Source organism: Alligator mississippiensis, chromosome 4 (genome assembly GCF_030867095.1).
Source record: "Alligator mississippiensis isolate rAllMis1 chromosome 4, rAllMis1, whole genome shotgun sequence".
Classification (NCBI taxonomy): Eukaryota; Metazoa; Chordata; order Crocodylia; family Alligatoridae; genus Alligator; species Alligator mississippiensis.
Window position 1 is genome coordinate 3359744 of NC_081827.1, and position 70099 is coordinate 3429842.

A 70099-nucleotide genomic window follows, 5' to 3' on the forward strand; every position below is an offset into this window, starting at 1 on the left:
TTGGCCCTCGCCCCTCTGCAATGCCCCGCGGCTCTGACCACCGTTCCTTCTTTGTGCAGGACGGGTCTGGAATGGGAACCTCAAGTCCCGGCCCTGGGGTGCATGACTCCGAGATACCTGACTCTGAGATGGCCTTTGTCCTGGATTTGCAGTATCGTGCAGGGATTCAGATTTCTCCTTGCAGGCGGGCAGCGTTCCGGACTTCAAGGGGCTGCTTGGGGCTGCCGGGAGTGGGATGCAAGGGGCACAGCAAACACACACCTGTAGCCAGGGAAGGGCCAGGCAGCCTGGAGAGCAGCTCCCTGCAGGTGTCTATGGGGTGGGCATAGGTTGGGTGTGTGGCAGGGGCAGATTGAGCCCCCACTGTGAGGGAGAGAGCAGGGCAGAGGCTGTAGGTGATGCCCAGCCAGGTGATGCATGCATCCTGGGGCTGGGGTGGGAGTGGTAGGAGCCAGACATGGCTCATCCAGAGGGCATGAAGGGGGTATATGCCTCCCCGGATTTGCATGCAGGGTGGAGGTAGATGGGAGCTGCTCATTGTGGGCTTGGGGCTCCCTGCCCTGCTGCCTTTCACTCAGGAGCCCTGTGCCAGCCTTGTGCCCCCTGCCCACCCGGCAGCAGTGGTGGTGGTGGCAGTGTGGAGTTGTGCCCCTCACTGCTGCCAGGTGGGCAGGGGCTGCCTCTCCACGGCAGTAGGTGGGGCAGGGGGCTCTGCTCGGGGCTGGGGGAAACAGAGAGGAGAAGGAGGCATGTGTCCAGCCTTTCCATTTTGAAAATGTGGTCACCCTACTTGGCTCTGGGGAGCAGAGGGGAGAGTCAGGCCAGGGCCCCCCCTGCCCTGGTAACAGGAGTCCTGGGCAGGTTTGGGTCTGGAGGGCTCTGGGGATCCCGGCCCCTCCTGCTCCCTGCCTGGGGATCCCAGCCCCAGTGCTGCCTGACAGCCCAAACCCGCAGCCCTGGGCAGGGGCAAGGTGCACAGCAGGAGGGACTGTGTGCACTCTGAGGTCCCATCCCTCAGCTCCTCCAGGTCTCAGCGTCCCGAGACCCCTGGCCACAGGGGAAGGGAGGCATCCCCCAGGCCATGTCCAGGCCTTTTCTGCTCCCCGACCCGTCCCTTTCTGGGATGGGACAGGGGCTGGCATGCAGCCATCAGCAGCCTGGGGCCTGGACTGATCCGGTACATCCCAGCGGAGACTTTACCCTCCTGCTCCTTCCTGGTGGCCTCAGCCACGGGCTCCCAGCCCTGCAACCCATGCCTGTGTCAGCCCCAGAGGCAGATTAAGATTTACTGGGGCCTTGGGCAAACAGAAAGTTGGAGACCCCCCAATCCACATTATAAACATGAATGTATCAAAAATCATTAATAAACAGACCCGTGAAATGCTTACACAATGCACTAATCAATATAGCACAGCACACAATGCTGAATGAACTACTTCGTACATACCAAACTGAACAAAATCAACTGCCTTAGGAAAATGACTTGGATGCATCGGATTGCCATAAATGTATGATAACACAAAAGGAATGAAGTTTTAGTTTAGTGTTCATGTAGACCCGTGGTTGACTGGTTTTTTTTTTCAAAATACACATTGTGCACTGTACCTACGCTACAGTAAACTACTACAAGAAAAATACAGGCCATACCGATAGCCTCAAGTACAAGTCTAAGAATACCATTAGTAATTCGTGCAATTAAAATAAGGTAGTAGACCTACACAATACATCTCAATGTTTTCTTAATCATTCCTAAAACATTAAACAGGCTAAACTTGTTAACGCACCCATGAATGACGCATGCCCCCGGCGGCTGGGGGGGCACGGCAATGCTGTCGGCGGTGGGAGCATGGCGGTGGCAAGTGGTGAGCTTCTGCAGATGCCGCTGGCACTGCCGGTGGCAGAGGGGCAGTGAGCACTGACCAGGGGTCGGCAACCACCCACAGACAACACCAGCGGTGTCAGCAGCGAAGGGGGAGAGCAGCAACTGCCCGCAGGCACCACCAGCAGTGTCGGCAGTGCCTTTTCTCCGGCAGTACACTGCCATGCTCAGGGGGTGCACATGCACCTATATGTGCACCCCCTATGCATTGCCAATGAACACACCCATGCCACTTCCTCTACTGCACCTCGGGCAGGCACAGGGCTGGGGATTAGCTCAGGGCAGGGGGGTGGACGCACACAACCTCGCTCACCCACTCAAACACCGAGGTGAGTGGACTGGGGTTGGGAGGTGGGGGGATGGTAGGCAAGCAGCCTGCTAACTGCTGGTAACTTGGAGGTGTCATTCTTTCCCCCCCAACCTCTTGGGCTTTGAAAGAGAGAGAGAGAAAGGGAAGGAAGATTTTTTTTTAAATATATTATTTATTTGAGGCTTGCTGGCATGGCTGCCAAAGTGCAATGTCCCAGGCAACGCAGTCATTTTGTAAGGGAGAGATAATAGGAGGCTTTTGTGTGTGACAGCCCAGCCACTCTGACCTGTCCCTGCAGGCCTCTGCCTTGGAAGGGAGCCGGTGCCTGCCCACCTGAAGGATGCATACAGCTCTGTGCAGCCCCACACCCATGGGCCAGCCACACTCCCGTTTCCCGGCTCCCGCCAGCCCCAGTCCTCCTGGTCCAGCCACAAACCAGCTGCCCAGCCTGGCAGCAGACACACCTGCTGTGAATGTGCAGGGCCCGGTGTGGCAGTGCGGGGCCACACTGACTAATGTGCTGTGAAGGGCCGGGGTTGTTGCCAGAACAGGGCTGGCAAGCGGCACCGGAGCAACCCAACAGAGCCCTGGCTCCGCTATGAGCCAGCAACATGGGGGACTAGCCGCAGGGGTGGGGGCTGCACCGCACTGAAGACCTGTCGGGGGGGGGGGGGGGTTATATATGTGTAACCCGAGGGTGCTCAGAGATGTACCCCCTCTTCAACTGAAGGGATCAGATCAGTGCTGAACTGCCGTGGGAGCTGTAGCTGCCTGCGGTGCGCAGCTTCCCTCCTCTCCCTACACAGCAGAGACAGAACACCTGTCCGACTTAACTATCTATAATTTAATAAAACAGGGACGAGCCAGGACATAACATATACACAGGAAATGTAGGGACTATAGTTAATATAGGTACAACTGGGTGTGCAAACCCTCAGGATACCTAGGAAGGATCAGGGAAGCAAAAAGGTGCCAACAGTTATGCATGTTCATACTCTAGAAAGGATGTCAAGTGACAAAGCATGAGGCAGGGGTTTGGGTTGTAGCCGTGTTGGTCTAAGGACACAGGCAGACAGGGTTCCTTGGGTGAATTTGATATCTTTTATTAGACCAACCCAAATGGTTGGAGAATAGTTATTAAGCAAGCTTTGGGGTTCAAAACCCCTTTGTCAGGCTCAGGAAGCTGCAGCAGCTGGTGTGTGCTCTTCCTGGATGGGATGAAAAGTAAACAAGCCAGGGGCTGGGCAGGAGTTCCCAGATATGAAGCACACATCTCACAAGATTTGAGGCACAGAATCCATGCGCCCGAGGGGGAGGAGGAGGTGAGGGGAACTCTCCTCCCCGGTGGGGATCCCCTCTTCCCTGGCAACTCACCCCTCTGGTGCTTTGGCTGGCACTTGAACCCCAGGACCATCCACGTGGCAGGTGGAGTCTACCACAGAACCACTAGTGCCCAAGCTACTGCCTGTGCCTCTGGGGCTTCAGTTCCTCTGGGACCCTCCGTGTGCTGCCTGCACACCGAGCTGCCCGGCCTCCTGCCAGGGGTTGGAGACCCGAGCTGCTGCCTGTGGCCTGGGGGCTTCGGCCCCTCTGGACCTGGCACACACCGCCTGTGCACTGAACTGCCCGGGAGGTTGGAAACGCACCACACGCTGCCTCTGCACCGAGCTGCAGGGCCACTTCCCCTCCGAGGCGGTGTCTTCTGGGGCTCTTCTGGGGGCAATTGCTTCGTCCCACTGGTCAGCTCAACCCCCTCTTCTCCATCCCCCATTGAACCAACTGCTGGGAAGTGGGTGCACTGCCCTTTTATTCTCTCCAGGTGACAAAAGGGACCAACTGGGAAAGCGAGAGGGCTAGTTCTCCCTCTGGTCCAATTCTTCACTTCACCCCTGGGTAGGGGTGTTCCCCTGCCAGCACCTGGTGGTGGGGAAGGAGAAATTTCCCCACCAATCAATTTTGAACTTTGCCAAACCCACAGGCCAGGCTGCTCCCAGCAAGCCCCTGCCAGCAAGCCCGTCACATATGTCTATATATAGACATGTTTTTACAAAATAAATACATTTTTAAAAAGCTAGCCCCCACCTCTGAATTTTTCCCAGGGGGGCCCTGATTGGCATGGGCCCCTGGACCTGGGCCCTGCAAACCCATGCATTAACATGCCCCTGGTCAGCCCAGTGCTGTGGCCACCACAGAGAGGGTGTCCCCTGCTGCTGCTTGTCTCCACACCCTTCGATTCACTTGTACAGCCCATGTCTGACACGGGTGCCCAGTGACAGTGGGGTATCTCTGCTCTCCAGATCCTTCTCTGACAGGCTCCCCCCAGTCTGGTCCTGGCCCTTGCCCGGGTCTGACTGTGCTATTCTCTCCTCCCACTAATACCATGTCACCCATGGGCCGTGCAGGGTGACTGCTCCCCCAGCATTGACCAGCACTGCAGCAGGGCCCTGGAGCTCCAGCAGGCCTTGGAAGAGGGTGCCTGCAACTGGGAACCAACACAGGGGAGAGGAAGCATCCATGAGACCCCAGAGACCTGGCAGGGCTGTGCCGGACAGAGGGGAGAGGCTGGGATCTGGTGATGCCAGAGGCAGGGGGAGATATGGGAGTTGGGGAAGCAAGTGCCAGGGCCATGGGGCTTGCAGCCTCCGTTCTTGCCCTGCTTTCCTGGGGATTAGTGGGCTAGAAATTGCCAGGCCTGCAGAGAAGGGCTGAAAGGGACTTTAGATGCTCCTGGACCAATGTGAAATGCAAGTAGCTCCTTCTGTGCTTACTACACAGGCACCTGCCAAGGCTGGATATCCAGAAAAATGTCTTCATGGTGAGACTAGTGTGGTGGTGCAATAGCCACAAGAGAAGGGAAGCCTCAAGGATGGGAGTCAGGTACTGGACTGGCATGATGTAGGTGCAGCAATGCCTGTGTTCTGCTCTGGGGATCTCTCAGGCTTCTGGGCTGTGCTGGTTGCCCTCCCCCCCAACTTTCTGCTCCATGTGTCCGGGGGGGGGGGGGGGAGGGGAGGGGGCTTGAAGCTTCCCTGGGAGGCACCGAGTGCTGGCTGCAGCCGGCTGGGGATGGGGCCGGGCTGTGAAATGCTCCTGCTGGGACAAACCTTGGAGGGTCTTGGGTCGAGAGTCTTGCCCCTCTGCTCAAACTCAGATTGACGGTGCACTGGGGGCAGGAAGGGATTTCTCCCTGGTCAGATTGGTCCAGACTGGGGGGGTTTGCCTTCCTCTGCAGCTGGGACACAGCTTCTGCCTGGGGTCTGTGGACTGTCTACTGGCAATATTCCATAGAAGCAGCAGATGTGCTGCAGTGGTTCCCCTGCTTTCCCTGGGGCAGGTTTGGGTGTTTGGTCGGTGTTTTGTCAGGGTTGACGGTCATCTTATGTAGAGTTTAGACAGTAGCAGCAGTGTCATCCTGGGGCAGCCCAGGGCCTTGTCCCCATGGCAGTGGTAGGAGATGCTCTGCAGGGAGCATCCCAGAACAGGGATCTGGAGAGACCCATCCTCACCAGTGCCGGGTTGGGGCTGGCAGAAAGCTCAGCACTGCCCATCCTTGGAAGCTCTGCTCTGTCTGAGCCCTGCCCAAACCAGCTCTGCAGGGACTTAGGCCTTGTGCCTAGGCTGCCAGGCCTGGTGCCACCCATTGGGGGAGCCTGGGTGTCCTCCACACCTCTACCCATGGATCTGGAGTTGGGAGCCCCAGGGCAGGGAGAACCTGCAGGCCTTTGGAGTAGTAGTCTGATGTGCCTGGTACTGCAGCCTTGGCTTACTTGTAGGTCTAAAGGAATGATTCTTGCTGAGTGTAGGAAAAGTCCTGTGTTCAAATCTTGCAAGAGTCCTGTTTTGCCTTTTGCAATCAGAGCCAGGCTTGCTGTGCCCCTCAGGGCCAGTCTCAATCCAGCCTGGCACCCAGCTGCACCCAGGCAGGTTCAAAGGGCCCCAGCGCTATGTCTCCACACCCGAGAAAATGCTGCACCAGAGGGAACCTGCTAGCATAACAGAGGTGGAGCCTGACTGGGCCCCCTGCAGCAGACAACAGCTCGGCTGCTGTGGTAATGTCTGCGTCCCCCTGGCCAGCACTGATGCTGCAGCAGATAGCACTGGGAGGGGGGAGAGATGAAAACCCCTGCTTTGTCCCAGCTCAAGGCCCCAAACTGGTGTCACTCAGCCCCAAGCATGGGGTGCCAGGGAGGGTCTGCTGGGTACAAGTCTCTCCAGACCCCTGTTCCTAGACTCTCCCTATAGAGCATCTCCTGCCACTGCCATGGGCACAGGACCCCAGGCTGCCCCAGAAGGATGCTGCTGCTACTCTTGAGGTACAGCCCTTGCCCACCTGGGCTAGAGGCCCATGTCCCAGGTGCAAAGCCTGCAGGGCATGGTCATCCCCCTGTCCCATGGAGCACATCCTGGCCTCAGGGCCCAGGAACAAAGGATTAGGAGGGGCAGAGCCAGAGTCCAGCCCCACATCCCACCCACAGGCTCTCAAACCAGGGCCCCAGGCACTGGGCAGGTGGCCATGTAGTGAGCAGAGCCAGAGCTACTTGCCTTCTGTTGGTCAAGGAGATTTGAATGCCCTTCCTGGCCCTTCCCTGCAGGCCTGGTATAGCATGCCCTGAGTGATGCCATACCCCAGAATACACAACGAGCCAATTGGGGCTTCCAACTTTATGCATGGGGTATTGGGGATTCAGGGCACAGGCCAACTGGCCAAAGAGAGAGAACAAGTACAGGTCAGTATGCAGTATCATGGTATCACATCACAGTATCACAGCATACAGGCGAGGCTAGCAACAGTCAGTCTTGCAAATGCACACATTTCACATCTTACATTCCCATCCCCACCTCCAGAGTCATACCCTACAACCCAGCCCTAATCCCACTGGTGCCCTGTACAGGTCTCCAGGTCAGAAACCGTGTTTGTAGTCTCAGTCTGGTTGTGTGTCTCGCTCCCTCTTATTACAGCCGGTTGCTTCTTCTCCTCCCTCTGTCTCTGCTCCCTGCCAGCAGCTTATCTTGATTAACATATTCCAGGTCAGCTCTGTCCTGCGACACCACTTCCTTTTCCTCTTGCTGATGTTTGTGGGAAATGTAGGTAGTTACAGATTTACAGCCACATCATATATAATTCACAGTATATTATATTATTCCCCTTTTTTAATTGGCTGCACCCCCACATCCACTAAAATTACGCTGGGTGCATCTGCACATGCAATCAATGCACCTGAATTTTCTGCACAGAAAAGTAAGGTGCATTAAACTGTGTCCTTGCACACATCTAAACCTGCACCAGTTGTGCTCCCCACAGGAGCAGTTCAGTACAGGGCTGCTCCTGCCCTGCTCTGCCCCCCCGCAGCTGCCAGGAGGAGCTCAGGAAGTGTGGTTGTTCTTAAAGGAAGCAAGAGAGACTATCCCAGTACGAGGGAAAAGGGGGAAAGGAGCCAAAAAACTTCCTTGGCTAAACAGCGAGATCCAGAGGAGCCTAAGGGCAAAAAAGAAGGCATGTAGGTGGTGGAAGCAGGGGGGAGCTCCCAAGGAGGAGTACACCTCCTTGGTCCACACTTGCAGGGAGGCAGCTAGAAATGCCAAAGCAACTACAGAGCTAAGGCTGCCAACACTAATTAAAGACGACAAAAAGTCTTTTTTTTGTAGGTATGTAGGGAGTAAAGGGAAGGTGCTGGCCAGCATAGGACCCCTCCTGAACAAGAAGAAGCAATTAGTGACAGGCAGTGGGGGCAAGGCTGAGCTCTTCAATGAGTTTTTAGCCTCGGTGTTCCTGAACAGGGCTCAAGATAAGCCTCTTAATGGGTCCTTAGATGGGCATCAGAGGGACACCAACCGTCGATGCTGACTTGGTGCAGAGTCACTTGGATGAATTGGACATGTTCAAGTTGGCAGGCCCGGGAGAGCTGCATCTAAGAGTACTGAAGGAATTGGCTGGTGTCTAAGCAGAGCCACTGGCATGGCTGTCTGAATGTTCATGGGGCGGCGGAGGGGCCGCACCACCGGGACCGCTGGAGAAGAGCCAGCCCTAGGGAGGAGGGCAGCTGCCGGCCCAGACACGCGGAGAGCGGCCGCTGAGGAGTTAACGCGCGGGGCAGACTCCTCCAGCTGGAGCTAAGCGAAAGGATCGGGCGCTCTCCGGATCCGGGTGACTGTTAGCTACAGTGATTTCCGTCGCTAATGAGATAATTAGCGAGGTGAGCGCAACCCGGTAACCTCCAGCTTGGAATAAACTCTGCGCCGTGTGAACTCAGCATGTGGGTGGTCTGGGGAGTTTCCTGGCCCCTTGCAGCACTGAGCAGCTGCTTTCTTTCAAGCGAAGTCACGGCGGGCGAGTCGAGGGGGACCCGAGGCGGGCCCAGCCACCCTCGCACGGCGGCAGAGGTAGGTGGGATTCGGGAGCCTTCCCCGGGCTGCGCGCAGGAGCCAAGGCACGCAGGTAGTGCGTGCACTCATCTCTCCCAGCGGGTTGGCCGGGGCTTCCCTTTGCTCCGGGGCGGGAGCAGGGGGAGGCGGCGGGGAGGGAGCACGCACGGCCCGGCCCTGCCCTGCCCGCAGCTGTGGGGCGCAGACCCGTGCGGGGCTCCTTGCGATCGCCTCCCCCTCCCCCACCGCCGGGCGTGGGGGAAATGCGGCCGCTTGCTTCCTGCGGGGTGGGCAGGGCTGCAGCTGCGACCGGCACCGGGGGGCAGCGCGGGGGACGGGGCCTGTGCTAGGGCGGGCTGAGCAGCCAGAAGCCGCCGCCGCCCCGGGAGGAGGGGACTGTGGCGGGGGGCACAAGCCTCTCTTCCTGTCCCCTCGGCCCCGCTGGGGCTGGACGTGCCTCGCCACCGCCTGCATGGAGCCGAGCCACCGCGCCGAGTCCGGGAGGGCTTGGAGGGGCCAGGGGCTGCAGGTCGGGAGAGAGGGGCACCAGCAAGGTGCGGGGAGCGCTGTGAGTAGGGAGTGAGGGCCCAGGGGGCAGGGTGCTGCAGTCTGGGGGGGGGCACTGGGTTGGGAGTGTGGGGCACTGGCAGCACTAGAGGGTTGTGGTTCAGGAGTTGGGGCACCAGCAGGGATGGAAGTGGTGTGGGGTGGGGTATGGGTTGGGAGTGAGGGGTATGGGGGGGGCTGTTCATGGCAGTCAGACTGTGTTTGTCTCTGTATCCATGTGCAGAATGAGCATGGGTGACTAGGTCCCCCAGCGGCCAGTTGCCAACCAGGGTGGTCCCCCAGGAGCCAATCACTGAGCCAGCAGGGTTCTGCTTCCACAGGGTGCACAGCCAATATTGGGGTGGAGGGGGTCGCTGTGCACCAGCATGCACCCCCATGAGTCTCTGCTGAGACTGAGTAGAGTGCATGCGCGCGTGTGTGTGTGCACATTCCTGCATGTGCATGCATGCATCTGTGTTTATGGCAGAAGGGAAACAGTTTGTGTCTGTGCAGACCGTGAGCGACTAGAGTGTGTGCCTGTCTGTGTGCACACGTGCACGTGTCCGTGCATGTCTGTTCATAGCAGGTTGAGTATTTGTGTCTGTGTCCAAGTGCAGAGAGTGAGTGGAGTGCGTGTCCACCTACATCCCTGTGTACGTGCATGTTAGTGCACATATGTGCATGCATGTGTTTGTGTTCGTGGCAGGGAGAATGCGGTTTTTGTGTCTGGGCAGAGAATAAGTAAAGTGTGTGTGGCCATAGCAGGACAGGGGGACGGGTGTCAGGGAGAACAGCTCCCGTGGTGGGAGGCAGCTTCCAATTTTGTGTTTGCCCAGGGCCTCAGTGCATATTAATCCACAACACTGGGGGGGGCGGGGTATGCCCAATGGCAGACTAGCACTGTCACTGTTTATTAATATGGTGCTTTATTGGGCCTGAGCATCCCAAGTCATGATCTCGCAGGCAGAGCACATTGGCTTTCTCCAATAGGATTCTTGAGGTTTTGCTGACGTGCTAGCAACACGCGCTGGGATTTCACCCCTGTGGCTCTTACCCCCTGCCATTCCCACCAAGGCTCCCAATCCCACATTGGGACTCTCAAAAAGCCCTCCTCTTCGCTGCTCCAACTCTTCAGTCTACCAGTGATCAACATTTCACTTGTAGGAGCCACTGCTAGGTCCTTCTCTACTACTACTTCACACACACCCTGTTGGGTAGCTGGGCCGGGGGTGGTGGAAAACATCATCCCACCAAGGAACAGTGGGGCGGGGTGGGGGCGAATAATGAAATCTCTCCCCTTGGGCTCCCTGCCGTGCTTTGGAATGATGGAAGAATAAGAAGTTAATTCCCCAACGGGAGAGGTGTAGTACCCCACCCCAAGGTGGGGTAAAAGAAAACTGGTTTAGTTAGTAGTGAATTCCCTGCAGGTCGTGGAGAACCCCGGCTGCTCTCACAGCTGGTAGTCTTCCTTTTGCCCTCCACCACTGTGCACCCCACTCTTTTCTCTCTCTTGCTGGTACCAGCGGATCCTTTCTCCGTGGGACCTTCTCTCGGCCCATAAGTCTCTCCTCTCTCTCACCTCCTTGCCTCACCGGTTGCCATGGTTACCTCCACATGGTCAGCCCCTCCAATCGGCAAGATGTTCCAGCCTTGGGTTTGCTGCTCCTGGCATCCCTGCTGAATGTCTCCACTGTGCCCCACGGGGTGAAGAAAACCACCCTGCCTGGACTTAAATCACTGCTGGCTCCTAATCGGTTCACCTTCACCCTGGTGCCATCCTTTCCCAACGTGCCTACTAAGTAATTAACTTTGCCCGGGGCTGCCCGGACTCGCAACTTTGTAACATCAAAGGAACAGGCTGTCCTTGCTCTGTTACAATCAGGAACAATCTACAAAAACCACACTGACCTGAGACTTTTTTGAAAGTCAGTGGCTAACAAGGCATCTTGGGTTTCCAGCCTTCATTTCGAGGCAGTCACGTGGCACCTGCAGTCTTGGAAGTTTATGGGTGTATTTCACTCCCCTGGGATTTGGGTGTCTCTCCGTTGGCTGCCTTTGACCACTAGTTTACAGAATCAACATTTTCATTCCCCCTCGGTTGTGGCGCACTCCCAAACCTGGCTAAGTACAAGGGACACCTGAACCTGAATCCTGCAGAAATTGGGAAGGAACCTCTTCTACCTTTCCTTCCAAGTAATACCCCAATCCTGAGGAACCAACAATTACTACCCTCTCCTGTAGGCCTCTGGGTGTATCAGTACCGGATGTGTCCTTCTCCACTGCCTGACTTACTTGTCCTGCCTGGAATGGCATCTTTACTGTGGGCAGCCCCTCCAGAAATGGTCATGGCCAGCACAGTGCCAGCATCAACCAGCAGTCCCCTGCTGTAACCCTATCAGCTGTGGTCCAGGTGGGTCCCTACTAGCACATCTGCTCTGGCTCTAACTCTCCAAAGTCTGTCGGATTTTGTCTGTTGTACCGTGAAGTTTTTGCATGATCTCTGTTATTGCCTGCTGGGGTGTGTATTGTACCACCAGCTTGTCCTTCTTTGGCAGGCATATGTACTCGATCCTCCTTGTCTTGGTAAATTAGGGCTCCCATCTAATCTGCCAGCTCCAGTAAGTGGTTAGGTTTATGGCTGCCTCCAGGCTCTGAGCTTTTCCCTGACAAAATTTAGCATTTGTCTCCCCACTGCAGGTATGTTTTATAAAATGGTCTCAGGCAAGCGTATCATGTATGTCTGAGCCAAGCTATAGGAAAGCCTTTCCAGCTAATTGTCTGAGTGCCAAGCCAAAATTTTGTGCTGACTTTGTGTCCTTACTCACAGACTGAAAGCCATGCTGGCCCTGCCAAGGCCTGCAGCTGGGTTAAAAGGTCTCCCAACAGCCTCTATTAAACGCTTGTAATTTTTCTTAATTTCACCACTGAGGCTGTAGTAGACCACCCCAACCTTCCCTAGCAGTACCAGACCCAGGAAGCCTAGCTGGACAGTCTCGGCCCAACCATTTACCTTAGCTGCCAGCTTGAATTTCTCATGCCAGGTGTCCCACTTCTGTTGGTCCCCACAAATGCATACATTTCACACCTTACATTCCCATCCTCACCTCTGGCAGGATACTCTGTGAACCAGCCTTACCAGCTTTACTCTCACAGTTCCCTGTACAGGTCTCCAGGTCAGGAACCGCATTTGTAGTCTCAATCTGGCTGCATGCTTCTCTCCTTCTTATTGCACTGGCAATTTCCAGGCCACTGGTACCCAGGGAAGCAGGCACGCAAGGGCCAGGCCCAGCCTGGTGGGAGCCTGTCGGAGCTGGAGAGTGGTGATGCCTTGCTGTCCCTGCCAAGGGTGGCCGGGTCAGATGTGAGCTGCACAAGTGCATTGAAGTATATGGAAACCAGCAGCAGCAGGGGACACCTCCTCTATGGTGGCCACAGCACTGGGTTGACGTGGGCAGGGGTGAGTGGCTGACAGCACATGGCCAAGGTCACCTGGAGGGAGGGGAAGTCTCGCCTGGGCTGTACCTGATCAGTCCAGGCCCCAGGCTGCTGACGGCCACACACCAGCCCCCATCTCTCCCCAGACAGTGCCTTGGTGCAGGGCCCTGCACAGCCCATGGCAGCACTGATGGGGCTAGGAGCCAGGTGGTTGCGGGGGCAGGGGGGGGTGCAACTGGAAGTGACAGGAGTGCAGAGACAGGTAGGAGAGTGGAAAGGCATGGATATGACCTGGGGAGGCCTCCTTTCCTCTGCGACCAGGGGCCTGGGGACACTGAGACCTGGAGGAGCTCAGGGACCAGACCCCAAAGTGCACATGGCCCTTCCTGCTCTGCAGCCTTTCCCTGCCTGGGGCCTGCAGGTCTGGGTTGCTCAGAGCACTGGGGTCCTGGGAGCAGACACTAGCCAGGGAGCAGGAGAGGATCCTCAGAGCCCTGTCCCCCCTCCCGAGCCTGCCCTGGGCTCTTGCTACCAGGGAAGCGGAGGCCCAGGCTGACTCCCTTCCACTCCTCAGATCCAGCAGGCAATGGAGAGGGGCCAGGCCCAGGGCTGGCTCAGCAACCAGCATATGAAAACCTTCAGCATAAGGTGGAGACTTTTCCTGTTGATTCCAGTCTGGGGTCTGGCTCCTTCCCAAGTGAACATGAAAGCCAAGAGGAGCTGCTAGGAATCCACTTAATGCTCATGCTACAACAACTCTGGAAGGACGGACAGAGAGATGATGCCCTAGGAGCAGCCCCTGGGCTCTGTGCTTCTTCCCATGCTTCTCCTGTTTTTCCTTTTGTGCCGTATGGTAAGTTCCAGGCCCACTGCTCTCCTGGCCTGGGTGTGAGGACAGATGGTGTTGGGCCGTGGTGTGCACGTGGGACAGGGCAGCCTGGAAAAACCAGACAGATGGGCCTAGAACAGAAGAAGGGCATCGACAGAAATGCCCCCGAGCACTACCCTGGCTCTGGGGAGAGAATGGGGTCCCCATGAGGGAGGCACGTGCGGAGTCTGGAGTGGCTGCACCAAGAGATGACATTGCAGATGCAGCTCAGTATGGTCTCTGAAGTCCAGACATCCCCAAAGTGCAGGAGGCTTGTGACCCCAGCCCAGGGTCTGCCCCATGGCACCAAATCCCAGGTAGGATGACCACCCATCCCTAATTAGGGAGGACAGTCCCAGAATGGGAACATCAAGTCCCGGACCCAAGCTGCATGACTCCTGAACAGCATTTATCCTGGATTCGCAGCATTATGCAAGGATCCCGGTTCCCCTTGCAGATGGGCAGCATTCCAGCCTGCAAGGGGCTGCTTGGGGCTGCTGGCAGTGAAGTGCAGGGATGCAGGACGCACTCCTGCATGTGGCCAGGAATACAGCCAGACAGCGGGAAGAGCTGCTCCCTGCAGGTAAATCTACTGGGGGGGGGGGGTGCAGAGCAGATTGAGGCTCCAATGCATAGGCAATGGGAGAAAATACTATCTGGGAGGGGGAGTGAGTAAAACTTAAAGAAACTCCTACTGTGCTGCTTTTGCATGCAGGAGGAGCAGGGACCAGTGTGGGGTGTGCCTGCCTAACCCCCGATCCTCCCTCCCCAGGACTGTTGTGAGGCCAGCACGCACTGATGCTGTACACAACAGCAGAGAAGCACACAGCGGGGGTGCTGGGTGTGGTGCTGCAGCAGCAGGGCTAGGTGGTGGTGCTGGAGGATTAGAGCTGTGCAGAGCTAAGCACACATGCAGAGCTGGTATGGCTGCACACTGAGTGGCGCCAGGCACTTCATGATGGCAGTGCCATGGGGTGGTTGTTGTCACCAGCCACCACAAAATTAGTTTAGCGCAGGAGAGCTAAGCCTCTTTATTCCCAGTATTTCATCACCTATGCCTCCATAGTGGGGCAGGGACTGAGGATGCTGCCCAGCCACGGGGGTGCGCAAGGCTCCAGGGCCAGAGCAGGGAGTAGGGCAGGGCCACAGATGGCTTATCTGGGAGTGTGGTGGAGGGCGGCTCTCCACCACTGTGCACAACCCCCAGGAAGGGGGTTATGGGATGCACGTGCCCCCCAGACTTGTGTGCAGGGTTGGGGCAGATGCAGCCTACTGATAGCAGGCCCAGGGCTCCCTGCCCTGCTGCCCTTCCCCTGGGAGCCCCGCACCACCACAGTGACCTGTTTCCTACCAGGACTGCAGAAGTGGGGGCTGCAGTGGTGGGGTGTAGGTGCTCTCCCTCTGCTGCCAAGCTGGCAGGGGATGCATCACTATGGTGGCGCAGGGATCCTGGGGTAAGGGAAGCATGATGAGGAGCTCCAGGCCTGCAGTGGGTGGCCTAAAACCACCACTGCCCCAACCAGCCCTTCTCTGGCCCTGCTGCCAGTGGAAGTGGAGGGGGGGGGAATGTGTCCCACCTTTACATTTTGAAAAGGTGGTCACCCTAGTCACAGCAATGGCTGGGCCAGTCCCAGTTCCTGTTTCCCCGCAGCCTGGCCCAGCCCCATGGGTCCTAACGGCTGTTTCCTCTCCCCTGGGCAGGTTCCCAGCTGCAGGTGACCACAACGCCCTCCTCCACAGCCCAGGTGGGCTCGGGGCCCTGCTGCAGTGTCGGTTCACTGTTGGGAGGGCCGGTGACTCTGCGCTCCCTGCAGGTGCAATAGTACTTAGGGGACTGGAAGGTACAATCGGGGCAGGATGCAGTAGCCAGGCCTAGTCTGGAGCCAGCCTACTGTTGAAGAAGGAGCTGGGAAGTGGAGACACCTCCCTGTTGATGTCCCATGGGGTCACCATGGCTAAAGGCATGTACTAATAATGTATTCTCTGGCATGGGGCAAAGCAGAAGCAAAGGAACAGTACCCTGCACATGCTTGGTGAGTACCAGACAGGGGCTCTTTGGGATTTCAGTGGCTGTGCCAGTACTGAGGCTGGATGTGTGTGGAGGCGACACACACTCAGACCCATGCCATGGCAGTCCAAAGTAGCAAGTGAGTGATGCACTTCAGGGTCTCATTGCCATGGTTCTGTCTAACCCTGGCCAGGGGCAGGCCCTCAGCCTCGCCCCAGGAGCAGTGGGAAGCCTCATGATGTGGGTATGTGGTTGGGCATGCAGTCGGGCATTGAGTGCTGGCTTGCTGGCTGGGTCAGAGACAGCCCCCTGCTACCAGACTCATGGGCACCACTGTCCTATCCCCTCTGACCATTCCTGGCCCCCAGCCCCATACGGCCCCAGCAGGGTCAGTTGAGCATCAGGGCTGACACGGGGGCCAGGCCCCACTTGGCCTCAATAGCACTGTGGCAGCCCTACCTCGTGAGTACTTGTACTCGCCCTGCCTGGGGTCTCGCATGGCTCAGTGACTTTCCTTTCAGCTGCCCTGACAACCTACATCCTGAGGCAACCAGCCGTGGCCAACGCCAGGAGCTCCCTCCTGTGCCGCTCGTTGTGGGGGTCTACACCAGGAAGGTGGTTCTGGTGTGGCTGAGAGATGGACGGGTCCTTGGGATCTCCACCCACTCCAGGCCTGAGAGAAACAAATGGGACCTTCAGCCTCATCCTGACTGACACTTTCATCCCAGTCCACAGCCAAGCTGGCAGCATCTTTTCTTGCTGCATGTGCCATGAAGCTCTGGGGCAGCCACTGCAGGAGGGCATCACCATGGATATTCCAGGTGAGAGTCTGCACTGGGACCTGTGTGCTGCCCTGACTCTGAGCATGGCGGCAGTTCCCTTGTCCCCTCTCTGAGGTAGCACAGAGCTGCACCAGGGCGGTATGCAGGTGGTGTTGAGCTGCAGACCAGCATGGCCTGGGGCTGCATTATCCTGAGAGAAGACTCCTTCCCTCACAGAGGACATGGAGCACCAAGGACCAGAGGGATGCCAGCCTGGAGGGGCCTCCTGGGCTGCTGTATCCAGACCCCTGCATTCCTGGTCCATGGCTGGCTGCAGGGATCCCTAGAGAAAACCCTGGCCTATGACTGCAAAAGCAACAGCTGGAGCACAGAGGATGCCAGGCCACGTGCCAGAACTGAGCTCTGCCTGGTTTTCTCCTCCAAGTTGGCAATTGCACATTCACTACACTGAGCATCGGTATGGTCAAGCCCCTCTCTATGGCTTGGCCCATGCTGCATGCCCTGCTAGGGAGTCTTTGACTGCCTCCCAACACTTGTCCACCACAACTTGGCGGAAAATTTTTATAGAATTCTGTCCCATAGAAAGAAGAAAGCTCCATTGTCTGGTTCACTCCCTCTCATGCAAACAGTCCACCGTGGCCTTGGGCAAGGCCCCCACACTACCTACAACAGGGGCTCCTCCACCCTTACAGCCCCAGCACAGGCCTCTGCAACAGTTATCACCACCAGTCCCTGCTGTGAACTTCACAGATAGGAACTAGGCACAGCATCTCCCTGGGCATCTGCTAGGACTTTCTAGTTGTCCATCTGATACCGAAATAAAGAAGTGTGGGCAGGTTAACTTCCTCTCACCTATTGCATCCATCTCTCTCTGGCATATGGTCTCCCTCTTTTTATCCCTTCCACTGTCCTTGTAGGGGTTCTTCTAAAGTGTCCCATCCAGTCAGGCCTGGTTTCCATTCTCTTGCTGTAGCTCACGTCTCCTGTGTTAAGACAAATCATCTGCAGTAAATCAGGGTCAGGAGTTTCCTCTCCCACAACCCTAAAACACATGGGCTGCCCTTCCTATGGCCCTGGCCAGGGCCTCTTTCTCCAGAGGACCCAGTTTCCCTGGGAGAACCTCTAGGGTCCCAGACCAAGACCGTGCTAGCCCCACCACCTCCTGTAGCGCTCGTCCCCGCTGCTCATCCCAGCATCACTAGAGTCCTTTGTTCATGCCCCTCTGCACTGTAGAAATAGTAAGTGGGGGAACTGGCCCCCTTATTCCCCTGGCTGCTCCATGGTGTTTTTCTGCATGACATCACAGGGCTTGTTGCCTAGCTCCAGACACCTCTGGCACTGGTGAGGCAGCATGATTCCTGGCAGCTGTGGCCAAAGCAGCAAATGAGTAATTCCCTGTCTGGGCTTCCCCAACTCTACTATAGGCTGGAGAGTGCCCAGCCAGAGCCTGACCCGGCCGGAGCTGCGAGTGCGAGTGTGCATCCAGCACGGCCCCGGAGAGCCCGCGAGCGAGAGAGAGCTCAGCCTGAGGGCCGCGGGTGAGGAGGGGCCGTGTCCTGGGGTCCCAGCCCCGCTGCAGGGGTGTTGGGTCTGTGTGGTGTGTGAGGGGCCGGGGAGCAGCCCCTGCCAGGCCGCGGCTCCCCTGACGGGGCCTGTCCCTGCCTCTGCCTGTTCCCTTCCCAGGTCTCCTGCGGTCCCTGGAGTTGTTGGAAATTTCCTGGACTGAGTCTTCGGCCACACTGAGAAGGGAGCCACGCTGAGCTGCTGCATCATGGGGCATTTCCCAGGGCAGCTGAGTGTGATTTGGCTGTGGAGGGGCTGGGGAAGCTCATAGCTGAGATCCTGCAGGACACAGAGGAGTACAGGAAGGAGTTTCTATACAGAGCAGCTCATGGGGCCCTGAAGCATCTTCTCCCTGGCCTCCAGTTAATGGCTCAGGCTGGCTCCTTCCCTCCTCCCTGTGCTGCCCCAGGAACAGCTGGACCAAAACCCCTGCATTGCCCAGTATGAACACAACAGACCAAACCATTTTCTCACTTAATGTAGAAAGTCCCAGGGATTGAGGTCACAGGCCAGTGGGTCAAAGGGACAGGTAAATAGACATTCCTGGTATAACAATAACTCAGCCTTAGTGAGGCCACAGCTGGAGTACTGCGTCCAGTTTTGGGCTCCACAAATCAAAAAGGATGTGGAGAAGCTTGAGAGAGTGCAGAGAAGAGCCACGCGCATGATCAGAGGTCAGGGAAGCAGACCCTACGATGACAGGCTGAGAGCCCTGGGGCTCTTTAGCCTGGAAAAGCGCAGGCTCAGGGGTGATCTGGTGGCCACCTACAAGTTTATCAGGGGTGACCACCAGTATCTGGGGGAACGTTTGTTCACCAGAGCGCCCCAAGGGATGACGAGGACGAATGGTCACAAACTACTACAAGACCGTTTCAGGCTGGAGATAAGGAAGAAATTCTTTACTGTCCGAGCCCCCAAGGTCTGGAACAGCCTGCCACCGGAGGTGGTTCAAGCGCCTTCGTTGAACACTTTCAAGACGAAACTGAATGCTTATCTTGCTGGGATCCTATGACCCCAGCTGACTTCCTGCCCTTAGGGCGGGGGGCTGGACTCGATGATCTTCCAAGGTCCCTTCCAGCCCTAATGTCTATGAAGTCTATGAAATCTATGAAACGTACACTTAAAAGGTAAGTAAAAGTAACAGGCAGTGGTCAGTACCACTGGAGTACACACATTCAGCATGTGTAGAGTATGCACATCCCCATCTCCAGAGCTGCCCAGCCTGGCCTGGGGAGGCTCCAGGTAGGCAGTGCCTTGGGCTGGTGCTCCGCCAGGCCGGGACAACCTCCTCTCCCCACTCATGTGGGACCACGTCCTTTTCCTGCTCCCTGGGGCTCCAGGACCTGCTGCCAAACTCAGTGTCTGCAGGACCCCATGGGGCTGCTCCCTTCTGTTACACACTCATATCACACCTCCAAGTCACACAAGACATTACACAACATGCACATTACACAGCATTGGCCTTTCTGCCTCACCCACAGCAACATGGAGGGGCAGGGGGTTGCAGCCGTCCAGGGCTGGGCTGGAAACTTGACAGCCCCCTCTGCTCAGAGTGAACACCCTACTCTCTGCCACCAGCCAGGTTCTCCAACCCCCTTGGTCCCTCGCTGTGCAGGTTAAACAACTTCCCACTTAGGATGGCCCCCAGGCTTGGGGCCTTTGTACCAGTCAGACCAGCAGAGCTTCCCTGGGGAAGACAGGGATGCGGGGAATGCAGGATTGACAGACACACAGTCCATGTGGTCTGCAGGCCAGAAGCCACTGGGCTAAGGGGCTTCTAGAAGGAAGCTGTGGGGCTTGTGCATGGGCTGGAGGGTGCTTCCTGTGCTGGGAGGGGAATATGCAACAGGCTTATCCATATATGTAGTGTTCCAGGCCAAATCAAATCAAATCAAATCAAATCAAATCCATGAGTCACTCCAGACCCATAAGTGCCCCTCCAACTGGCAAACTTCCTCCACCCCCACCAGGGGCTTCAGATATTTCAAACGTCTTTTGGCAGGCATCCTACATGCCATCCCTCATCATGGCAGGCTCCAGCTGGTGCAGCCCTTTCCTGAGGCGCCTGGGTACTGCTGCGGGCCAGACTGCAGGTCTGTGGAAAGACCAGCTGCAAGAGAGCAGCCCGGCTCAGACCACGTGGAGCAAAGTGGGGCTTGTTTGGGATTTCAATGCCGATGCAGGTCCCAGGGAGGGCACCGCTTCTATTCAAGGCACTCACCACCGTTCCCCACCTGCTCATCCACTGCCACGGCCACCTGTGGGAGCTAGTTACCACCGCCAGCTGGCACTTGCTGTGTCCCCGAGCCTCTTTGGGCAAGTGTCATTCAGTCCAGGCCTAAAGTGCTGGGGGTACCTACCCCATACAGAGATAGGTGGGGGAGCGGGAAAGGCCTGGACAGGGTCCGGGGGAGGTCTCCCTTCCCCTGCAGCCAGGGGTCCTGGGGCACTGAGACCTGGAGGAGCTGAGGGACTAGACCCCAAAGCGTGCACAGCCCCTCGTGCTGTGCACCTTTCCCTGCCCAGGGGCTGCGGGTCTGGGACATGGGGAGCACTGGGACCCTGGGAGCAGACCCTGGGCAGGGAGCAGGAGGGGCCGGGATCCCCAGAGCCCCCCAGCCCCGAGCCTGCCCTGGACTCCTGCTACTAGGACAAGGGAGGCCCCGGAATGACAGTCCCCCTCCCCTCCCACCTCCCTGCTCCTCAAAGCCACTGGGCAGTGCAGAGGGGCCAGGGCTGGTCCTTGCTCAGTTCCCGGTGCATTAAAATTTCCTGACACAGGATGGAGCCTTTTCCTAATTATTCCAACCTGGGCCCTGGCTGCTTCCCATGTGAAAGTGAAACTCAGACAGCAATTCCTGGAAATGGATGTTATGCTCATGCAACAAGGACTCTCTGAGCACAGATGGGGGTCTGGGATGAGAATCTGGGGCCTTTCCTCCTTCCCGTAGTCGTTCTCCTATCTTCCCTCTTTGCACCAGACGGTAAGTGCAGCCTTGCTGCTGTCCTGGGGTGGGTTTGGGGGCAGGGCCATGGCGTGCAGCCCAAGACGGGGCAGCCTGGCCAATCATATGGGCATGAAGCAGAGGAAGGGCATTGGCAGAAATGCCCCAAGCACTGTCCTGGCTGTGGGGAGAGAACAGGGTCCCTGTGCGGGAGGTGCGTGCGGGGTCTGGAGCAGCTGCACCACGGGATGACAACACAGACGCAGCTCAGCGTGTTCATGTGAAATCAAGTCGTTCTCAGGGCGCAGCAGTCACCTGCCCCCAGGCCAGGGTCTGCCACACAGCACCAGGTCCCTGCAGCAGCTGGGCCAGTCTTGGTTCATGTTTCTTGCTGTCTGGCCCAGCCCTGCGGGGTCTCATGGCTGCTTCCTCTTCCCTGCGCAGGTCCCAAGCTTCAGGTGACCACTGTGCCCTCCTCCTGGGCCCGTCTGGGCTCGGGGGCCCAGCTGCAGTGCCGGTTCACAGTTGGGAGTCCAGTGGTCCTGCGCTCCCTGCGGGTGCAGTGGTATTTAGGGGAGCAGAAGATGGCCTGGTATGACCAGGGCAGGAGCCGGGTCCAGCCTGGAGCCAGTCTGCCGTCGGAAAAGGAGCTGCAAAGTGGAGACGCCTCCCTGTCGCTGGCCACGGTGACTCCATGGGACAAGGGCATGTACAAGTGTGTCGTGTGGCACAGGGAACATCAACACCAGGGGGAGACTACCCTGCACCTGCTCGGTGAGGATCTGGCTGCAGCAACTAGGATGGCCATGACAGTGGCCATACTGGGGCTGGATGTGCTCAGAGGTGGCACACACAACACACCTCCACCAGAGCAGAATGATGTGGTTAGTGAGCAATACATTTCAGACACCAGTGATATTCTTGCCATGCTCCTGTCTGGGCCAGCCAATGGGCAGGGCCTTCGATATTGCCCCTGGAGCAGCGGGAAGCCTCATGCAGTGGGCATGTGGATGATGCATGTTGAGTGCCAGCTGGGGGATGCAGGGTCTCACACTGTCAGACATGTGTGCAGTGCTGTCCTCTCCCCTCTGACCACCCAAGATCCCCAGACCAACAGAGGTGCAGTGACACCTGCCGGGGCACGGGGGTGGTCTGTCAATGGAGCAATGGGACTGACGCAGGGTCCGGGGCCCACGTGGTCTCAGTGGTTCAGTGCCAACCCAACTAGCAGGTGGAATGACACATGCCCCACTCTGGGTCACACATGGTACAGTGACTCTTTCCTTCCAGTTGGCCCAAGAGTCTCCATCCCAAGACAGCCAGCTGTGGCCAATGCCAAGACCTCCCTCCTGTGCCACATGGCGGGGTTCTTCCCCGTGGATGTGGACTTGGCGTGGCTGAGAGATGGGCAGGTCCTGGAGGGCTCCACCCGCTCCAACTCCCAGAAGAACCTGGATGGGATTTTCAGCCTCACCCTGACCTACACCTTCACCCCTGTCATCAGTGATATCGGCAGCGTCTTCTCCTGCCGCGTCCGCCATGCAGCTCTGGGGCAGTCGCTGAAGGAGGACGTCCGCCTGGACATTGTAGGTGAGAGCCCGTGCCGGGTCCTGGCTGCTGCCCTGATTCTGGACATGGGAGCAGTTCCCTTGCCTCCTTCCCCAAGGCAGCACAGACCTGCTCCAAGCCAGCATGTAGGCAGCTCTGAGCAGCAGTCCAGCATGGTCAGGGGCTGCATTAGCCAGGGGGAATGGGGGAATGCTCCTTCCCTCCCAGTACAGCTGAAGCACCAAGGAGCAGAGGGATGCAGGCCTGGAGGGGATTTCCAGGCTGCTGCTTCCAGGCCCCTGCATCCCAGTGCATGGCCAACTGCAGGGATCCCCAGCACCCCAGAGCATCCCCAGCATGTGGCCTGAGCCTAACCTGAAAATATCTTTTCTGACCTGAACCCGATCCATTTTTCAGGTCACCTATGGTCCTCGCAGGTAGCCGACACAAACCAGGACTGTCTCAGAGCCTCCCTCTTTCTCCTCACGTCCAGTCAGCCTCACTTTCAACAAAACAGTTCCAAACTCTTATCTTCACCTGGGGACAACACCCGCCCTTATGATGAATCATAAACCCAGGAGAGGCAGTCTCCATGCCCTGTGCCCATGCCCACACTGCCCTCTGCCCTGGTGAGAAGCGCATGGAGATGTGCTATTTAGGAGCTATTGACAAGCATCACTTACAGTGCAGACTGCCCGCACGGAGCCCCCAAAGTGCCCCTGCCACTGCCGGCTACAATCCAGCTTGGTCAGCACCATCCTCACAGCTCTCCCTGCCTTAAACCCAAACTGTGCTGGGTCTCTGCAGCCAGGGAACCAGGGAAGTTCAAGCCCCTTTTCATGCACTGGACATCACAGCTTTATTAGTCTCAGTGAGAGTCACTAGCTGTTGTGCTGTGGGGCCAGGCTGCATCTCAGCTGGGCACTGCCCTCCTCAGCCCCCAACACCTCTCCAGAAACTCCTGTAGGGAACAGAAAGCTCTCTGGGCTCGAGTGATTTCCACATCCCCTTGTCTGACCTACCCTGGATGTGCAGCTTGGTGGTGGGAAAGCCTGGTACACCTGGTACAGGGGTGCAGTAACAGTCCAACCTAGTGAGGGCATTTGCACATGGCCCACCCTAGGTGCTGCACAGCGCACTGACTCTTTACTTCCAGCTGCCCCGAAGATTTCCATCCCGAGACAACCAGTCACGGCTGATGTTGAGACCTCCCTCCTGTGCCACGTGGCGGGGTTCTTCCCCAGTGACGTGGACGTGGCATGGCTGAGAGACGGGCAGGTCCTGAAGGGCTCCACCCGCTCCAGCCCCCAGAGGAACCTGGATGGGACATTCAGCCTCACCTTGACCTACACCTTCACCCCTGCCCGTGGTGATGCTGGACGCGTGTTTTCCTGCTGTGTCCACCATGCGGCTCTGGAGCAGTCGCTACAGGAGGATGTTTCCTTGGTCATTCTAGGTGAGAGCGCATATCAGGTCCTGCCTGCTGCCCTAACTCTGGACACAGAGCCTGTTCCCTTGCCCCCTCCCCGTGGTATCACAGAGCTGCTCCAGGTCAGACTGTAAGCTGTGCGAGCTGCAGACCAGCATGGTGTGGGGCCGCATTAAGCAGCAGGAACACTCCTTCCCTCCCAGAGGAGCTGGAGCACCAAGGAGCAGAGCGACACAGGCCTTGAGGGGCCTCCTGGGCTGCTGCGTCCAGGCTGCTGTACTCCCAGTGCATGGCCAGGCGCAGGGATCCCTGGCATCCCAGAGCAACCCCTCACCCCTAACTGCGAGGGCAGCATCTGGGGCAGAGAGGATGCCAGGTCACACGCTACAGCTGAGCTCTGCCTGGCTTTCTCTTTTCAGTGCACACCACAGAGGTGGATGAAATCAGTACCCTGATTGGACCCATCCTGGGGATCCTGGTTGTAATGGTAGCCGCAGTCGCTACAATCCTTTCCCGCTGTACAAATAGGAGCAAAGGTAGTGGGAAGATGCTGTTGGGATGCAGACTTACCAAGGGAGGGATGGGCCAGGGAGGGTTGAGGGCAACTGATACCCAGGGGTGGAGTGGTCTTTCCCACACCCACACTCCTGCTGCCCAGGCAGTCTTCAGTCTCAGGGATGCCGACTCTGGGCTCAGATTGGAGGCATCTCCCATCAATCCCAGGCTGACTCATGTCCTTTATGTTCATTACTCTGACCCAGGCTGGGCAGTCCCTTACTCCTTCTCAGAGGTGCAGGTGCCAGAGCAGTGCCTGCTGGGCCAGGAGGTGATCCTGCACTGCTCCATGGAGGGGACGTTCCCCGAGGACGTGGCCGTGACATGGGAGAGGATCTGCAGTGAGGACAGGACGGTGCCTGAGAGCGCTGGGGACCAGGAGAGCCCCGAGCACCAGCAGCTGCTCCCCGCCCTCCCCCCGGGCTGGAGAGTGACAATGCAGAGAGCTGGGACCTGCCTCACATCCTCCCTGACCTTCACCCCCACAGTGCAGGACGACGGGGTGAGGGTTCGGTGCTGCTTCCTCCATGAGACCAAATGTATCAGAGAGGAGCGAGTTTCTCCAGAGATCCAGGTGTGGGGTGAGTGCCCTCCACCCCTAATACCATATCCGGAGGGGGCAGTGCCTGCTGCATAGAGGGATGGGGTGGAGGATGCACCAGCTCCTACCAGTGCTTCAGTGGTGGGACAGGTCTCACAAAGCCCTCACTGCTTTGCTCCAACCCCATCCAACTCCCGGAAGGGCCCAACCATCTTTTCGCCCCAAACAGGATACCGGTAGTCCTTTGCACTAACACCCACACTGCCTTCCCAGCCCGACCACAGGTGTCTGAGATCCAGGTGTTGCCAGAGTGGGACCCCCGCGACAAGGTGCCGTTTGCTGTTCAGCTCCACAACTTCTACCCCAGGGAGGTGCCCCCGATCCAGTGGGGCTGGGACGGGGCCGGGAGCTGGAGGGAAGACCCCGCGCAGATAGACAAGAACGCGGATGGCACGTTCACCGCGACGAGCGTCTGGAGAGTGCCCAGCCGGAGCCTGACCCGGCCGGAGCTGCGAGTGCAAGTGTGCGTCCAGCACGGCCCCGGAGAGCCCCCGAGCGAGAGAGAGCTCAGCCTGAGGGCCACGGGTGAGGAGGGGCCGTGTCCTGGGGTCCCAGTCCCGCTGTAGGGGGTGTGGGGTCTGTGTGGTGTGTGAGGGGCTGGGGAGCAGCCCCTGCCAGGCTGTGGGTCCCCTGACGGGGCCTGTCCCTGCCTCTACCTGTTCCCTTCCCCAGGTCTCCTGCGGCCTCCAGAGGTGTCCGAAATATCCCAGCCCAAATCCATGGCCACGGGAAAGGGAGTCACCCTGAGCTGCCGCATCGCGGGGCATTTCCCAGGGGAGCTGAGCGTGACCTGGCTGCGGAGGCGCAAGGGGGAGGCCACTGCTGTGATCCTGCGGGACTCGGCTGAGTGCAGGGTGGAGCCCGGCACGGCCGTCCTGGCACGGGACGGGAAGAGCTTCCAGCAGGAGACCAGACTCACCCACTGGACATCCAGGGACCAGGGGGCAGAGTACATCTGCCGTGTGGGACACCTCACCCTGGAGACCCACATCGAGAGGAACAGTGGTAAGCGGTGGGGGATGCGACAGGCCCAGCGGCTGATCTGGGTCAAGGAGCCTTTTCACAGGCCCCACTTCGGTTCTGGTTGTGGTGGGTCCATAGGGGAGCAGACCTGCCTGCCACCTGACTGAGCCCACAGTGACTGTGACCCCATGGCACTGCCTGACACCTCGTAATAGGACATCCCAAAGGGTGTCTGCAACAGGAGGTGCCAGGGCTGAACTGTGTGGTAGAGGGGAGCCCATGGTAGAGGCTTTTGAATTGCTGGGCTCAGGCTGGCCAGGGCAGTGGGTGAGCGTGTGTTGGGTGTGAGGATACAAGGTCTTCATGCTGACATGCCGCTCCCTCCTGTAGTTGTTTGCAGATGCCCCCTCAGGCTGAGCTTCCAGCCACTGGTTCTCCTCCACAACAACTATTTCTGGGCCATTTGAGAACACCCACCCACACACCCTGGGCAGACAGGGGGAGGCAACAAGTGCTCTCAGTCCCAGGGACTGTGGGGAACAAGGGGTTCTGTCAAGGCCCAGAGTTCCTAGCAGTGATGTCTCCTGAGCCCAGACCGTCTTCCCCAGCTCCAAGCCATCTCCTGTCTGGAGAGTAGATATACTGGAGGGTGGGGCTAGGATACACTGGAGTAGATACACTGGAGGGTAGAGCTAGGATTCACAGTGACTTAGACAAGTTGGAGGTTTGGACCAAAAGAAATCTCATGAGGTTCAACAAGAACAAGTTCAAAGTCCTGCACTTAGGATGAAGCAATCCCCTGCACCGGGGCAGGCTGGGGGTGACTGGCTGGGCAGCAGCTCTGCAGAAAAGGACCTGGAGGTGACGGGACAAGAAGATGAACATGAGCCAGCAGTGTGCCCTTGATGCCAAGGCTGATGGCATCCTGGGCTGCATTGGTAGGTGTGATGTCTTGGTGGTCCATAGGGGAGCAGAACCACCTGTCACCCAGCCCAGCCCAGAGGGTCTGTGACCCCATGGCACTGTGTGACCACTTACAACAGGCCCTCCCAGAGGCTGTCTGCAACAGTTGGTGCCCGGGGCCATGCTAGCTGGGTGATGGGAGCCCACAATAGATGCTGCCAGGAGCTGGGCTAAGACTGGCCAGGGCAGCAGGTGGGTGTGTGCCAAGCACTTGGAGATAGGGGAGGCTTGCTAACATGCTGCTTCCACCTGTTGCAGGTTGCCATCCACCCCCTCCAGACCTGGGGGAGGTCTTCCGTCCACAGGCCCCAGTCTCTGGAGAGCCAATGACCCTGAAGGGCCTTCTATCACAGTTCTACCCCAAGCAGCTAGCAATGACCTGGCTGCAAAAGAGAGAAAGAAGGAAGGAGCCCAGGCCCCTGGAGAGCTCACCCCCACCACAACACAGGACCCACACCCCCAGCCGTGTGCCGGACAGGAAGTCCTACAGTGTAGACTCTGAGCTGAGCCTCCCCACGGTGGGGACGGAGGATGGTGTGACTGATTACCAATGTCATGTGGAACACGAGGCCCTGAAGAAGCCAAAGTCCAGCAGGAAGCTGCGGCTCAAAGGTAGGAGTTTGCAGTCCAGGAAATGCAGGCCAGGGCCAGGATGGTGGCATGCAGGGGCTGTGGTGCTCTGCCCAGGTGTGTTGCCCTGTTTGAGCAGATGTCCCCTTGGGCTGAGCTTCCTGCCACTGGTTCTCAGGTGCAAGGGATGATTACTGGTTTGAGGACATCCCCTCTGGTCATCCAGGACAGGGAAAGGCACCGGTGCTCTGAGTCCAAAGGGCCATGGGGAGCATGGGCTCCCATCATGGCCCGGAGTCGCATGTGGTGACATGTGACAGGGGTTGCTCTCAGCCCCAGGCTGAGTCCCATATCTCCAATCACTTCTCACAGTCATTAACCCCATGTGCCAAGGAGCAGGCTTCAGCCCAGTGCCTGACTCCTTCCATCCCTCAGCAGGTTGGTGCAACCTACAGCCCTGTCTGGCCCATGAGGATACCCAGAGGCTCTGGTTCTGCTGGGTGAACAGGCCTGTGCACCCTGGATGGAAAGTCACAGGCTTGTTCTTATTTTCTAGCCAATCAGAGCCCACCGGAGCATCAAACAAGTGAGGATGGAGGAGGCAGCTGAGGAAAGAGGCAGCATCACCAGCACCATGTCTCTTGTTCCAACTCAAGGCAGTGCCCACAGGCTGACTGGGCTGGGCTGGGCAGGGCAGGGCAGTGGTATTGTAGCCCTGTGGGGTCAGGCCAATTCTCAGGATCTCAATATTGCACTTAGACAGGAGGGTGTGACACAATTGCACATATACAAACACAGAAATCAATTAGGTGCATACACACACACACTACCAGCTCAGGCACATACACATCCAAACCAGCCTAGGCACATGCATACCTATCACCAATTCAGGCACATACATGATACACCCCAAAAGTCAGACACAGATCACTAATTCATATATCATACACACAATGCATTATATATATATATATACACACACACACACACTCACCAGTTCACACACATACATCCCACCTACGCATACACACAGGTAGGTTCCTAACTTGGATGCTACAGTGTGTATGTATGTGCTTGGGGTACCTGGGATACTTGGGGGAAGGTTCAGGTGAGAGAGAGAGTTAAAGGGTAGGGAGTGACACCGGCTAGAACCAGGATTAGAACCGGTGGGCTACTGAGAAGCTGGCTGAGAAACTGAGCCTTGGGTTTACTAAAGGTAGACTGGGACTAGAAACTGAGGCAGACAGCTGAGATGGGGGGGGGGAGCAGATAAGTGGTGGCAAGGAAACAGCCGGGAAAGAAACTGAGGCAGAAACCTGGTTGCTCAGGGGAAAAGGAAAAGGCCGTGGGGATAAGACAGTAGCAAAGAAACAAGGGGGGTTGGAGGCAGAGAGGAGCTCAGGACAGGTGTTGGAGGTGGCGGTGAGCCAGAAGCAGGAGAGGGAGAAATGAGACAGAAGTTAGAGGGGCGCAGAGCAGAGATTGGAGCAGAGCCAAACTATAGTAAAGTAAAACCCAACTTAGGGGTCCAAATAACAATTTTATTACACAGACAACACACTACACAGCCCCATGAAGTTATTGGTTCACATACACACACACACACACACAAGCACTCACAATGGCAGCAGGAGAAAGAGACTCAGTGGAACGGCTGGAGTCCAGGTGGGGAAGAGAAGCAGAGTCCAAGTCCTTGGTTAAAGAGGGAGTGGGGGGTGATACATACCTATCCAGGCTGGAAAGGGGTCCTTGTCCAGTAGGTGTTGCCCAGAGGGGGGTTGCTAGTAGGGCCTCTGGGTGGATAGGTGGTGTGGCATGGTGCTGCTCCAGATGGAGAAAGTGTCCCACTGGGTCTGTCTTCACTGCCTCTTTTTATAGGGGCAGACCTTGTGTGACCCTAGTGACAGGAGGCATGCCCAGGCAAGGGTCAGCCGCAGGCGTACTGAGCATGTGTGCTCCATGCAGGGATGTGCAGTTTCAGGTGTCTGTAATGGTGGGGTACAATGGTAAAAGTTGCTGGTTCTGCAGGCTCTTTTGTCTTTCAAATGCTGGGTTCTTGTCTCTGTTCCTGGGTGAGATCCCTGGTTCCTGGATGAATCAATGCAAGGTGATGGCTCAGTCGTTACAGGCCATTCAGTAGAGGCCTGCTACCATTCTATTTCAATCATTCCCAATCACTCCCATTTATCCGGGAACCAATTTACATGGGAGGGGTACGTGACTCATACAGTTTCATAGATTTCATAGATGTCATAAATTTCACAGACATTAGGGCTGGAAGGGACCTCGGAAGATCGAGTCCAGGCCCCCACCCAAAGGGCAGGCAGTCAGCTGGGGTCATAGGATCCCAGCAAGATAAGCATCCAATTTTCTCTTGAAGGTGTTCAATGTAGGTGCTTGAACCACCTCCGGTGACAGGCTGTTCCAGACCTTGGGGGCTCGGACAGGAAAGAAATTCTTCCTTGTGTCCAGCCTGAAATGGTCTTGTAGTAGTTTGACCTCATCATCCCTGGGGACGCTCCGGTGAACAAACATTCCCCCAGATACTGGTGGTCACCCCTGATAAACTTGTAGGTGGTCATCAGATCACCCCTGAGCCTGCGCTTTTCCAGGCTAAAGAGCCCCAGGGCTCTCAGCCTGTCATCATAAGGTCTGTTTTCCTGACCTCTGATCATGTGCGTGGCTCTTCTCTGGACTCTCTCAAGCTTCTCCACAGCATTTTTGAATTGTGGGGCCCCAAACTGGATGCAGTACTCCAGCTGCAGCCTCACCAAGGCCGAGTACAAGGGGAGAATGATGTCCCGGGATTTGCTTGAGAAGCATCTATGGATGCAAGCCAGCATTTTGCTCGCTTTACTGGCTGCAGCATCGCATTGCAGGCTCATGTTCATCTTGTGGTCAGTGATGACCCCCAAGTCTCTTTCTTCCATAGTGCTAGCCAACATAGCACTGCCGAGCCTATAAACATACTGCAGGTTTTTCCTCCCAAAGTGGAGAACCTTGCATTTTTCAGTGTTAAACACCATCAGGTTCTCATCTTCCCATTTGGTGAGCAAATATACACTAGCTAATTGCCAGTCAAGAATGATGGGGGTGGGGGGGGAGGGGGCTGGGATGGAGTGCTGCCACCTAAAGCCCCATGCTGCCGCTGTTCTGCCTCTTGCAGGGAGTACGGTGGGGAGCCAGGGCCAGCATCTCTCCCTCCCTCTGTCCAGTCCTCCATGTGGCTTCAGAATCATTGCAGCACTCCCACATGCTTGGAGCACTCCAATTGGCTGTTTCCATCAGCCAATCAGAGTGAAAACAAAACGTTACAGACAGACAGACAGACCTAGGCTTTTATAATATTAGAATCCTCTAGCAAAAGCTTTTCCTCACACACCTTAAGCCACATTTAAAGCCCAGGCACCAGTTACAAGAAATGCAACCACAGATCCGTGCTCCCATGCACCCATCCACAGTCCTTTTCCTAGCCCAGGAACAGGCAATTATTTCAGGCAGATGGCTGCTTACAGAGTTTTGGCAAGTTGTTGAGGGCCGCCCCTTGACAGGTGCCCAGCCCCTTGATCACCATTTTGTGACCCGAAGTCCCACCTCTTTACCCCTGACCTTTGACACCAGAAGTCCCTCCCCTTGCCATTGGAAATACTCCTTTCAACAAGGGGTTTTGCTATCTCGAAACCAGCAAAATACAAATTTATATTCTAAAACTTGAACATCTACAACATTCATTCATTTGATTTCAAAAAATATTTTTGTCCTGGTTTTCATCTGTGTGTAGTGCAGTGATTTCCAACCTTTTCAGACCATGGACAGGCAAACCGCAGACCAGCAAACTGTGGATCAGCATACTGCAGACCAGAAGTGACCGGCATATTGTGGACCGGCAACCAACCCTTTGTGGCCCAGTACCGGACTGCAGCTCGGGGGTTGGGAACCTTTGGTGTAGTGTACATAGATGTGATTGTACAATAGCTTAAAATGGAGTGCTACTTTGGTATATTGTGGAGAGGTGGAAGGCATGGAGGGTACGTATAGTTTGTGGAGGGTGTGGGTATGTGGGGAGGGCATGGGTGTGGGGGGTGGATGGTCATCATTGACCACAAGATGAACATGAGCCTGCAATGTGATGCTGCGTCTAGTAAAGTGACCAAAACGCTGGCTTGCATCCATAGATGCTTCTCAAGCAAATCCCAGAACATCATTCTCCCGTTGTACTCGGCCTTGGTGAGGCCGCAGCTGGAGTACTGCGTCCAGTTTTGGGCTCCACAATTCAAAAAGGATGTGGAGAAGCTTGAGAGAGTCCAGAGAAGAGCCACGCGCATGATCAGAGTTCAGGAAAACAGACCTTATGATGACAGGCTGAGAGCCCTGGGGCTCTTTAGGCTGTAAAAGCAGAGGCTCAGGAGTGATCTGATGGCCACCTATAAGTGTATCGGGGTGACCACCAGTATCTGGGGGGATGTTTGTTCACCAGAGCGCCCCAAGGGATGACGAGGTTGAATGGTTATAAACTACTGTAAGACCATTTCAGGCTGGACAAAAGGAAGAATTTCTTTACTGTCCGAGCCCTCAGGGTCTGGAACAGCCTGCCACCGGAGGTGGTTCAAGCGCCTTCATTGAACACCTTCAAGAGAAAATTGGATGCTTATCTTGCTGGGATCCTATGACCCCAGCTGACTTCCTGCCCTTCGGATGGGGGGCCTGGACTCGATGATCTTTCGAGGTCCCTTCCAGCCCTAGTGTCTATGAGTCTATGATAGGGGTGGAGGTGTGGGGTGAGGGAGCATGTGGGTGTGTTTGTGGATATGCGGGGTGTAGGTACATATGGGGTTCATGGGGTATGTGTTGGGGGAGGGTGGCTGGGATATTTGAGGGGATGTGGGTATGGGGGTCTATATGTACAGCAATGTGAGGGTGGCTGTGGGTGCACGTGTATGGTGGTGTGTGCGTGTGGGACTTATCCTGCAAACACACACACTCTGCCCATCCCACACACACACATACTGCCCCTCCCCCCACACACTCTGCCCCTCCCCCACCCACTCTGCCCCTCCCTACACCCCCACCCACACATACTCTGCTCCCTACAAACACACACACTCTCCCCCTCCCTACACACAAAGGCATACACTCTGCCTCTCCCTACACCCCCCACACACACTCTGCTCCTCCCCCTACACACACTCTGCCCCTCCCCACACACACACACACTGCCTCTCCCCACAGACACACTCTGCCCCTCCCTACACACAATACTCTGCCCTCTACAAACACACACACACTCTCCACCTCCCTATACACTGACACATACACTGTGCCTCTCCCTACACACACACACACACACACACACACACACTGCCCCTCCCTACACACACATACTGGCCTCTCCAGCAATGCAGCCAGGAGCTACATGGTGCTGGAGCAGTTGTGCTGGAGCAGTGCTGAAGCAGGAAGGCAGGGAAATGACTGGGGGGTGGTGGCAGGGCTGTACTGCTCAGTCTTTCTGAGGCTCCCCCTGGGTCCTACTGCCCCTGTCTTCTGTCATCTTTAACAGGCAGCCAGGAACAGAGAAATATTTTCTAAATTTTTTAGGGGCCCCACAGATCCAGCCTGCGGGCCATATTTTGCCCACTCCTGCCCTAACTCAATCACACTGTCTCTTAGTCATAGCCCTGATATTGGCAGTTACATTCTCAGTTCGTTCACTGTCATTGTCACTGTCAGTGTTGCTGTTGCTTCCATTGCTGCTGTCATCATCACTGTCTCCAGGTCTGGTGGTTTTGTTGTCCTCTTCACTGTCCCTGTCCACTCCCCCTCTATGGGGGTCTCTGAACAGCCTGTGCTAAGTCTCCTTTTGCCAGGTGGAGTTGGCTGCATCTTCTCTGTCCCCTCCCATTGATTTCTAGTAGTAGGACTGGAGTTCACTCAGAACATTTTAACACAGTCTGTTTCCTCAAGCTCCATGTATCTGCATCAGGAGGCTCCTGCATTTCCACATGGTGCTCCTTACGCAGGACATGAACTTGTCAAAACAGGTTGTTGGGGACCCCTGATATTTAGTCAGGTGTCTGTACAGCACCGTCTCTTTTGGTATCAGCCTAGCTCCTGTCAACTCTTCTCAGAGCCAGTGTACTTTTTTCCATAGCCCCTTGGTGTATGGGAAGAGCCATAGGAGATGGTCAATGGTCTCTGTTGCATCTTGGCAGATTTCTCTGGGGCAGCTGGGTCAAGTCCCTTGCCGCTCCAAGTGTCTCCATGTCCTCATTGGGAATGAGCTGTGAGCTATTAGCCAGTTTGAGCCTCTGTGGTTGTTTCATGGGTCCTTGTGGAAGATCCCAGTCCCAGGGGAGCAGCTCCATGGTCAATAGCCTATCTCTGTCTCTGGCTACCTTCTGTATCTTCCCGTGGTTTTTGCCTGCCAAGTGACAGAATAAAGGTGGCAGCTCTGACACTCACCTGCTCTGGTCCCCCTCCTTCTCCAGCCTGGACTGCTCACGGCCCCTGCTCCCCACTCCAGCAAGTGCTTCAGGCTATAGGGAAGGGGGAGTTGAGTCTTAAGACTATTTCCTCTTCCTTCCATAGGCATGGGGGGCATATGCCCCCTCCATTTGTGCATGAGGTGGGCTGCCTACTGCAGACTCAGGGCTCCCCACCCTGCTGCCCTTCTCCAGGGAGCCCTGTGCCACTCTCAGACCTTGCCCACCTGGCAGCAGCAGGGGCAGAAGCAGCATGGAGTTGTGCCCTGATTATGGCCTGGGAGAAAGGCAGCAGAGCGAGGGGCCCACATCCACCCCTGCCCTACTCGGCTCTGTTCTGGCTTTACCACTGGCAGGGTTAGGAAGGGGGAGAGCAGTCATTTAATATGCATTTTAATAAGGTGGTCACTCTGAGTGTGACCTGAAAAAGGATCTACAGTGAGGACAAGACAGCACCTGACAGCACTAGGGTCCAAGAGAATCAAAAGCATGAGCTGCTCTTTTTCCTCCGCCAGGGCTGATGAAGGAGAGATTTGGGACCCACATCACATCTTACATGACTTTCATGCCCATGGTGCAGGACAAGGGGTTGGTGATCTGGTGCTGCTTCCTCCATGATGTCAAACAGATCAGAAAGGAGCAAGTGTCCTTGGAGATCCGGGTGTGGGGTGAGTGCCCAGCGCCCCTGCTATCATCTCAGTGTGTGGCCAGTGCCTGCTGCTGCAGGGGGGATGCAGATAAGCGAGATTTGCTGAAGGTAGTGGGGGAACCCACGAGGCTGCCACAGGCCTGACTCCTTGCACCCTGTCATCTGGACGGGCTGCAAGGATCCTTTCCAGAGAGCTCTGGCTCACTCTAGAAGCTGTGTGAGGGGATACAAACTGGGGAGCTGGAGCATGCTGGGCCCATTTGCCACTTGCAGCCTGCTGAAGTGCACTGAGCTGGCTGGGGCGAATCCTTGGGAGTAGACAGGGACCCTGGCATGGATGACTGCAGCAGAGACACCTGGAGCCCTGAGCAGAGGCCCTGCCCAGGGCAGCAGGAAGCTGAAACCTGCCAGGCAAGGAGGGGGAGCCAGCTGCAGAGCATGGTCCCTGCCTGCCACTGCCACAAGCTGGGAACCAGCCCTGGCAGGTGAGAGGGAAGTGTGGGGGGTGTTGGCGTTTCTTCTCCCCCATCTGACTCTCAGTGCAGCACTCCTTCTCAGCTGCAGGCAGCTGTACTAGCACCAAGGAACAAAACTCTGGTCTCCCCCAGGGGACAAATCTCCCTGCACACCATGAAACATGAAGCCTGTTCAGCAGATCAGGGGCAGTATCCAGCTCTGTGGCCAGGCAATGCTGCCCTCTGCTTCAGAGGGAAAGGGGCATGGAGGTGTCCTGCTGAGGGAACTGTTTGCAAGCCCTGTGTCCAGCAAAGCCTGCCCACGCTGAGCCCCTGAAGTGATCCTCACTAGAGCTCCCTCTCCTCTCCCTTCTAAAATGGACATTTGGATCCATCCTGTGCAGCCTCCTTTGTCCCGGGGGCTGAGTCACATCCTGGCAGGGCTGCATCCTCCCTGTTCCTGTGTCTAGCCCCTGGGCACTCTCCAGCACATTCCTCATGGCCAGTGGCTCCTGGCTGGTGGCTGTGTGCTGTGGCTCATCCCTCTGGTGGGCCTGGCATCATCCCCTGGCAGTGCCCACCTGCAACAGCTTCAGCCATGTGCATTGCATGAGAAAGATTCACAGGAGGGAAGAGGGCTGCATGTGTGTGCAGCAGCCTTGGACTTGGATTGGCCAGGTATGTCACAAGGATATCCGTGTTCTCACAGGGCCAAGCAGCGTGTGACCTAGCCTCCGCCTCTTCCCCCACGGCCCCTACTGCCCTGTCTGGCAAATCCTATGTGCTCAGGGGGGTGGCAGGCAGAGGACCTGCCCAACTGTAGAGACACTTAGGGAGCTCTATCTGCTGCAATGAGGCCAGCTGCCCTGGGGACCATTGGAAAGGGCTGCCACGGGGGTGGCCTGAGGAGGTGCATGCAGCACTGGGGAGCTGCCCTCCCCTGCGCCCTCTGGAAGAGCCACCTGAGGCTCTGTCCCACTCCCCGCCCTGGACCCAGGACCCAGGGTCCTAGCATTGCTGTGGCTAGGTAGCACCCCCATCCCCAGTCCTTGTCTCACCCCCTCTTTCATGATAGGAGCCTCAATCTGTCCCCCACCCACCATGCCCCATCTGCCCTCCCCCCGCCCCCCCCCCCCCCCCGCAACTTCATAGTTTCATAGTTTCATAGTTGGTAGGGTCAGAGGGGACCTGAGCAGATCATCAAGTCCAACCCCCTGCCATGAGCAGGAAAAAGTATTGGGGTCAAACGACCCCAGCAAAGTTTGTCTAGCCTCCTCTTAAAGACCCCCAGGGTAGGGGCCAGCACCACTTCACTTGGAAGTTGGTTCCAGGTCCTAGCTGCCCTGACTGTGAAGTAGCGCCTCGTGATGTCTAGTCTGAATCTGCCCTCTGCCAGCTTGTGAGGAATAGACTTACCTGAATAGAGCTGCTATCCAGGCTGCCTGGCTATATTTCCAGCCCTGGCCCTGGCTCCAGCAGCCCCCGGCCCCAACAGCCCTCATCCCTGGCTGCATCCCAGCTGCACTGGCCGTGATCCTGGCCCTGGCAACTCTGGCTCCTGGACCTGGCTGCACCAGCCCTGGCTGCCTCCCTGCCCCAGCCAGGGGCCAGGGGCCAGACTGGGGCCAGCCTTGGTTGAACCACCGGGCTGGAGAACTCCTTGCCTCTGCACCTCCCTGCTCCCACTGCTTTGAAAGTGGTGGGCACCACCATATGCATCCTACTGCTGAGTGGGTCAGGCAGTGAGGCACATTACATGGCATCATGCCACTTTCAAAGGAGTGGTGGTGTGGGGTGGAGGCAAGGAACAGATCCCAGCTCAGACCTGCAGCCTGCCTTGCCCAGTGCAAAGATCAGGGGGCAAGTGCTCCCCACCTCCACTTGGCTGCCTGGCACTGCACTTCTGGAGGAGCTACTTGGCTCTGATTGTGCCACAACATGGCATGGCCAGTGTCCAATTCACCATGAATGGGGCACCGTCTGGGCCAGATTGGGGGGCAATTAGAGCCCGGTAGTTTGTCCAGGGGCATGGCATGGTGGAGCCAAGAGTGGGGTGTAACTCCCCTTCCCCACCTTGGTTCCCCATTGTGCAAGCAGCAGTGGGAGCTGCCCACCCACACCCCTGGACCAATTGTCCGATGACCTGGTCCAGCTGGGGCTCCACCCATTGCACTTTCCCCACCGGCTGTCAGAGCAGAGGGGGCTTCACACACAGTACAGAGCTCGGGGCTGACCCTCCCCTACTCTCCCCAGGGTAGGGTTACCGTATTTCCACGTCCAAGAAAGAGGACACCTGTCACGCGGGGAGGTGGGATATGATGGTCCGGGTGGCAGTGATATGACAGTGCCCTGCCTTTGCCCATTCCATTGCCCCTCACTGCCAAGTCACAGCACCTCCACAGCCCTGCTGCTGCCCCTCACTCCCAACCCACTGACCCCAGCCCTGACAGTGCCCTGCACACCCAACCCAGTCCCCGTGCCCCTGCCCACCCAGCCCTGCAGGAGGGGCCCCAGCTGTCCCCATCCTGACTCGTGCAAGCAATGCAGAAGTGTGTCTGGCCCCAGCACAGGCTGGAGGGAAAAGGAGGGGGGACTTAGGGCAACCCCCCATCCAGGCTGTGGCTGTGGCACTGCACCAGGAAGCTTGGCCACTGCCTCCTCCCCCTCCCTCTCCATCTCCCCCTCCCCCTCCCCCCCCCCCAGCTTCTCCTGGCCCTCTCCATCACACCTTTTGCTCCCCATACAGCTAGGCCATGGCCAGGGCCACACAGAGCTCCCTGCTACCCTCGAAGTGTCCCAGCCCCCTTTTCACCACTGGAGGGGCAGGAAACCCTCCCCTCCTCGGACTTCCAAAGCTGACCCTCCCTCCCCAGGCTCCAACCCCCACCACACACACAGCCCCCCACACCTTCACAAATACACCCCCCCACACACACACACACTTCAAAAATAGCATCTCAACAACACGGTGTTGTTGGCAATACTGAGACTCGACTCCAAGTGGCACACAGCACTGCTGCCTGCCAGTGTCCCTCACTCCCGGCCCACAGCCCCCTGACTCCCCGCCCTGCCCGCAGGGCCCAGCTGTCCCCATCCTGACCGAGCTGGAGCGCAGCAGCTCCGATTCATGCAGGCGGCGCAGGGCATAGCCAGCCCAGCGCGGGCTGCAGGGGAGAGGAAGGGAGGCTTGTGCCTCCCCACTCCGCCCAGCTCCGCCTGGCAGCCTGGCCATGATTCCCACCCCCTCCTCCCTCCCCTCTCAGTGTTTCCTGGCTGCTCCACCCCTCGGAGCAGAGACGCTGGCCCCTGTGCTGCCCACGCAGCCATTGAGTTCTCCAGTGTCCTCGGAGGACCCCCAGCCCCTTCCCCAGCTTGAGGGGCAGGCAGCCCCAGCCCCTGATAACTCCCATCACCCTCCCCTGCTCCCACCAGTGGAGCCAAGCAAAATCCTGGACATTTGGTCAGATTTAGAAATCCTGCCTGGACAAAGATCAGAGGGCTCAAAAAGAGGATGTGTCCAGGAAATCCGGACGTATGGTAACCCTACCCCAGGGCGAGGGGACAGGGCTGGCCCCAGCCCGGCTCCTTCAAGCCTGTGGGGTGTGTGGCAGGAGAAGCTCTGCTGTGGCTTCCCCCCTCACCCGGCCCCTTCTCCCAGCTCCTCCCTGTGATGTGGGGAAGGTCAAAGCACATAATAGTGACCGCCCAGAAATCCCAGGAAACTTGGCCTCCCAGGGTAGAAATAGCAGATGTGCAGGAGATCGTGGAAGTAGTCCAATGGATGGACACCTGGGCCTTGCTTCTTGCACGGCCTGATCCTGCTCTCCTCGTCCTGGGGAAAGCAAGTAAGTGGGGGCTGGCAGGGCTGAGCTGGCCCACACTGCCCTCTGCCCCTGGGGTGAGCAGGGCATGGAGATGTCCTACCAGGGGGTGTTTACAAGCGCTGTATTCAGTGCAGCCTGCTCGCGCTGAGCTCCTGAAGAAATGCCCTCACCACCAAGGTGGTTTTCCTATTCTCAGGGAAAAACCAGGAGCATGGCAGGGGGTAGTACCCTGACTGAGGGAATGCATAGATAGCCTCCCACTTTCACTTCCAGGGGGAAGATCTCAGCTACACACTGACTTTATGGAAATGGGAGACTCCTCTGTAGCTTGCTTCTGTGGCCATATGGCTGAGGGCAAGTGAAACTCGGGGGCATCCGAACCGCAAGCCTCTGCACTTCAGCCTGCATGTAAGATGTTCACCAAAGCATTTGGAAGTGTCTGAAACCCCCAGGCAGGGGTGGGGGATGCTTGCCAGTAGCAGGGCCACATATGGTTCTTGAATGGCTCATGGATTTGGAATTGATTTGTCTGATTTGACTTGGGACGTGACATTTTTTTCCTTAAAAACAAACGAACAAGCAAGAAAAACCAGAGCCCCTTAAGCAGGGGTGGGCAAAATGCCATTCTATCTGGCCTGCAGGGCCCCTAAAAAATTTAGAAAATTAATATCAATCTGCCTTGGGCTGCCTGTCATGCAGCCCTCAATGGCTTGCCGAAACTCAGTAAGTGGCCCTCTGCACAAAACAATTGCCCACCCCTGCCCTAAAGGCAAGAAACCAGCTGGTCCAGTGTCCTCTGTCGCCCCCCATGCAGGGGCAGCTGAGTGCTGGGACCAGAACACACCTGGAAGAGAGAAATCCCAGCAGCCCCGTGTTTGCAGAGAATGGCCCAGCTCTGGGTGGACCGCGGGACCTTATGGCTACTCCCTCTCCCCTGGGCAGGTTCCCAGCTGCAGGTGACCACGGCACCCTCCTCCACAGCCCAGGTGGGCTCGGGGGCCCTGCCGCAGTGCCAGTTCACTGTTGTGGAGCTGGTAGCCCTGCGCTCCCTGCCAGTTATGTGGTATTTCTGAGAGAAGAAGGTGTCCAAATACAATGAAGGCAGGAGCCAGGCCCAGACCAGAGCCAGCCTGCCATTGGAGAAGGAGCTGGAGAGCAAAGATACCACCCTGTCGCTGGCCGTGGTCACCCTGTCAGACGACCCTGTACAAGTGCTCCAAGGGGCGACTGACCTGAAACCCTCGGCCACGACTGTGAGGGTAACAGTTGGGACACAAAGGATGCCAAGCCATGTGCCAGAGGTAGCCACAGGGGAGATGAGACCCTGGCCATGCCCTACCCCTGCAGCTGGAGTGAGGAGGGGATTCAGGATGTAGGCTGGCTCTGGGGTCTTGGGTAAGACCCTGCTTCCTTCAGAGCAATCCTGTGAGCTGATCTCTGCCATGTTTTCTCTTCCCACTGCTGAGTACAGGAGTGGATCTAACTGGTGCCCAGCTGGAATCATCCTGGGATCCTGATCGTAGTGGGAGCCATGGCTGCCAGAAACATTTTTTGCTGTATGAAGAGGAAAGGTAGAGCGGGGAGATGGGCCGCAGGGTCACAAAGGGTGGTGATGGGCCAGAGAGGGTGGAGGCAGCAGGGACGCCCAGGGGTGGAGCAGCTTGAGCTCACACTGGATGCATCTCCCAGACCATCCCAGGCTGACCCATGTCCTGCATGTTGCTCCGACCCCAGGCTGGGCAGGTGCTGGAGTGATGCCTGTTGGCCCAGGAGGTGACCCTCTGCTGCTCGATGGAGGGGAGATTTCCCGAGGATGTGACCACGACATGGGAGAGGATCCACAGTGAGGACAAGATGGTGCCTGACAGTGCTGAGGACCAACAGAGCCCTGAGTACCAGGCACTGTTCCCCGTCCTCCCCCCGGGCTGGGGAGTGACCGAGGAGAGAGCTGGGACCCACCTCACGTCCTCCCTGGCCTTCACCCCCACGCTGCAGGACCACTGGGAGTGTACAGCAGAGGTGTCAGGAGCTGGGCTCAGGCTGGCCAGGGTAGTGGGTGGGCATGTGCCTGGTGCCCGGAGATAGGGGCATCTCGCTAACACATCACTCCCACCTGTTGCAGCCTGTCATCCGCACCCTCCAGACCTGGGGGAGGTCTCCTGCCCACAGGCCCTGGTCCCAGGGCAGCCGGAGGCCCTGAGGTGCCTGATCTCGGGGTACTACCTCAAGCAGCTGGTGGTGACCTGGCTGTGAAAGGGAGTGGGAGAGAAGGAGCCCAGGCCTCTTGAGAGCTTAGGCCCCCACAGGATCTACATCCCCGCCCCCAGCCAGGCGCGGGACGTGAAGTCCTACAGCGTGGAGTCTGAGCTGTGCCTCCCCACCGGGCCTGAGGAAGATGGGGTGGAGCACCTGTGCTGTGTGGAGCACGAGGTCCTGAAGAAACCCAAGTTCAGGGCCAGTGGGCAGCTGTGGCTCCAAGGTAGGAGCATGCAAGCCGGGCAGCGCAGGGGAGTCCACAGTGGTGACAGCCGGGGGATGCTGTGCTCTGCACCAGGCACATGGCCCAGTTTGAGCAGACACCCCCTTGGACTGAGCTTCCTGCCAGTGGCTTTCAGGTGCAGGGGCCAATTTCTGGGTGGTTTAGAAACATCCCCTCCAGTCACCCCAGGAAGGCAGGGGGAAGCACTGACCACTATCAGCCTGAAGGGGAATATGGGCTCCTGTCATGGCCCAGTATCACAAGTGATGACATGTGTGTCAGGGGACATGTGTGTCACCTCAGACTGACTCCCCCAGTTCCAATCCCATCTCCCAGCTGCAGATCCCATGTCCCAAGGAGCCGGCTTCAGCCTGGCACCTGCACTCCCCCACCCCTCCACCCCACCCATGCCCCTGCAGGTGGGTGCAGCCTGCCACCCTGCCCCAGTCATGGAGATGTCCAGATGCTCCAATTCTGCCAGGCAACTGGACCCACACACCCGGGATGGCAAGTCACAGGCTCGTCCCACGTGTTTTCTAGGTCATTCAGAGACCACCAAAGCCTCAAACACTTGAGGAGGGAGGAGGCAGTGTCACCAGCGCTGCATCTCTGCCACCACTCAGGTGATACCAGGGATGGTGCCTGTTAGTGTAGTGGAAAGTAAGATAAGATAAGATGCTGAAGGTCACAGACATGCAGGAAAGGGAGCCCAAGAAGCAACAAGAATATCCAGTAGATAACAACCCTAGCAACACTTAGCAATGACAAAGGGCACCAACGGTCATAATAGGGTGGGGAAATAAAAGTGCCATGTACGGGATATCATAGTATGTAAAGCAGTAAACAGTAGACACAGGTGGGATCATAAGATGAGAGGGAAAAAGGCGGGAGAAGGGAGGGAACAAGGTGGGGTGTATGTAAATCCAGCTTAATAAAAAACTGTTGTAAAAGATACTCTGGGTCACTCCAGTTACGAGTGTCCCAAGTGCTGCCATGCTATAAAGCTGCTTTGGGAAGCCAATGAGTGTACTAGCCTGCTGCTATCCAGTCATTAGGCATTGCATGGAGTCAGGGTCTAACAGTGCCCACAGCTGGGCTGGGCTGCGGGATCAGGTCACGGTTGGGACACAGGGCCCAGGGTCTGGCTTGCAGCTTGGTCACGGCTACATCATACCCAGGCCTCTGCTGGTGGAGGCTGCTCCTGCCTCCCTCCCTCCACGTGTGTCTGTGCTGTGGGGCTGGGCAGGGGGAGGGCTAGGGGCCATGTCTCACTCTCTTTCCATGGGGCCCAGCGCCATGCAACTCCTGGGCTACCAGAATAAAGCTGACAGTGCTGATGATCATCGGCTTCCCTGAATGGATTTAGGAGCAGGCGGGGCAGGGCTGAAGCCTCCAGAGCCTCTGTATGGAGCCGTCCACAGCTTATATAAAATATATATTTTATAATATTTTATAAATATAGTTAAAAAAAATCCACCCTGGCTTCTCAGCCTCTTGCGGGCTAAGATCAAGTGCCATCACTGCAGTGGCCTGTTGCCCCAAGCAAGATGGACCTGAATGACGTTGTGTGGTACAGGCTGTGCCCCTGCCCAATGCACTGTGGAGCAGACACTAGGGCTGTGTGAAATGTCATTGCCAGTTTTGTTTCAGGGCTGTTTCAACCCATTTTGAGGATGAAACAGTGAAATCGAAATGGAACAGATATAGTCGAAACAGCCTCGTAACAAAATGAGGCAAATCGAAATGTTTCACCATTTGAATGCCGTGTTACAGGTTGAAACAGCATACAACTTCTTTATTTTTGGCCTGATTTGGATGAAACTTGCAGGAATGGTACCCCTTCTAAGGGCATGAAGCTTGCCAAGTTTCAAGGACATAGGTGCAGGGGGTTCGGGTAAACATTAACTCATTATCCTGCCTAGCTACTGTATTATGCAATCAGTCGTGAGTCACTCAGGGACCAGCTCAACACACAGTGAGGAAAATGAGTTAATGAGCAAGGATTAGCACCTAGGAAACCACAGACTAAGGAGAGGAAAGAATCAATACAGAGCCAGGAGCCGCTTCTGCCCCAAGAGAGAGACAGCCAGTTGCACAAGCCCCCATGGCACGAGATTTGTCTGCCTGCAGCTAGGGGTGCAGGGCCCCAGAACCCAGAAGCCCTGCACCGATCTCCTTGACAGCTGCCAGGCTTCATGGCCTCAGCAGGGGCCACCATCCCTGCAGCTTTCACCCTGCTCTGCTTTAACACACAGTGTCACCCATGTCACGAGTTTTGCTTGTCTGCAGCTTGAGGTACAGTTTCCCCCAAGCCCCTGCATCTATCTCCTTGAAACTTGGCAGGCCTCGTGGCCTCTGCAGGGTCTAGCATGCCTGCAGTTTTTACCCCACTGTGGCTAAACACATACACGACACAAGTTTTGCTTTCAAAACTTTGGGGTAGATTTTCCCTGGTCCCTGCACCTATCTCCCTGAACCTTGGCAAGATTCGTTCCCTCAGAAGGGGTTACCATTACTGTAGGTTTCATCCAAATCAAGCCAGAAATGACAAAGTTATAGGATGTTTCATGCTTCCCCATTATAGCTTATGGACAAATTGTCGAAACAGTGTTGCCGTTTTGATCCTGTTTCAACAGAACGGAAGAGCTGTATCAAATTGAAATATAATTTGAAACATAAAGCTGTTTCATCGAAACATGGAAACACTGGCCAAAATGGAATGCTGCTGTTTCGCACAGCCCTCCCGGACGCCCTACGAGAGTCTGGTACAGGCTCCCAGTGGGAGGATCTTGGCTACACGCCTGCTTCAGGGGAGTGGGGCACTGCTCCCCACATTGCTCTTCTGGCCATTGACCAAGAGCAGGTGAGACTTGAGTGCATCCAGATCCCAAGATCTCCTGGCTTGGGCCTGCACATGGGATGCTTGCCAATGGATCTGGAAGTATCTGAAGCCCTAGGCTGAAAAGTCTGGGATGGAGGATGCTTGCAGTGCCATGTATGGTTTTTAAAATGATTGGGTGTTGCTCACTCAAGGGGATTTGGAATGGATTTGGCTAATTTCACCTGGAATATGAACCCCCTCCCCCTACCCCCCCCCCCCAAACTCCATGGTCCCAGCTAATGGGCATTAAGCTTGGCTGCTTCCCACTTCCCTGTGCTGCCACAGGTGCAGCATTGGCCTTTGTGCCTCCCCCACAGCAGAGCAGAGGGGCAGGGACTAACATTCCCGCAGGGCCAGGGATGCAACCCAGGTGTCCTTGGCTCTGCACACCATGCACACGGCAGTGCTCAGGAGATGGGAAGGCACTGCTTGTGCCACAGAGCCCAGCGCCAGGACATGGGGGATCCTGCCCTGCCTCCACCAGGTGGGGGAGACCAATGGTGGGGAGGTGCCAGGGACTGGGTTTTCTACAGCCCACACACAGCCCCTCCCCAAAGGGGCCCAGAGCCATGAGGATCCAGATGTCCACATCTGCCCACTGGGGGCAGGGGGAAGCCTTGCAGCCAGGTCCTGTCTCTCTCCTAGTTCCCTTGTTCCCTAGGCTGAACCCTCACTGCTGGCTCAGTCCTGGCTGCCCACTTGTTATAGCAGGATGGGTTCTCTTGGGCACCACCAGCTGGGCCTCAGGGGCTCTGCCCTGCCTGGGCTGGGGCATCCTCTTCCCACTGTCTGCCACCATGCCATTTCTCCACCCTGCACTGCACCTCCAGGTGCTGAGCAGAGGCACCTTGCCTGGCCTGGCCTGGGGCTTTTCCACCAGTTTGAGCCACTGCTGTAGGGAACCCAGTGAAAGGGCAGTGGCTCTGCCCCTCTGAGCTGCCATGGGAGACAGACAGGGACAGGGGGAGCCGGGACTGACACACACAGACAGTGCATGTGCCTTGTGGGGCAGTGGCTGCTGGGATGAGAGACTTTAAGGAGAAAGGAAGAAAATGCAGTTTGAGGAGGGCTGGAAAGAAATGCTGGTCCTGTCTGGACTGAGCCAGCCCTGTCTGCCTCCAGCTTCAGGCCTTTCAGCAAGGACTGACTAGGGGCTGGAAGTGCTGCTGCTGGGTAGGTGGACATGGCCTCATCCAGGATTGGAACTGGGGACCTCTGGCACCCACAACACCGATCACCCCTGGAGCCCAGAGGTGTCAGATACAGGCCAGGGAGTCCAGCGTCCAGCCCCAGCTGCACCCCAATGCCCCCCTCCTGGTGACCCCAACACCCGCTTCTGGGGCCAGGGGAGAAGATGGTGACGTGGGGCTGGGTTGTGAGCAGCTCAGAGCTGGGGCAGGAGAAATGTAGGGTCCTACAAGGCTGAAGTTGGTTGCTTACTCGCAGTTCCTCATTCCTGGTTCCTTCTTCAAAGCTAATCTAGACCCAATAAAAGCTTAGTTAATGAAATTCTCTCTCTTTAGAATGTGTAATTCATTATAATAACAAGCATTTATTGGGTCTAGATTAGCTGTGAAAAAGGAACCGGAATAAGGAACTGGAAATAAGCAACCACCTTCAGCCTCAACAGGGTCCTGGGGGAGGGAGGGCTGATCACCCTCAGGGGCACCACTGCACCCAGCCTAGACCCATGAGCCATGGGGAGAAGCAGTGGCTCCCAGCACTCCTCCCTGCCCTGAGCCCCTGTGCCGGGGGTGTGACACCAGGGTGGGGTTTGGGAAAAAGGAGGGATTTTTTGCTTCTTTTAAGAAAGGGACTTATTTCTGCCCCTACCCCACTGCACCCCAGCCCTGTCTGCAGCAGGATCAGGGCCAGATGGGTGGGGCACAGAGGTTTCCCCAGCAGCAGAGCGGTTGTCTGGGGGACATGGGGCCCAGCTGGCTCCACCTCCTTCATCCTGGTGGCTCCCCCTGTGCAGCCCCTTCCTCCCACCCCAGGTCCCAGCCTGGGGTCGTCCGCAGCCCCAGAAGCTGCCTGCTCAGCCCTTCCCAGCCACTCCCCAGAGCAGAGCCAGGGGCAGCATCAGCCCACCAGGCTGTTCCCCCCTGGCCCAGGGGGTGAGTCCCTCAGCAATGCCCCAACTGCCCCCGTGGGCAGCTCCTTGCAGTGCCTCCGAGCCAGGCCCAGCCCAGCCCTTTCCAGCACAGCAAAAGGAGACTGAGAAGGGATCTTGTGGCTGTCTACAAATTCATGGGGGGGGGAGGGGGTGTTAAAATCCAGGTGAACCATCAGATGTCCATCTGTTACACTGCTTTTAATTCTCTGTTATGGTCTATTGAGGCATCTTGCTTAGTTTTTGTTTGATTATATAAAATAATTCCCATATGGCTGAATATCCAATTGACCAAGCAGAAAGCCACTGCTCTGAATTGGCAATTTTGGGTGCTTGTCCATTTGCAAATTCAAAGTGCTGAGCTGGCCACAGGGAATGTGCTGCTGTAGCTCAGCTTCCTTCAAAAGCTATTGGCATGTCAGTTCATATCAAACTGGATATGGGGGGGCGGGGCAGTGGGGAGACATTTATTTTTAAAAATGAATTGTCCTCCCATGTCAAAATTGTTATTGTTGCTTTTAAGCTTATTTGTTGTCTAACTTCCTCCAAAAATGGCACACTGCTATCTTGTTGATGTAATCTGGATAGCCTGCAACAAAAGAGAACTAGAATATTTTATAACTGAAGATTTTTGATGCTGCAAAAACTAAATAAAATATAAATAAGCATGTATTTAACTTGTCTAGGATGATCTTGTTTGTTCTTCTTACAAAATCATGGAATAATGGGGGGGGGGCAGCAAAGAATAGGGGACACACTGTTTACCAGGGCGCCCCTTGGCATTACTAGGAACACTGGCCATAAACTGACAAACAGCAGATTTAGATTAGACATTAGGAAAAATTTCTTTATGGTGAGGGTTGCCAAACTCAGGAATGGGCATCCAAGGGAAGCGATGCTTTCCCCTGCCTTGGGGTCTTTAGAAGGAGACTGGACAAGCACCTGGCTGGGGTCATCTGACCCCAGCGCTCTTTCGTGCCCAGGGCAGGGGTTGGATTTGATCTACTGAGGTCCCTTCTGACTCTAAAAATCTATGAAATGTATGAAACCCCCACCTGCAGCCTGGCAGGGCTGAGAACAGGCCCTCGACCCCCACCCCACTGCCCCCCTGGGGGTTTCTCCCCTTGGGCTACCCGCTTGAGGGGACAAGTGGGCTTCGGGGTACATGGCTCTGAGGAGAGAACTTGAGGTTGGGATAGTGAGGGTCTGAAGACAGTAGGTTTGTGGGTAGGGATCTGAGGAGAATTGTGGGGTTTGGGGTAAGGGAGACCTGAGGAGTCAAACCCCTGTACCTCAGAGCCCACAATTTGTGGGAGGCAGAGAGTTTGAGTTATGTGGGGGGGGGGGGGGTGTCTCAGGGACAAATGGGGTTTGGGGTACACAGGCCTGAGGAGCAGTGAATTTGGGGTACAGAGGTTAGAGGAGAGGTGGGCTTGGGTACCGAGGCTGAACACAGACATCCCTCATCGCCCCTCTGCCCCAAACCCTGCTGTGAGGGGCAGTGAGCTGAGGGTCTTCGCTACAAATGACCAACTCGAGATCCTTAACATTCTAGTTGCTTAGATGGATCGAAATATTGCAATGAAATCAAAGCATAAATCTTGGGGCCGATCCCTTCAAGCACACACTCATGCATGCACGTGCACACATGCACACACACACACACAAGCTAGCTATGAATATTTGTGAAGCACTGGTGTCAGGTATACCTATCCCAAAAGAATTGGACTCTGCCATTGATGGCCAATTGAGGCTTCTCCCAACGTGGTTTATCTTCCAGGAGGGGGTCTCCGGCTGGTCCTTCTGGCTGCACAGGTCGGGCGCTGGTCGACTTGGAGATCAAGGAGGCGCCCCTGAGGGTCACTCTTCACTGCCTTTCATCTGTTTGCAGACTTTGGTGACTCCCCAGTTTTGGGGCTTGCTCAGTCCAGCAGTCATTGACCCTTATGGATGCCCCCCATGGTGGCTACTGGACGGCAGCTGTCAGCCCCAGGGTCATGTTCGCAGGTCTGTGCAGTTTTGGGAGTCCGTTGAGGAGTTTTGATTAATTTACCGTTGTCCTGAATAAGGCTCCGGGAAGCGGTTGATCTGGCGATATTCAGCCCCCAAAGTTGGTCTTGGCTCTGATTAGTTCAACCCGGGGCTCCTGTCCCTTTAAGAGTGAAGGCTCAGGGAGCTCCCGGCCGCTACACGGGCTCCCCTTGAGTTCTTCCTGCTCTTGTTCCGCGGTTTCCAGGCGTCACCGGTTACTGTTACCTCGGCACTGGTGCTCGCTACCATGTTGCACGTTCAAGTAGACACACACAATTGCCATTTCCCACTTGGTCTAATACAAGGTATCATTTCGGAGCCAAGAGCGTCTTCTTGTCCCAGCCCAGGACGGCTGCCGCCTGCGCTCCTGACACATCCACTCACTGCTCCGCTCGCCCGCGCAGGGCCTGCCAGCACAGGGAGGCGGGGGTCGGATTCCCGCCCTTGCCAGCCTTGCTACAGGGTGTCACTTACTTGTGAAGGCAGAGCGCATTCAGTTACAGGGTGAAGAGTATAAGGTACGAGAGGTGGAAATGGCATGGCACACAAATACATAGAATAAGGGAAAATACAAAATGCACACATCAATATGTAAACTACCAGATTATACCTATACGAGCACCTCTGGCATTTCCTAAAACACAATTCCTCATACCAAAAAAATTACCCAAATGATTTGATATCTTATAGTGAGCAAGGGAAGGAAGAAAAGGTAGAAGAGAAGACATCCAAGGAGCGGAAAGCAATGCATGCAAGAGGCCTTTGCTATCTGTGTTCAGAGGGGAATATATGATGGAAGGGGGGCTTCTTGCTACACTGGGGGGCAGGCAGGAAAGGGATTCCTGCTAAGAGGTACACGGGTGTGAGGGCACAAATGGGGTTTGGGGTATGGGGTCCATCTCCTCAGACCCCCCCCCCCATTCCACAAACCCCAAGTTCCCAAATACCTGTACCCCAAACCTGCCCCTCAGACCTCCCTCATGAGGATTATGGGGCTGTCAGCCTGGGGATGAGCGCAAGGCTGTGGTGGAAGGGGGGACTTAAAAGGCACGTGAGGAAGAGGGACTGGGGGGACTCAGGGTCCTGGAGGAGTATCTGGGGCTCACCTGTGGGCACAGCTCAGGCCATGGCCAGGCAGGGAGACACCAGGGCCTCCCCTCCACACACAAGCCACTGGCTGGACCATGCTTAGCTCAGGGACCCCAGGCTGGTCCTGGCTGCTCCTCCTGCCCTGCAGGACTCCAGTGTCCCCTAGCCCAGCAGGTCCCTTATGAGGACACAACCACGACCGAGCCAGGACAGCAGGAGGGGGCAGAAACAATCCCTGCTGGGGGTGGGTTACACAGGGCACTATGTGTCAACGGCATTTCTGGTGAGATGGTCGTGCCTGGGGGGGTCTCAGGGGCTGATGATTTTGGTGCCTTGGCGTGGCAGCTCATGTCTTGGCATCATGTTACCCCATAGTCCAGGAGTACACACGTGGTCCCTGGCAAAGCAGTTCCCCTTGTTGGAGAGACACATGAGACACACACAGGCAGGGGATCATTGTATAGAGACAGGCTCCTCCAGGGCTGGCTCAGCCCCCAGGAGCTCCCAGCACTGCCAGAGCCCATGCGGGCCAGCCCAGGGCTACAATGCCATGCACACGTGGCATCACACCTACGCTACAATGGGGATGTGAGCTCTCACCATGCAGGCGGACCTGGGGGAAGGTGGCTGCTTATGAAACTCGTGGGAAAGACAGGAAGACACAACAGCAGTGCACATGGCAGGGTGAACTTGGTACTGTATTTCCTGCACCTGACATGTTTTATAACCCAGCATGGCAGGATCAGCCCCTCAGAAGGGCCTGGCAGGGCCAGAGGAGCCCTGAGCTTTGCGAGTCCAGCTGGATGTAGAGCTTTCCATCCATATTGCAGGGTGGTACCTAGAGAGGTTCCTGCTGCTTCATTATCTCCTCTGCTTTGTTTGTGGTGACGGGAGCCTCTGGGGGGGACTCGGCTGCCAGGACACGGGCTGGAGATATCCACTGGCCCCAGGAGTGGCCACAGTAGAGCTGAGGAAGGAAAGGCCCATGACAGGCCACACTCTTGGGGGCTTTGGGTCAGGAGTGAGGGGCATGGCTGGGGACGGGGGGAATGGTAGGGCCTATAGGCCAGGAGTGAAACTGGGGAGAACAGTGGTAGGGGGCTGCAGGTCAGGGGTGTGGGGCACTGCTGGGGGGCATCATGGGGGTGCTGTAGTTCAGGAGTGAGGGGCACTGCCCCAGGTATACCACTGCTCAGCCCACACCTCAGGGTCATGACATCTGGCTGTGTTGATAAACACATGTGTGTACAGATACATGTGGGTGCACGCTCATCCCTCTGGGCAGAACCGCCTGCTACAGGCTGCACACAGGACTTATGTTGGGGACGATGGTGGCAGCCCAGATGCCTGGGTTCTCTCCCAGCTCTGGGAGGGGCGTGGAGCCTGGGGGGTGGGAGCAAGAGAGCTGAGAGCCCAGATGTCCGGGTTCTCTGGGGTGGGGAGGTGGGTTAAAGTGGGGGTGGTGGGTCCCCAGACACCTTGGTACTCTGGGAGGGCAATGGGGACTAGTGGGTGAGAGCAGGAACTGGGAGCCTGGATGCCTGGGTCCTCTCCCCTGCTGCCCCACATGATCCTCTCTGGTTCCTGTCCTGTCCCTCCTCAGGCCCCTGGCTCAGGCCCTGACAAGCTCCGGTCAGGGTACTTGGGTGCCTCTGTAATGCCCGAGGGAGGGAGGGAGGCTGGGGGTTAGTGGATGTGGAGTGAAGGTTTATCATGTGTGGTGTGGCACAGAACCAAGCTGCTGGGGAAAGTGTGTGTGAGCAAGGGGGTCTTTCACTGCCCCCACCCCGGGGCTCTGAGCTCACACTGGGCAGTGCCATGGAGACTCTGGGGTTGGTCTTTTGCAGACTGGGATCATGGACAGCGGGGCCCCCAGTGCTGTCTTGTCTGGTAACAGCCAGCCTCCAGCACAGGGAGCTCCTGCTGTGATTCTTGAAATCAGAAAGGAGAGGAAAGTGTGGGTCAGAGGTCTCCAGGGAACAGGGCAGCAAGCAAAGCCCCCACACCTGCCCCGCAGCCCACTGCTCTGCCCCCCAGCTCCCTTCCCCTGTGCCATACCAAGGAGATCTTGTTGATCAAGCCATGGTGCGGGCTGCATGTGGTCTTGGTGGTTGTCACCGGGGTCTTGAGGATGAAGAAGGAGGTGACAGTGCTGGCTTTGCCAGGCCTCAACCACCTGGCTGGCCATGTCTGCCCGCCTGGATCTCCTGGCCCACAGATGCCCACAAGAGCTGGTCACTGGAGGCCCCAAGCCAGCCCTTGGTTTCGCAGCACAGCACTGTTGGGCCCCTCTCTGGCAGGGGAGCTGGGACATGGACCGTGGAGACTGCAGGAGGAGAAGAGGAGGGCAGGGCATGAGCCCCAGATGCCCCCCATTGAGCCCATACTCCTGGCTTCTCAAACCACACAGGACACATCTTTGTGTGACTCTGCCCTAAAACTATGTGGCTGCACTGCTGCATGATGAGCCCTGCGGCCCTGGACACCCCAAGCCTGCCCTGGGTGAAGCAAGACATGGGGGCCAGTTGCATCCTGCTGGTACATGGTGGGTAAAAGGCACCAGAGACTCCAAGCAGAGGCCATGCCCTCACTACAGAGGACACACTGCCCATCTGCACCCATCTGACCGCAGGGAGAATTCCTGCCTGACCCCCATGCAGCCATCAGCATGACCCCAGCAAAGCCCAGACACCCCCAAACTATAAACCAGACACAAGAACATGGTAGGCCTGTGGGAGATGGCAGTGACTGATCTGGCTTCAGATCCGGCCACTTTGGATGACAGTGATCCGATCTGGAGCTCCAGACTGGGTTTCCAGCTCGATCTGGCCGAAGCGGCTCCAAAACTATGGAGCCGCCTCTTGGATCCAGCCACAGGGTATAATGGGGAATCAATGAAATATCTATAACTTTGTTGTTTTACGTGTGATTTGGATGAAACTTGTCAGAATGGTAGCTTCTGCTGAGGGTGTGAAATCTACCAAGTTTCAAGGAGATCAGTGCAGGGGTTTGGGGAGAACTGTACCCCAAATCCTTGAAAGCCAAACTCATGTCACAGCTGTGCGTTACACCACAGGAGGGTACAAACTGCAGGGGTAGTGGCCCCTGGTGAGGCCATGGAGCCTGCCAAGTTTCAAGATCAGTGCAGGGGTTTGGGAGGACTGCACCCCAAATTCTTGAAAGCAAAACTCATGTCACGTCTATGTGTTACACCACAGGGGGGTCAAAACTGCAGGGCTGGTAGCTCTTACTGAGGCCACAGAACTTGCCAAGTTTCAAGAATATTGGTGGAGGGGTTTGGGGAGAACTGTACCTCAAGCAGTGGGTGGCAAAACTCATGCCATGGGTGACACGGCGTGTATTCAGGTGCAGTGGGCTGACAGCTGTAGAGATGGTGGTCTCTGTTGAGGCCAGGACACCTGCCAGCTGTGGAGGAGATCAGTGCAGGGGGGTTCTGGGGCCCTGCAGCCCTAGCTGCTGACGGGCAAAACTTGTGCCATGGGGGCTTGTGGGACTGCCTGTGTCTGTCTTGGGGCAGTTGATTGTCTGTATTAATTCTTTCCTCTCCTTTGTCTGGTTTTGTAGGTGCTAATTGATGGCAATTAACTGGCTACATTAGATAGGTCCTGTGTATTGAGCTGGTCCCTGAGTGAATCATGATTAATTGGTAACTGGTAACACAGTAGCTTAGTAGCCAGGCCTGCAGCAGTGTCTCCAATGCCTCAAGACAGAGACAGTCAGACCCACAAGCACCCATGGCACCAGTTTTGCCTGCCAGCAGCTAGGGGTGCAGGGCCCCAGAACCCCCCTGCACTGATCTCCTCAACAGCTGGCAGGCATCTGGCTTATTCCCAGTTCCTTGTTATTTTACATATTAATTAGTAGATATGCATAGCTAATGAAATGCTTTAGGATTTGTAATTCATGAATAACAGGTTTTTATTTGGTCTAGATTAGCTTTGAAAAAGGAATTGGGAACAGGACTAAGGAACCAGGAATAAGGAACTGGGAATAAGCAACTTCAGCCTCATCCCTTCCCCTTCCCCTCTCATGCAGCATCTGCCACCGGCCTGGCCCACGAGCACAAACACTGGCCCTAGCCCCAGAGCTCCCCACCACCCTCAAAAGGCCCCTTGTTCCCAGTGCCTGGGCAGGGATTAGAGGATCCCAGAACATGACATGTCCGGAAACTGGGACTCTGTAACTGATTGCCCCCCACCGCAACCCGGCTCCCCCAACACCCTTGGACCCCTGTCTGCTCCCGGACCTGAACCCAACCGTCCCCTGCCCTCCCAGCCCCCCAAATACACCCTACCCTCAGGCACCCCCTTCCCCTCCAACCCCCAGGTCCCTGAGGAGGGCACAGAGGTCTAAGCACAGGGGCGTGGCAGGCACGGTCCCCATGCTGCAGGGTTGTGCAGAGAACTGGGGCCTGCACCCAGGCCTATTTGCTTTTTTTTGTAAAAATATATGTCTCTCTATGTATAAGGTTATATATATCTAAACTCTGAGTATCACTCCACAAAGAAAACCTTCACCCATTACAAAAACTGCACCCGCAAACCAGTACAAAAGCCTACTGGCCCCCAAACCCGTTACAATATCCACATTGTGCGCTATGCACACAAGCAATTTCTGGTCTCAGACCAGGCACCCCTTCCTTTCATCCCCACCCTGCTTGTTGCAGTCATTCCAGCTCCACTACTGATTTCTGGTAGTGGGTCCAGAGTTCACTCAGAGCCATTTTTCACACAGCCTACTACCTCTACATCTGTGTGCCTGAACAACAGGAGGGTTGTGGCTTTCCACAGGGAGCTCCTGATGCAGCATGCAAACTGGTTGAACTGGGACAACAGGTTCCCCTGGTGTTTGGTGAGGTGCCCATACAGCACCACTTCTGTGGTTAACCGGCTGACTCAGGTCACCATTTCACAGAGCTGCTTCACCCTTTTCCAGACCTATTTGATATACCCCAATGTCATGGGACTCAGCCCATCACCGACAACTACAATCCCCTTAAGAAGGGGGAGGCCCCTGGAGACAGACCAGCTAATTGCATGGGATAACAAAAAAGCAAATGGGAAGGTGAGTAAGGACCTGGGTTAATGACTGAGGCCTTGGGAGGGGACAGAACAGAGCATGGAGCCCAGTGCCCACTGCCCTGAAGGGGCCAAGGGAGCCTGTGGATGCCAACCAGTGATGCTGTGTCTGGATACCTGAGCGCAGGGCTGCCAGGAATGCAGACCAGCACTTGCCCAGGTCCCTCCTGGCCACAGCCTCCTTTCTCTGCTTATGCACAGCCAGTTTGGGCAGGGCCAGGAGGCACTTGGTGCAGGGCCTGCACCTAGGATGCTGCCAGGGGTTTGGGAGTGTCTGAAGCTCCAGGCTGAAGGGCCTGCAAGGGATGAGACTGTTCCAGGGTTGCACCACTGACCTGAACCCTGGAGCTCTGCTCAGTCTGAAGAAATTGGAACTGATTTGGGAGTTTGGGGCCAGACATGAAATAAAAAACAAAAAACCCAAAATAGCCAAAAATAAGCTAACTCTCACCTGGCTTGTTGGTTTAGAGGGATGATTCTTACTTTGAGTGTGAGAGCTACTGGGTTCAAATCCTGGACAAGCCCCTTTTTGCTTGAGCTGGAAGAGCAATGGCTGTGGTGAGGGTCCCAGCCCCCACAGTAAGAAATGGCCAGGAAAGGGAACAGCCTGACCTCAAGGCTGGGTGTGAAGACAAAGGAGTCTGCGGTCCCTCATGCGGGCTGTGGCAGCCCTGAGTGACTCACCCCTGGGCCTGGGCCTAGCCTGAAAGATCTGGGCCCTGTGCAGCTTCCACCCTGCCCCACCAAGGGGAGGGACCCAAGAAGGCCCAAGGGGTGCGGGTCTTTTAGGCTTGGCTCAGACACCAGGAACAGGGCTCCCACCAGTGCAGTAGTGTAGTCCTTTGCATGGCTGGCTCATGGGCAGGGGCTTGATCCTGCCTGGGGTCAACTGGCCCAAGTTCAACCGCTTTCTGCCCCCGTCCCCTGGAGCTCACCTGTGCCCCCTGGGCAGAACCCTGTTCCTGCCCCCACACTCCACCTGGAGCTGCGGAGAGATGGGGGCAGGTGGAGGGGGCAGCATGGGCAGAGTGGGGCTTTCTCAGCTCTCAAGGGGGGGCTCCTCCACCCACTCCTGCTCCCACCAACTTTAGGTTCAAGCCAGGCGGCCAAGGCAGGAACAAAGGGCAGGAGGGATCCATCACTGAAGCTGGCATGGGGAGCTCAGCTGGAGCCAGGCCTGGAAGTCCTACCTTCCTGGCTCTGAGCCCTGCCACCCAGGGGCACCAGGCCAGCTGCCCCATCAGCTCTCCCCCCCAGCTGCCCTCTCCAGCGCTGCAGCCTGGCTCCAGGGGGATCCGGCCTCGGGAGGAGCATCCCCCTCCAGCCCGGCCCCAGCCCAGCCCTGGGGACGCAGGGCGAAGACACCCGCCCCCTCGCTGCGGGCTGGTTGCGGGGGAGACCCAGCGGAGTGCGGGGCAGGCGAGCTGGGGGAGCGAGCCCGGGCTCCTTTGTCCTGGGGCCGCCTCCCGCCTGCCCAGAGCCGGCCGGGCTCCGGGGAAGCAGCGGCGGGGCTGACGGGCTCCGGGAGCAGGGAGAGGTCCCGGCCGAGCCCCGAGCTCCGCCTGGTGCTCCCGGCAAGGATCCCGGGCGGGGAGGGAGGCGCGGGGTCGGGTCCCGGTCCTTGCCCCGGGTGCGGCGCGGGCCGGGCCGGGGAGACGCGAGGGGGAGGCGGCCCCGCTCCAGCCCCGAGCGCAGGGACCGAGCCCGCCTCCCCCCGCGGGTTGTGCCCCGCCGGGGAGGATGCCCGGACCGGAGGCTGCGGGACTCGAGAGACGGGCTCGAGAGACGGCTCCCTGGGCCCGGACGGGGTTGCGGGGGCGCTGCCCATCGGAGCTGCCCTGCCCTGCGGGGGAACGGGGAGAGGATTGGGTCTGGCGGGGAGGGAGGTGCTGGGGGCTCCTCTCCTGCCCTGGGCTCAGGCAGTGCCCCTCTGTGTCCGAGGGGCACGTGGGGAGCGGGCAGGGGCGGGTGACCCTGGGGAGCAGGGCAGGAGCAAGGGAGGTCCCCTGGGGATGGGTCTGCCCCAGGTGGGCACTGCCCTGGCAGGGGAGATCCCCTCCTTTCCCCCGTGACTGGGTTGCCTTGTGGAATGCGATGCTTTGTGTGCAATGAAAACGTGACACGAGTGTGCAGCAGAAGGGGAGCGACCCCGTGGAGCCCCGCTGACTGTGACCATGGACTGCAAACCCCAGAGGCACCTGGAAGCTGGAAGAGGCAGTGACAAGAAACCCTGCAGAGCCTGCTGCTGGACTGCAAATCCCAGAAAACCTTGGGGGCAGCAGGAAGAAGGGGTGGCTGGCTGTGTGCCCGGTGCCCAGGGGCTGTGGGGCCTGCTGTGAGAGGGGTGGAAGGAGAGGGGAAAGCCCCTATCCAGCACAGATGAGCTACAGACCCTCTGCACGTGATGTTCAACTTAGAGACCTGCACAGAGCGACTCTGCACTAAAGCCTGGTTCGAGGGGACACCTCCAGGGATGGGGGAGACTGCATGTGCTGATTGTTTCTACCCCAGCAGTACTGCCCACTGCTTGTTCATTTGCCATATGTTGCTCATGCTGGAGTCTGGGCTCCTGTGGGCCCTGAGCCAAAGCCTCTGTCCCACAGACATGTGCCAGCCCTGCAGAGGCCTTGTGTTACCTTACAATCTCCTCCTCCTCCTCCTCCTCCTCCAAGACTGCCACATCCAGTTTCCCTGTCAATTGGGAAGCACCCACCTCCAGTTTCTCTACAACATCAAATGGTCCGAGACAAAATTCAGCACCACCTCAAAGACCTTTCCTCTGCAATGGTGTGACAGAACGATGAAATCAACTCTTGAGGGAAACTTTATGGTCAGGTCGACCCTCATGGGCATCACTTCCTCCTCTGGTGCTCCCCTCCTCACCACTTGCTGATTGTTTTCCTTCATGATATGTTTAAAGCAGCCTGGAGGTTTTGTCCGTTCCCCCAGACCTCCAAGCACTTGGGGGTTCAGCCACCCCAGTGTTGCCCCCTTTTCCTCTGGCCGAGCCCCCGGCTGTGCTCACTGCCTAGGACCTCAGCTCCTGGCCCTTTCCCAACCCCCTGTTGGCTTGTGCCCAGGCCTTGGCCCTCGTGGCCGGAGCCCAAGTCACTCCCCCTGTGTCTTTGGCAGGGTTTGACATCCAAAGCACCCCAATACTCTACAGCCACAGCCCACCCTCCAGTCCATCCCAACACCAAACACCCCCTCACTGGCCCTAACACCAAGGAAAACCCCTGTTACCAAATTTGCCCATTACTTTGGGGTGTGCTCATTTATTAGGGATAGTTTCTAGGGTCTTGGTGATTCTGTCAATGTGCTGCTTGTGTTACTATACGGAGCTGTATCTCTCCCTTCTGCAAGCCCTCACCCCCAGTGGAGCTATCTTGCAGGACTCAATCTCAATGGGACTGGGTTCCTCCAGTCACCAGATCAGTCATACACACACATACACACACACAAGTTAACGTGACACGCCTGACCTGGCCGGGCTGATCAGCATGGACAGGCTGACACCCTCATATGCCAAGAATCAGTTCATAAGAGCAACAATAAAATGCAGTCAGACACAAGCACACAGGTAAACAGAATCCCTCTGAATCCGGCTGGGTGTCCAGCTGACACCCTCATGGGCCAGCATTCAGTTCATAAGGGCACGTCTGAGTCAAACTGGGTCAATCAGCCTGTACAAGCTGATCCCCTTATGTGTTTCAAACTCAGCACGTCCCAATCTTGGCCTCTTGATGAGCAGACCCCACAATAATTTGGGCTTCACAGGGATCTTTAGCATAGGTAAAAGAAGCGTTGCTGCAGAGCACAGGAGGAAAAAGAAGCAGAGAAGGAAAAATATACCCAGTTACTACCAGTTTGCCTATAAAAGTTATTTATTGCTAAGCATATGAAATATATACTAGTACTAGTAGTAATAGCCATGCAAAAGAAAAACAAACACAAACAATGACAATACTACCCTGGTTTCACTAAGTATTTGGGGAAACTTAGCTCAAGCTTAACTGATACAGTTCAGGTTCAGAAGTTTATGCTTAGAAAGAAGAGAGAACGCTGGGAATCTCACCGAGTCCACGGTACCCAGGCTGCAAAGCTGACAGGCACAGTCTGTAGCACAATCCTTGAAGAGAGAGACGATCTGTTCTTCCAGCATCCCAAGAACGACAGGGGATGGTGTCAGCACAGGAGTTTTCTTCTTCTTCTTTCTTTTTCCTTCTTTCCTCCTGCTTCTTTTTCTTCTTTCTTTCTTCTCTCTTCTTTTTTAAGCACACACACTTACAGATTTTTATACCCTCAGTTCAGCTGCTTTGAAGCACCCTCAGTAGTGTAAATCATTGTCTTTTCTATTGACAAGGGGTTATCTGGTTTGGACCATCTCAGGAAACTGATTGATGATCAGGAAACACTTAAGATTAGGGAGTAACCCAAATACTTGGGAGCCAGCTTGAGATTCCTATGGATGGCAGATATCCTGATGGGATATCTCATGGTTTCTTCAGGAACAATAGATAGCTTGCAGCATCAGGATTTGGGATTTTTACTTGTTGTGCACAAGCCTCAGCTTAGCATGACTTTTCCAGATCTTACTATAGTCTTTTAACAGACTTAAAGCAATTATTGGGGTGCTCATAACCTTTTGTGGAGAGGACTCCCACTAGTCGTCTCAGGAAAGATATGACAACACCTGTGATTAGGGCTCCAGCAGGCTGGATGCTGTGATGAACCCTCAACCATTGTTCAAATGTTGCCCGTACCCCCTCGGACTCGGTCTCTTGCCTCAGCATTCCCTAACCTGGCAACCGAGTTTTAGTCAATCAAGTTTAAATAGGCCTCCCGTAGTGGGACCGGGGAATGTACGGCCCGAGATGCCTATTAAACTTAGAGCTGTGTGTGTGTGTCGGGGGGGGGGGGAAGTCCTTAGCCAATCCAGATTAGAACTGGTCTGATAAATGCTGAGCCGGGTGTGTGTGAACATGGGTTGATTAACATTGGAAGCACAGATTCCTCATCATGCAGCACTCTCCTGCTTCTCTGGTCCCAGAATTCACTGCAGTCTCTGCTTCAGGCTTTCTGTTTTCCATCTCTCATGTCAATGAATGGTCATCTGGTTCCATCTCGGATGCAAATGAGACCGAGGGCAGTTGTTCACTCTTGTCACCCTTATCTGGAGAGTTTTAGGTGCGTCTCTCACTGCATCGTAATCAGTTTCGTTTAGGTAGAGGAGGGGAGGGACGGGGGGGGAGGGGAGTCCTTTGTGAGTCAGACAGACTGCATCCTGTGCCAGGGTTGCCCAAGAATACAGAGCTGAGGCGTAACAATTCCCCCTGTTGATGGGGTGCTTGCGCTGAGCGAGTATCCCCATCACATTCTTGCTCCATGGTACTGGTTCTGGCCTTCTATCCATTGCAATCGTCACATCAGTCTCTGGATCCAGCAAACTAGCAGCATCAGACTAATTACTAGTATAATTTGAAAACTAATGATTACTACAATGGGGTGAAGCATGACATTTAAAAGATCTGTTGCATTGGGGCTCCACCCAAACAAAACCTCCCACCAGGAGTGATGGCCTGCGTTTTTAACTGTAGCTGCTAGCTGAGAGATCTCCTGATTGTGGTGTTGAATCTCGAGTTTGCCATTCTCTCCCAAAGCTTTGAGTCTTTTCAGTTCAGCTTGTAAGGAGGGATGAGTTAATAGTTGTTTAATGGTGATGAGATCCATTCCTAGTAAAATGGGGGACACCTCTTTGTAGAGCTCAGGGTAGGCATTCAAATGTTGTATGGTCCATATAGGTACAGTAAACTTAAGATCACAAGTAACAATAGTGGTTACATTACAGAAACAGCGATTAATATAAGGCACCATATGTTGAATCCAATATCCATTAATTAATACAATATCACATCTTGTTCTCATGCACACACATGCTTTACCCACATAAACAATAGCAGATTCCCTTTCTTGGATAACATCGAAGGAATAGTGAGACTTGTTCCCAGGTTGTGGAAAAAAACATTCATCATGCTCCTCCAATGCTTGGTCTTCACAGATGTAACCTAAACCTTCTTTTCTCCTACACCCTTTTACATTTACTGTTTTCCATGTACTATCTTTCTGCCAGGCCCAAGTGTTATGATCCCTGGACTACGTTACTGAGCTATCATCAATTTGTAATCCCAGTGGGACTACTGGGTGGATTGTTCTAATTTCCTTGCCTGCCACAGTTATAAGGAATAACTGCAAGCTTTGCTGGTGGTGATTATATGAAGCATTAACTAATCTCCACCAGGGCTGGAGGGCTAATTCTTCCTCCGTTACATGGGGCCGAATTAGGTTGATTGCTTCCATGGGAATTTGTCCCATCATGGCTTGCCGAATCATTCCCACGATGACATTTTGGGTGAGAGCCTGAGCTTGCTCACACGCTGAAGCCAATGATACATTATTTTGAAGGGACTGTACACCAGACATCATTAACTTTTCATCCCCTTCTATGAGTTTTTCCCACCCAGGAAATACCTTACTTATTAACTGCTGTTCTTCGCTTAACATTTTTAAAGATGCAGTTAATGGACTTCCCCTTTTCCCCATATTTTCAGTGGCATATGACAGTTTATTAGCAAGAACTTCTATATTTGCAGCATCAATTAAGGAGACTCCTGCTCCTACCAGTGCAATTTAATAACTTATGGTACAGGTTCCACTTGAGTCCATGAAGGCTTACACAACCGGTAGCGACGCTGTAGGGCCTGGGGGTTGCTTCCATTTCAATAGAATCCATGCATATGACACAGATATTTTATTTCCTGGGCTCCAACTGGCAAACACTTCCAGAGTTTCAGAGGCATCGCAGGTTCAGAATAGAGTCTGGACATCAGACTCCAGATACCTATGCACAGCAAAGCCTTGGTGCAGCTATGGAATGTCATCATGCATGTTTGGAGACCTGTGAGGGGACAGAAAAGAGAAAAACAAACTCCCACACTCCCCCTGTATATACTGGGAGAAGCTGCGATCAACATTGCAGGGGAAAAGTGGAACATTAATCTACAAGAGGGTGGCCATAACAAGTTGAGCACTTCTCTGGCCTTTTCCTGCCTCAACATCGGGGTAGGCACTGACAAACCTATCCGATGCGTATTTTCCAACGGCTCGAAGCCGTTCCTTCCTGCTAGCCAAGAAGGGTGGCTGGCAGGATAGAGAAGACTGTTTACCCTATTCCTTGAGGGTCAGGTGGTTTACCCTTCCATTCTTTGAGCTGTGAAGAATGAAACCATTTCTTCCAATGTTTTCTACCTTTTCCATTCAGGATTTCAACCTGATTTTCAGTGTGGTTACTAGTAGCAGCAGCCTTGGCTAAGGCATCAGCTTTATTGTCCCAATGTGCTTCTTCTGAGTGATTTTTCTAGTGCCCCTTTGTGTGAGTCACCCAGGTGTCCCCAGTTCTTTCTTTGATCAGGTTAGCAATTTGTTTCCATTTGTCTGAATGAGAAATGGGACGCCCATCTGCAGTTACCATTTCTCTATCTAACCAAAGTGGGAGCCACACAGTGATGGCTCTGGCTGTCCAGTCAGAGTCAGTATAAATAGCAACAGAAGTGTCCCGAGATTCATAAGCTAGGACAGCTTTAACTGCCTCTACTTCAGCTGCTTGGGCAGAATGAGGGCGAGCTGGTCCTTGGAGCACCTCCTTAGTGATTTCTCTGTTCATTTCTGCAGTGGGGGTGTGTATCAAAATGTCATCCACATATGAAATTACGTGCGAGTGGTGCTTAGGGCTCAAACGGTTCCACATTTTAGTGACATGGGCATGGAAAATACTAGGGGAAGAATGAAAACCTTGGGGAGTTCGGCTGAAGGCATATTGTTGTCCCCTGTAGGTGAAAGCAAACTTATACCAACATGAAGGGTGGAGGGGTATAGCCATGAAAGCATTAGCCAAATCGATTACAGAGAACCATTTGGAGCCAGCTGCTACTGCTGCTAAGATCTCATTATATTTAGCTACCACAGGAGCAGCGGCAGGGGTGGCTGCATTTAAGGCACGAAAGTCTATTGTCATTCTATAAGTGACCCTGTCCGCTTTAAGGACTGGCCATACTGGTGCATTGCAAATACTTTGCATAGGCACAAGCACTCCTTGTTCTAAGAGACTATCAATAGTTATTTTAATGCCTTCCTCTGCTGCAGCTGGGTATTTATACTGTCTTTGAGGAGGGGGATCTTTTCCTTCAATCAAAACTTCAGCATTTATTTTTCCACACTCTGCCTTATGCTTAGTCCACACACTGGGAAATTCCTGTACCCATGGATCACTAATGCAGGTTAGGGTGGCAGTAGGTGTCTTTATGGCAGCACAACGATGCACAGCAGAGACTTCTGCAGGTCCTCCTTTTAACTTCCATAACACCCCATTAGCTAGATCTACAGTTAGCTGAAATGCCTGGAGGAAAGGAACTCCTAGGATTCCCTTCTCATTTCCCTCATGAGCACAGCACTCTACTTGTCCTTGCAATCTGTCAATTTGCAAGGGAACATCCTGCCAGACAGGAGCTTCCTGAATTTCTCCCCCATATCCACTGAGCTGAACATGTTTCGTGGTGGGTCTCCCTCCAGAGATCCACTGGGGACTTAGAATATTTACCGAGGATCCAGTATCCACTAGCAATTGGGCTAACATCCCTGGGTTCCCCACTGTAGCCCTCACAGTGGGTCTCCCCCATACATCACACTGAAGTCTTGCGACCAGCTGGGGAGGCCCGAGGAGAACCGGGCACCCCTATTGATCAGCAGAGTCCCTCTGGAGCCTCCACTCAGGAGAGGAGGCAGGGGTCTGGCGCTGACAGGGAGCAGGCACATGGGATGCACTCTGTACTGGGGCAGGGGGCTGAGGAGGTGCTCCCTGCATTGACTCTGCTTTCCTCATGGCTTGAGACAAAGCATTAATCAGGACACTAATGGGCTGGTGATCATATTTTCCCATATCTTCCCCTAAATTCACTAGCTCTTTCCAAATCATTCTCCTAAGGGTCTCTTTGGGCTGTCGTTGCCCAGGGTTGTGAGGCAAAGGGGGATTAGAATTGGGAGGGCGACTGGCAGAGTGAGGACCATTATTTGCAAAGGTGATAGCCTGCACAGGCTCTGATGTAATCTTTATGCCTGCTTGTCTCTTTAAAACACCAGTCTCTCGCAGCAAATCTCCTGCCTGTTTGATTTTTGCCACTAGTTCATTCCAGCTCATGTGTGCTAAATCCACAACCCCTATGGTCATTTTTGTCTGGGAATTTAACCCTGCATAGGTGCTCTGTATCAATTCAAGTCCCTGATAATGGAAAGTGATAACTCCATTCTCTTCTGTCTGGGGCAGTGAATCAGAGAGAGCTGCTAGCATTTTCTTTCGGATCAGGTAAGATTCTGGGGCTTCTCCTGGCTTCTGCTCTTCCATTACATACAATTTCTTAAGGGAAGAGGTAGGCAGTAATATTCTAAGAGCACTTATCATCCATTCCCGGGGTCCAGGAGCAGTTTGCTCCCAAGAACCTATGCCCATGTCTAAAGCATCTGCATCACAAGGAGAGGCACATAACTCAGCTACTTGAGTTAAGTCTGTGCCATCAGCAGAGGGGTACATTTGCCAAACCTGAGCCAGCCATGCAATAGCAGTGTCTTGGTTCAGCGGCCCCAGTCTCTCAGCAATAGCCTTGGCTTGACTGGGAGACCATCTGACTATGTCAGTGACTATCTCCGTTGTGGGAAGATCAGCTCCTGCAACTAGGCGTTTAACCTCCTTTGTGGAAACAGGGGCAACATTATGCACGTAGGGCCAATCGGGGTTGAATGGGCTTTTGGGGACTGCATCAGGGAGTACCTCTCTTTTCCCAGGGGACTCAAAATCACAATCCTCTCTCAACCTTACAGCTGCTACCACTCCCTTATGGACACTAAGTTGGGCATGCAATTTACTGATCTCTGCCTCACACTTCTGATGGCTTGCTCCTGTCTTTGCTGCCTTATTCTCCTCTACCAAGAAACAGGACGCTGCTCTCGCTTCTTCTAACAGCACTTTTGTGTATGCCAATTCTTTCTTATACAGCTCTAACGTCTTGCTTGCATTGTCTCTGTCTTCCTGCATATCTCTAAGTAAAGTTACCAGTTTAAGCTTTTCTGCTACAAAATCACACCCGTTTAACTCACAATCTTTCAAACGCTGTTGTAACGGTTCTTTTTCAAGCTCCAATTCCTGCTTCTCCTTTAACATCTCAATCATTTCCAAACATGCATAAAACAATGCCCAGGCAGCAGCTGCATCTTTTGCACTACTACATGGCTTAAGAGTGGTGCAATACTGTTCAAAACTCAAACCTGCCTCAGTCAGAGGATTCTCACCCTTGAAGCACCCTTTTTCCCAGGGACATTTTCCTTTCTTCATTACCCATCTTTCTAACCTGCAGGGTTTCTCCTGCCTCAAACGAGCAGCTAAAGGGGTTTTACCAGACATCTCCATTTCCCTTATCACACTAATGATCACTATCAAAAAGCCTCTTTTACACAGTCACTTAGATTTCACACTGCCACAATATTACTCCACAATCCAGTTCTAAAGTACAACTCTTAACTCCACTGCACGGTCTTCAAGTTATTCCAGCACAGTTCTTAACTTAAAAGTTACAGGAGGTCTATGAGAGAGGGACCTAGCTGAAGGAGCTGGGTCTGATAAGAAAGAAATGAGAAAAAAAAAGGAAAAGAAAAAGCAAAGTAAAGCTTTCAGATCGGTGCCTCAGTTTACCACTCTGCAGCAACTACTCAACAATTACCATGTGATTAGGGTCACGTGCTGCCCGCCTTCTCCACCAATTTTGTTACCAAATTTGCCCATTACTTTGGGGTGTGCTCATTTATTAGGGATAGTTTCTAGGGTCTTGGTGATTCTGTCAATGTGCTGCTTGTGTTACTATACGGAGCTGTATCTCTCCCTTCTGCAAGCCCTCACCCCCAGTGGAGCTATCTTGCAGGACTCAATCTCAATGGGACTGGGTTCCTCCAGTCACCAGATCAGTCATACACACACATACACACACACAAGTTAACGTGACACGCCTGATCTGGCCGGGCTGATCAGCATGGACAGGCTGACACCCTCATATGCCAAGAATCAGTTCATCAGAGCAACAATAAAATGCAGTCAGACACAAGCACACAGGTAAACAGAATCCCTCTGAATCCGGCTGGGTGTCCAGCTGACACCCTCATGGGCCAGCATTCAGTTCACAAGGGCACGTCTGAGTCAAACTGGGTCAATCAGCCTGTACAAGCTGATCCCCTTATGTGTTTCAAACTCAGCACGTCCCAATCTTGGCCTCTTGATGAGCAGACCCCACAATAATTTGGGCTTCACAGGGATCTTTAGCATAGGTAAAAGAAGCGTTGCTGCAGAGCACAGGAGGAAAAAGAAGCAGAGAAGGAAAAATATACCCAGTTACTACCAGTTTGCCTATAAAAGTTATTTATTGCTAAGCATATGAAATGTATACTAGTACTAGTAGTAATAGCCATGCAAAAGAAAAACAAACACAAACAATGACAATACTACCCTGGTTTCACTAAGTATTTGGGGAAACTTAGCTCAAGCTTAACTGATACAGTTCAGGTTCAGAAGTTTATGCCTAGAAAGGAGAGAGAATGCTGGGAATCTCACCGAGTCCACGGTACCCAGGCTGCAAAGCTGACAGGCACAGTCCGTAGCACAATCCTTGAAGAGAGAGACGATCTGTTCTTCCAGCGTCCCAAGAACGACAGGGGATGGTGTCAGCACAGGAGTTTTCTTCTTCTTCTTTCTTTTTCCTTCTTTCCTCCTGCTTCTTCTTTTTCTTTCTCTTTCTTCTAAGCACACACACTTACAGATTTTTATACCCTCAGTTCAGCTGCTTTGAAGCACCCTCAGTAGTGTAAATCATTGTCTTTTCTATTGACAAGGGGTTATCTGGTTTGGACCATCTCAGGAAACTGATTGATAATCAGGAAACACTTAAGATTAGGGAGTAACCCAAATACTTGGGAGCCAACTTGAGATTCCTATGGATGGCAGATATCCTGATGGGATATCTCATGGTTTCTTCAGGAACAATAGATAGCTTGCAGCATCAGGATTTGGGATTTTTACTTGTTGTGCACAAGCCTCAGCTTAGCATGACTTTTCCAGATCTTACTATAGTCTTTTAACAGACTTAAAGCAATTATTGGGGTGCTCATAACCTTTTGTGGAGAGGACTCCCACCAGTCGTCTCGGGAAAGATATAACAACACCTGGGATTAGGGCTCCAGCAGGCTGGACGCTGTGATGAACCCTCAACCATTGTTCAAATGTTGCCCGTACCCCCTCGGACTCGGTCTCTTGCCTCAGCATTCCCTAACCTGGCAACCGAGTTTTAGTCAATCAAGTTTAAATAGGCCTCCCATAGTGGGACCGGGGAATGTACGGCCCGAGATGCCTATTAAACTTAGAGCTGTGTGTGTGTGTCGGGGGGGGGGAGTCCTTAGCCAATCCAGATTAGAACTGGTCTGATAAATGCTGAGCTGGGTGTGTGTGTACATGGGTTGATTAACACTGGAAGCACAGATTCCCCATCATGCAGCGCTCTCCTGCTTCTCTGATCCCAGAATTCACTGCAATCTCTGCTTCAGGCTTTCTGTTCTCCATCTCTCATGTAAATGAATGGTCATCTGGTTCCATCTCGGATGTAAATGAGACCTAGGGCAGTTGTTCACTCTTGTCACCCTTATCTGGTGAGTTTTAGGTGCGTCTCTCACTGCATCTTAATCAGTTTTGTTTATGTAGAGGAGGGGAGGGAGGGGGGCGAGTCCTTTGTGAGTCAGACAGACTGCATCCTGTGCCAGGGTTGCCCAAGAATACAGAGCTGAGGCGTAACACCCCTGGCTTGGGGTTCCCACACTCCTCTCTTGGGCTGCCCTGACTCCACCCCGTATCCAGGTCCAGGCACTCCTTGCTGCAGCCACAGCCTGATGGCCCTGTGCCCAGAGGCTGTACACACCCATGTGAAGTCCAGGTTCATGCCGCACCTTGGCTCCTTCTCCCAGGCTCTTGCTGCAACGTGAGGAAAGTGAAAGCACAAAGGGATGGTCCAGGGATCCATGCTGCCTCGCAGCAGAGAAGACTGAGACTGCAGCAGGATGGACAGACGCCTGGGCCTTACACCTCAGGGGCCTGCTTCTGCTTTTCCTTTTCCTGGGGACAGCAGGTAAGTGCCGACCCCCTGCTCTGCTGGGGCGAGGGGTGGCGGGGCTGGGCTGGGCTGGGCTGGCCATGTTCGGCCCTGGTGCAGGGGCAGCCCGGTGCTGTGACATGAATGCGTCTGCAACAAGAAACTCCCCGGGGGCCCCACGTTTGCAGACAACAGCCTCTCCCTGCTCACCCAGGAAGCCCATCAGGGAGTGGTTTGGGGCACCCTAGCAACTACCACAAAGTGCAGCTGGCACCTGCCCCACTCACCCACCCAGTGTTTCCCCTGCTGGCACCAAGGCCCAGCCTCTCCTCTGTCTAGCCTCTTATGGTGTGAGGGGATCCCAGGTTCACGGCCAAGGACATGGAAGTACAAAGTCCCTATGAGGTGAAATCCTCCATTACAAGATGGGTAAATGTAAGATACCCCCCGCCCGCAACCTTAATACTTAAGGAAACCATGACCAGAGACTGAGGAAGACAATGCAACTTAAAGGTCTTAAACACACCTCTCCTATCACTTCTCCCTCTCACCCCGGGCCAGGGCTGGCATCACAGCCCACAGCTGGTCCCAGGGCAGGCAGGGATGCCCACTGTCTCTGCAGCCAGATCCTGCCCTCGCAGGTTGTCTCTGCCCCATGGCTCCAGGTGTCTCTGCTGCAGTCCCCATGGGGCAGGGTCCCTCCACGTCCACTCTGGGGCAGCACAGGAGGCAGGTGGCACCCACCTTGTATCTCCTTCCTGAGGTTCTCCCCCCCCCCCCCCCGCCAGCTACCAGGAAAAGGGATCCTTTCAGCCCACCCGGAGGGCAGAGTGCAAGGAGCCAGGCCACCCCCAGCCCCTCTGCAACCCAGTCATTAACCCAGAGGCAGGCAACTATTTTGGCTGGAGAGTCACTTAAGTCCTTGGCCCCTTCTCTCAGCCCCTCCCTGTGACACGGGGAAGATGAAAACAGAAGGTGACTGCCCAGGGATCCACAGTGGCCTTGCAAGAAAGTTGATGGTGACTGCAGTGGGATGGATGAGCGCCTGGGCCCTGCGCCTCAGGGCCCTGCGCCCGCCTCTCCGCTTCCCAGGGACAGCAGGTAAGTGCTGCCCCCCTGCTCTGCTGGGGTGGGAGTTGGTAGGGCTGGGCTGGGCTGGGCTGGGCTGGGCTGGGCTGGGCTGGGCTGGGCTGGGCATGTTTGGCCTGGGTATGGGGCAGCCGGGTGCCGCAACATGAATAGGTCTGTCACAGAAAACTCCCGGGGGCCCCATATTTGCAGAGAATGGCCTCTCCCTGGTCATCCAGGATGCCTATCCAGTTTTGGTGATCTGTCTATGGCAGCAAGAGTAGCCCTGCCCCTTGACAGATGCCCCGCCCCCTGGTCACCATCTTTGGGACCAGAAGTTGTGCACCTAATACCTGACCTTTGCCAACTGGAAGTTCCTCCCCATACCATCTTGGAACCAGAGAAAAAAACAAATAATTTACTAAAAGTCCAGTATTGTCAACCCCACAGTGCCAAATATCATGAGATGAACTCTTTAAAAATCAAGAGCTTGGCATGTAAATCATGAGATGTTATTTTTGAAGTGTGCGCATAGGGGAGTTATTTGTGAAGGTGTGGGGGGCTGTGGGTGGGTGTGTAGCATTGGGACCCCGGGAAGGGAGCAATGGCATTGTACAGCTGAGCTCCTGGGGCAAAGGCAGTGGGGCACATAGTGGGCAGCCCCCCATGCCTTCCCCGGGGGTGTGCACTGCTGCAGGGAGCTGCACGCACCCCCATGTCTCTGGACAATATGCCCTAGCCCCGGGGTCCCATTCACCCCTGACCTTGCCCTACTCCCTCCTTCAACATGGGGGCCTCAGTATCCCCCCCCCCACCTGCCCCTTCATTCTCCCCCCACCCCTTTCCCTCCACTTACCAGTTCAGAAAATCCAAAGATCTGAGGGTTAGTTCGGGAGATCGACTTCCAGTTATTTCAACTTTGAAATCCTGAATCTCATGATGGTTTCCTGACAGTTTTTATAGATTCATAGATTCATATGCATAGATGTTAGGGTCGGAAGGGACCTCAATAGATCATCGAGTCCAACCCCCTGCATAGGCAGGAAAGAGTGCTGGGTCTAGATGACCCCAGCTAGATGCCTATCCAACCTCCTCTTGAAGACCCCCAGGGTAGGGGAGAGCACCACCTCCCTTGGGAGCCCGTTCCAGACCTTGGCCACTCGAACTGTGAAGAAGTTCTTCCTAATGTCCAGTCTAAATCTGCTCTCTGCTAGCTTGTGGCCAGTATTTCTTGTAACCCCCGGGGGCGCCTTGGTGAATAAATCCTCACCAATTCCCTTCTGTGCCCCCGTGATGAACTTATAGGCAGCCACAAGGTCACCTCTCAACCTTCTCTTGCGGAGGCTGAAAAGGTCCAGTTTCTCTAGTCTCTCCT

The 70099-nt window shown here is 55.4% G+C and overlaps 1 protein-coding gene across 24 annotated transcripts; it reads left to right on the forward strand.

The window, feature by feature from the left end:
* Nucleotides 1-7611: 7611 nt before the first annotated feature.
* Nucleotides 7612-46880, forward strand: LOC106740187 (uncharacterized). 24 transcript variants are annotated; one of them, XM_059725670.1, is made up of 16 exons: nt 7612-8383; nt 8504-8570; nt 10622-13984; nt 15103-16230; nt 19757-20738; nt 21144-21473; nt 21990-22289; nt 23404-23703; nt 24096-24212; nt 24438-24812; nt 25046-25357; nt 25505-25837; nt 27017-27370; nt 34323-34475; nt 40207-40306; nt 40858-46880. In XM_059725670.1, the coding sequence occupies exons 5-16, from the start codon at nt 20660-20662 to the stop codon at nt 41021-41023; spliced, it is 2919 nt and encodes a 972-aa protein (XP_059581653.1). In that variant the 5' UTR covers nt 7612-8383; nt 8504-8570; nt 10622-13984; nt 15103-16230; nt 19757-20659; the 3' UTR covers nt 41024-46880. The 24 variants fall into 24 exon arrangements, 21 of the variants coding, with proteins under 21 accessions (XP_059581653.1, XP_059581667.1, XP_059581664.1 ...); XM_059725681.1 differs by lacking the exon at nt 7612-8383 and having other exon boundaries at nt 8402-8570; nt 13108-13984; XM_059725672.1 differs by lacking the exon at nt 7612-8383 and having other exon boundaries at nt 8403-8570; nt 11340-13984.
* The last annotated feature ends 23219 nt before the right edge of the window (nt 46881-70099 follow it).

Excerpts from the sequence above, each read along its gene's own strand:
- LOC106740187 (XM_059725670.1), top strand. The coding sequence starts at position 20,660 with ATGGGGGTCTGGGATGAGAATCTGGGGCCTTTCCTCCTTCCCGTAGTC. Across the intron at positions 23,704-24,095 it reads TGTTTCCTTGGTCATTCTAG|TGCACACCACAGAGGTGGAT; the intron begins GTGAGAGCGCAT and ends TTCTCTTTTCAG. Across the intron at positions 25,838-27,016 it reads CCACATCGAGAGGAACAGTG|GTTGCCATCCACCCCCTCCA; the intron begins GTAAGCGGTGGG and ends CACCTGTTGCAG.